The sequence below is a fragment of the Salvelinus alpinus genome, chromosome 9 (genome assembly GCF_045679555.1).
Source record: "Salvelinus alpinus chromosome 9, SLU_Salpinus.1, whole genome shotgun sequence".
Lineage (NCBI taxonomy): Eukaryota > Metazoa > Chordata > Actinopteri > Salmoniformes > Salmonidae > Salvelinus > Salvelinus alpinus.
Window position 1 is genome coordinate 45,692,979 of NC_092094.1, and position 72,089 is coordinate 45,765,067.

The 72,089-nt window shown below is 43.4% G+C and overlaps 1 protein-coding gene and 1 non-coding gene across 4 annotated transcripts; both read left to right on the forward strand.

Moving 5' to 3' along the window:
* The first annotated feature begins 20,302 nt into the window (after nt 1-20,302).
* Nucleotides 20,303-60,084, forward strand: LOC139530194 (nuclear transcription factor Y subunit beta-like). 3 transcript variants are annotated; one of them, XM_071326379.1, is made up of 7 exons: nt 20,303-20,452; nt 25,370-25,463; nt 25,800-25,933; nt 48,149-48,346; nt 53,430-53,508; nt 59,050-59,129; nt 59,471-60,084. In XM_071326379.1, the coding sequence occupies exons 2-7, from the start codon at nt 25,370-25,372 to the stop codon at nt 59,501-59,503; spliced, it is 618 nt and encodes a 205-aa protein (XP_071182480.1). In that variant the 5' UTR covers nt 20,303-20,452; the 3' UTR covers nt 59,504-60,084. The 3 variants fall into 3 exon arrangements, with proteins under 3 accessions (XP_071182480.1, XP_071182482.1, XP_071182481.1); XM_071326380.1 differs by lacking the exon at nt 20,303-20,452 and adding an exon at nt 20,463-20,795; XM_071326381.1 differs by lacking the exon at nt 48,149-48,346 and having other exon boundaries at nt 20,336-20,452.
* LOC139531199 (small nucleolar RNA SNORD67) lies at nt 59,186-59,299 on the forward strand. The gene has a single exon (XR_011666301.1). It is a non-coding gene; the product is annotated as a small nucleolar RNA SNORD67 (small nucleolar RNA).
* Nucleotides 60,085-72,089: the final 12,005 nt, after the last annotated feature.

The window sequence follows — 72,089 nt, forward strand, 5'->3', positions numbered from 1 at the left end:
TCTTTCCTAACCTTAACCTTATTCTCATAACCTGCTATTTAATCAAATCAACTGTGTTGAGAAACCATCAGTCTCATAACACCGGAACTGACCAATGGCAGGCACCAATGGGCGTTTCCTGATTAAAGGAACAACCTCATTAAGAAACGCCCCGAATTACGGTCTGCAGTTACACCATATTGAGCTATAGGGCTGGGGGGAAAGTGTGACACCAATCGGGCTGCCCGAAGACTGGTGTTTCCCATCCCTCGGCTAGGCTGATAATTTATCATCCTTGTAACGGAGATGTGCTTATCACAAAAAATAGGTTTTCATTGTTTTGTGATTAGTGCCTGTATCAGACCTCAGGATAAGACCCAGATACAGACAGTTCGAAGTAACAAAAGTTTATTACAAAAACAGGAGGCAGGCAAATGACAGGTCAAGTGCAGGCAGGGGTCAGTAATCCAGAGCAGAGTCCGAAAGGTACAGAACAGCAGGCAGGCTCAGGGTCAGGACAGGCAGAATGGTCAAAACCAGGAAAACAGGGACTAGAGACAAAAGGCTGTGAGACATAGGTAATCCTAGACACATGAAAAGTGGGATGTATACAGCAGAGGGGCTAATAATCTTGGACATGGGGAAAGGGCCAATAAAACGGGGTGAAAGTTTGCTGGACTCTACCCGGAGGGGCAGATCCCGAGTGGACAGCCATACCCTCTGCCCGAGATGATAGTTGGGAGCCGGGGTCCGGTGGCGGTCCGCCTGTTGATGATACCTGGAGGTGGTACCGAGCTCTCTTCCAGGTACGCTGACAGCGGCGAACGAACATCTGGGCAGAGGGTATGTTGAATTGTTCCGCTTGCTCCGGGAAGAGCGGGGGCTGATAACCCACAGAGCACTCGAAGGGCGAGAGCCCAGTGGCCGAGCAGGGAAGGGTGTTCCGGCCGTACTCCACCCACATGAGTTGCTGGCTCCAGGTGGTGGGGTTGGCCGAGACGAGGCACCGAAGTGTTGTCTCCAGGTCCTGATTAGCACGCTCCAACTGGCCGTGGGATTGGGGATGAAACCCGGGGGACAGGCTGGCCGATGACCCAATAAGTGTGCAGAACACCTTCCAAAACCGGGACGAGAACTGAGGACCACGGTTGGAAATCATGTCCACCAGAAGTCCATGGATCCGGAAGACGTGCTGCACCATCTCCTTGGCAGGAGGTAGCTTGGGGAGGGGAATGAAATGGGCAGCTTTGGAAAACCTGTCCACCACCATGAGGATAGTGATGTTGCTATCATGCTATCAGACGGGGGGAGACCAGTGACGAAGTCCAGAGATATATGTGACCAGGGACGGTGAGGGACAGGAAGAGGTTGAAGGAGGCCAGCTGGAGCTTGCCGAGGAGTCTTGTTCTGAGCACAGACGGTGCAGGCGGCAACAAACACGGAGACGTCCGGAACCATGGTAAGCCACAAAAAGTGTTGTTGCACAAAGGCCAGGGTCCGACAGGAGCCAGAGTGGCAGGCAAGCCTGGAGGAATGAGCCCATTCCAAGACCGGGGAACAGGCAGCGTCTGAGACAAACATCCGGTTAGCCGGATGGATCAATATGGGAGCTGTGGTGAAGCGGTGCTTAAGGTCCTGGAATGCCCAGTCAACCGCTGGGGACCATGTGAATGGGAACTTGGGAGAGGTGAGTGCTGAAAAGGGCGGAAGCCAGGGTGCTGTGACTCCGGATAAAACGGCGATAAAATTGGCAAATCCTAAACGTTGCAGCTGCACTCTGGACGGGGGTTGGGGCCAATCCACCACCGCTCTCACCGTTCCCGGATCCATCTGCACATTCCCCACATCCCCCAGTGGGTAAAGACGAGAATGTCGTCAAGGCATACGAACACGAACCGGTTCAACATATCCCGGAGAACATCATTAACCAGGGCCTGGAACACAGCAGGAGCATTGGTCAAACCGAATGGCATCACTAGGTATTCATAGTGTCCGCTAGCAGTGTTGAAGTGTCGTCACCTTCCCTTATCCGTACCAGGTGGTAGGCATTCCGCAGGTCTAACTTAGAGAAGATAGTGGCCCCCTGGAGTGGCTCGAAAGCCGAGGCGATGATTGGCAGTGGGTAGCGGTTCTTAATCCCGGTAGTCGATACACGGGCGCAGGGATTTGTCCTTCTCCACAAAGAAGAACAATGCGTCGGTGGGGGAGACAGAAGGATGGATACCCCCTGCAGCCAAGGAGTCCTTTGAACCTGACAGTGAATAGAGCCGTCCCTGGGGTGGTGTAGTGCCCGGGAGAAGGTCGATCCCGCAGTCATACTGGTCTATACGTAGGAAGTGAAGTGGCCCGGGCCTTGCTGAAAACCTCCCGGAGATCCTGGTACTCTGGAACGGCAGAGAGGTCCAGTTCTTCCGAGCTCACAGGAGGACGTCCCGGGGAAGGCTGCGACAACTTCAGGCAATAGTTGTGGCAGAACGGGCTCTAGCCCACGATAGTAACAGCAGTCCAGTTGATAAGGGGATTGTGGTGCTGGAGCAAAGAAAACCCCAATACCACGGGACCTGAGACTTTATGAGCATAAACTATATAGACTCACTGTTGTTTCCGGACACACGCAAGTGGATAGGAGTAGTGCTGTGGGTGACCCTGCCTATAGAGCGCCCATCCAGTGCTCTAACGTTCAGGGGGCTGGAGAGGGGCTGAGTGGTGATGCCCAGCTCAGACACCAGCGTGGCGTCCAAGAATCTCTCGTTAGCCCCAGAGTCAATGAGAACCCGGAAAGATTTAGACTGGTCGCCCCACAGCAGGATGGCATGGAGAGGGTGCGAGTAAGGGAAGAATATTCTCTGTATGGCCCACCAGAGTACTTGTACCTACTGATGAGCAGGGATCTCGGGAAGCCGGGGTGGCCTGTAGAGATGCACTGCTGACAGCTGTGTTACTGGGAGGCTGGAAGGCTACTGTTGTGGCCGGCTGTCTCACAGATAATCCACGGAATTGCTCCAGCAATGTATTGAAGGCACAGTCATGGCTTTCTGCCAAGGTCTGGAATCTGTCCAGAAGACCTCGAAGTAACTCCTCGTGTCTCCCAATGGTGGCTCCTTGGGAGGAGATGGCGTTGCGGAGCTTGTCTAAGTCTACTGGGTCAGTCAGGGTAAGACCAAGATGCAGACAGTTCGAAGTAACAAAAGTTTATTACAAAAACAGGGGGCAGACAAACGGCAGGTCAAGGGCAGGCAGAGCAGAGCCCAAAAGGTACAGAACGGCAGTCAGGGTCAGGGCAGGCAGAATGGTCAAAACCGGGAAAACAAGAAAGCAGGGACTAGAGCGATAACAGGAGTACGGGAAATACGCTGGTAGGCTTGACGAGACAAGACGAACTGGCAACAGACAAACAGAGAACACAGGTATAAATACACAGGATAATGGGGCAAATGGGCGACACCTTGAGGGGGGTGGAGACAAGCACAAAGACAGGTGAAACAGATCAGGGTGTGACAGCCTGTGCCTAATGAGGAATTATACAATACATTTCTTTAGAAATACATTTTATTACTATGACATATCTGTAAGTATATGGTTAATATACACAAATGCCTTGGATTTACAAAAGGTTAATAAAACAAACAAGACATCCGAATTAGGATGTGACAAGCTGATTCCCAAAAGAATCTTAAAGGATCTGATCTTTTTTTTCAATTATCACCTAAAATGACATACCCAAATCGAACTGTCTGTAACTCAGGACCTGAAGCAAGGATATGCATATTCTTGGTACCATTTGAAAGGAAACACTTTGAAGTTTGTGGAAATGTGAAATTAATGTCGGAGAATATAACACATTAGATCTGGTAAAATATAATACAAACAAAAAAACATACGTTTTCTTTCTTTCTTTTTTCCATCTTTGAAATGGAGAGAAAGGCCATAAAATTACATGAGTTTAGGCACAATTTAGATTTTGGCCACCAGATGGCAACAGTTTGTGTGCAAAGTTTCAGACTGACCCAGTGAAGCATTTCATTACTGCACAACATCGTATCATATCATCACTCTGAACAGTCGTAACCTCCTTGCATCTGCAAAAACCCGAGCCTTGCTTGTGATTCAAGACTACACAAATTGATTTAATTATTTATTTACTAGCTAATTAAATGGGAACACAGGATAAACATACACACTCTGAACCGGTTATTGACTGGAGACTTAATACGCTGAAAACAGGTCCCTCGCGGAATGACAACAACATGGATGCTTGTTAAAGAAGAGTTGGAGATGGAGAGAGAGGGATAGAGGCACTTAACATTTCCACATTCAGAAACTACTCTCACCTACAGTAACCATATACTTTGCACACGAACCGCTGCCCGCTTTGAGAAAGAAATCATGAATGTATTTATCATGAATGAGTTTATCGCCTCCACCTCGTGTTAAGATTCAAAGTCAAACCATTTTAAACGCGCAGCTGCAGCTTCACGCTTTTCTGGTCTAATGTGTTAACTTCTTCACCCATCCTTTATACCTTTGGCTCGAAAGGGGCGGTTCTGGCAGGCTGGCACGCTCCCTGACCTCACTCCGGGGTGGTGATTACTCACTGTGAAAAGTTCTGGAAAATAATTATCTCTTATAACTTCTCAAATCACATCCGTCTCTTAACAAAAACACTTTCATAATTTTTCATATATGTGATATATATTACATATAGTATGGACAATGCATAGTATAGAAACATCATATATGTAGTGGGTATACTTTCCAAGTTACTGTATTTCCTTTATAACATTTTGAATGACATCACAAAAGAACAAATAAAATGACATTAGTATCCTATAGATCACCTCTGACCATTCCCCACATTCTACGTTGGAAATATTGCTCTAGTATTTGCTTTTGAATGTATTAGAGTTTCAGTGGGAAAAAGTTTGTTGAGACAAAGCACGTTCCTTTGGTGAATCTTGAGAGCACAGGCCTGGATCTTCTCCCTTGATTTACAACAGGACGTGAGTTGTTAAACCCCACTAGTTCTTTCCTTCCCCGTCTACGGGTTTGAGGGGTCTGATTGAAGTTATTCATTGTAAACCTGATCTGACCTATTTGGATTCTCGTGGGCAGTCATGACAGTCCCCCTCTGGTAGGTTAAATTTTGGAAGGATTCTGCAAGTTTCAACCCCCAACAAGAATGACCACGGGATGTCCTGGTTGTGGATTGTCGTGACAGTCCCCCTCTGGTGGTTTAACCTGGTATGATTTCTGCAAGCTGCAGACCACCACAAGAATGGCCATGGGATGTCCTGGTTAAGGATCGTCGTTCCGCACCTGTCGTCCGGTTGATTTGTCGTCCAGATGTTAATAACGCACCACACTCACGCAATACATCCTTACATTTCTTCCCCAAATGAGTGGCGTTGTGGCATCATCTGGTGGTCGAACGGGGAACTTGTTAAGGGCCGTATTACTTTCTAAATGTCCCAATTTAAATTTAAAAAACAATATTTATGATATAGTTACAACACCTTAATAATCTAATTGGTCTCTATTTTACATACCTCCACGGTCTTGGCTAAATGACTCTATCATGACATTTTGTCTAATGTCATATCTAGGGTGATCCTACTTAGTGCCCTAAGCAACACACCACTATCTTAAGTTGATAACTACATGATGAGGCTACAGCTGTAAGGCACTAGCTTCGGACAGTCTATAGGGATGACCTATGGACCTCTGGGGAGAAACTGGTGATTAATGTAGCTGTAGAGTCAAAGGGGCTTCAGGGTCTATTTACAACTTTACCAAGACTGGTATTTTGCTTTAACCCTAAAGTGATCCTATTATAAATTGTCATTAAATGTTCAGTTGTGCATGCCAATTTTTGCTTGCACAAGCGCACATGCCAAGGGCAAAAAAAACAAGTATCATGGTAGGCTGCAACCTGGGCAGTGAGTCTGAGGTCATCAGATAATTTCCATGTCAATGACCGTGTGTCAGTAAGAATCAGTGCCGACCTCAAGCCATATGCCAAGGGGACCGGTAGTGGTTTTTCTACAAGTCAATGTGTCTTACACCATTGTAGTGGCGATAGGTGTGAAGGAGTCTTTTTCATAGCTATGTTATCCACGGAGGAGCTAACTTCATAACGGAAGTACTCTATAAGCACTGAACCAGCGGCATGTGTGTTAACCATCAGAAGAGTGTTTTGGAGATTACCTTCCACGTGTTGCAATCTGAGTGACTACTACCTCCTCTGTCGCTGTTATCAAGGGCAATTCGACTTGTTAGGTCTCTAACCTTCTTACTGACTGTGGCTGGGCTAACTGTTGCTGGCATTGGTACCCCAGGAGACTAGCTACCCTACCGATTTATTCCGTAATATTACAGTGCCTTACAAAAGTATTCATCCCCCTCTGCGTTTTTACTATTTTGTTGCATTACAATCTGTAATTTAAATTGATTTTTATTTGGATTTCATATAATGGACATACACAAAATAGTCCAAATTGGTGAAGTGAAATGAAAAAAATAAAAAATAAAAGTGGTGCGTGCATATGTATTCACCCCCTTTGCTATGAAGCCCCTAAATAAGATCTGGTGCAACCAATTACCTTCAGAAGTCACATAATTAGTTAAATAAAGTCCACCTGTGTGCAATCTAAGTGTCACATGATCTGTCACATGATCTCAGTATATATACACCTGTTCTGAAATGCCCCAGAGTCTGCAACATCACTAAGCAAGGGGCACCATCAAGCAAGCGGCACCATGAAGACCAAGGAGCTCTCCAAACAGGTCAGGGACAAAGTGGGGAAGAAGTACAGATCAGGGTTGGGTTACAAAAAAATATCAGAAACTTTGAACATCCCACAGAGCACCATTAAATCCATTATTAAAAAATTGAAAGAATATGGCACCACAACAAATCTGCCAAGAGAGGGCCACCCACCAAAACTCATGGAGCAGACAAGAAGGGCATTAATCAGAGAGGTAACAAAGAGACCAAAGATAACCCTGAAGGAACTGCGAAGCTCCACAGCGGAGATTGGAGTATCTGTCCATAGGACCACTTTAAGATGTACACTCCACAGAGCTGGGCTTTACCTAAGAATGGCCAGAAAAAATACATTACTTAAAGAAAAAAATAAGCAAACACGTTTGTTGTTCGCCAAAAGGCATGTGGGAGACTCCCCAAACACATGGAAGAAGGTACTTGTAATATTCATATGTGTAAACATATGGACTACTACAGCAGATACTTCGAACTCGACAAGCTTCACAGCACTACATCTGCAGCTGTGATACACAAGCTGAAAGCAGCCTTTGCCAGGCATGGCATTGTAGAGACTTTAATATCTGACAATGGGCCCTGTTACTGTAGTATCTGGGATCTACATCTGTTTATATTAGTTACTATGCTGTTACTAAGCAGTGATGTATTACGACAGTGTACGTTACTACACCTAATAGGAAATGCACATGCGCACGAGTGTGCCCGGGAGAAACTGTAGAGCAGGAGAGGTTTTGACTAAACGAAAACTAACTGTACTCCCGTCTCCTGCCTGGTCATTTCTCCACAACACAAATATTACAGTTACAAATCAAATGAGTTTGAATCCTTCACAAAAGCATGGGAGTTCACACGTCACCATAAGCTCACACTACCCTCAAAGTAATGGCCTTGCTGAAAAATCCGTGCAGATTGCTAAATCACTCATGGACAAAGCAAAAGCAGACAAGAGAGACCCCTACCTCAGTCTCCTTGAATACCGCAACACTCCAGTTGACAACTTCAAATCACCAGCCCAGCTGTTGATGAGCCGCAAACTTCACTCAATCCTTCCCAGCACCAACCAACAGCTGCAACCTGAGGTCGTCAGCTAAAAGGAAATGCATGAAAAACGTGCACAGAGACAACAACAACAAAAGCGATACTACTACAGGTCAGCTAGACCAATGCCACCACTGATCGACGGAGAGTCAGTTAGACTCCAGGAGCATGGCCTCTGAAAGCCAGCAGTCGTCATCCAGCCAGCTGACACTGAACGTTCATGTCACGTCCGCACCGCAGAAGGAGCGGTGTACCGCCGCAATCGCTGTCACCTACTGAACACAAAAGAACAACACACTGATGAGATGAGCTGTTCCCCTGAAAGAGAGGGTGATGGACTTAACACACACACAGCACAACATACACCATGCTTACCCGCAACACCACAAGAACTGTTGACTGACACAGAAGCATGCTCAGCATCATATCACACAAGGTCAGGAAGAGAGGCCAAGCACAGAGCTGTCCTAGACCTGTGAAATGTCAAAGGGTGTAGGCGGATCGCTGCCCTAAAAGAGTTCCAGACTGTAAACTTGTTATTGAAAGTTCACTTGAAATGCTTTGGTATTGTATTTGTTTGAAATGTTAAGATGTAACTTCTACAGTGAAAGCTGAGTTGCTGAGAATCCCTTGTTCGAAAAGTAACAGTATGTTGGATCATTGTTTCAGAGTCTATGTTGATTCAGTTGGTGTAGTATGCAATATAAATGGTTACTTACACTGAGTTCAAACTACAGAGCATGTATTCAAAAGAAACGCTAAGAATATGTAAAACATTTTTCTTTTGTTTTAAAAGAAGGGGGATGTAATATTAATATGTGTAAACATACTGAATTATAATTGGATGCATTTTACCGCCGTATGCTATGATTGGTTAAGACCACCCAGATGGTTAGGTCATGGTCAGTTGATCATGGTTGGAGATACGTGAACATGCAGTTGTAGCTAGCTAATAAAGAGCTACGTTAAGAAATATCCTGTAGTACTGCATTTTATTATTTTGTACAAAGCGTGCAAAACAAGACAGTACTCTGGTCAGATGAGACAAAATTTTTGCTTTTTGGCAATCAAGGAACACACTATGTCTGGTGCAAACCCAAGACCTCTCATCACCCCGAGAACCCGATCCCCACAGTGAAGCATGGTGGTGGCAGCATCATGCTGTGGGGATGTTTTCATCGTCAGGGACTGGGAAACTGGTCAGAATTGAAGGAATGATAGATGACGCTAAATACAGTGAAATTCTTGAGGGAAACCTGTTTCAGTCTTCCAGAGATTTGAGACTGGGACGGAGGTTCACATTCCAGCAGGACGATGACCCTAAGAATAATGCTAAAGCAACACTCAAGTGGTTTAAGAGGGAACATTTAAATGTCTTGGAATGGCCTAGTATAAGCCCAGACCTCAATCCAATTGAGAATCTGTGGTATGACTTAAAGATTGCTGTACACCAGCGGAACTCATCCAACTTGAAGGAGCTGGAGCAGTTTTGCCTTGAAAAATTGACAAAAATCCCAGTGGATAGATATGCCAAGCTTATAGAGACATACCCCAAGAGACTTGCAGCTGTAATTGCTGCAAAAGGTGGCTCTACAAAGTATTGACTTTGGGGGGGTGAATAGTTATGCACGCTCAAGTTTTCATTTTTTTTGGTCTTATTTCAAGAAAAAATATTTCGCATCTTCAAAGTGGTAGGCATGATGTGTAAATCAAATGATACAAACCCCCCCAAAAAAATCCATTTTAATTCCAGGTTGTAAGGCAACAAAATAGGAAAAATGGCAAAGGGGGGGTGAATACTTTCGCAAGCCACTGTATCCTACCGGAACACATGATTAGAGCATTTTACTAGTTGCATTGTAGTTGAGACTACGCATGGCAAGGAATGATTATTGTTACAATTTTTGGTGGGGAGGTGGAAAGTCCACAGGACTTATTTTACGATCAGTGTGGGACACCTCAGTGATATCTCAAGATGTATTCCAAGGTCGTCCACTCCTCTCTGTTCTCGTCGGGAAGTTTACAACTTGATTTGTTTCCTGAGCGGGCGGCCTCGTACAGTGTTGCACGTAGCCTCAAAGCGGTCCCCCTCAAAGCGGAAAATGTATCATCGGAAGCAGAGTCCACTCTGAACGTTGATGCTTTGTTTCCTGAGACAGCCGCAGTGCTTGCGGAAGTGTCTGAAGGACAAGAGAAGTTCATCTTAGCTACGGTATCGCATGACTCCAAGGAGGAGGGAAATTGCTCACTCACAGAGACTGCTGGCTCGAAATCATGAAAATAATGGTCTGTCAGGTTTGCTGATTGTAGGTGCCGAGATATCGTAATGTCTGCTTGAGTCAGATTCTGCACCAAGAGGTATTGAAACGTCTTTTTCCTAAGGGGTCCTGTTGACAGATACTCCTTGTGGATGACTGTGTTGTTGTCAGCGTTAGGAAAAAACAGTGTGGTCAGAAGAGATGGCACGGTTACTTGTGATCACAATTGGTTGTTTTTCCAATTCATCAGTGGGACCAAACGATCCATATAGTCTGCTCTGAGTAGCAGGTGTTCAGTGTTGAGGCTGATAACATACACAGGGGGAACAAGCAATACGTTTGGGAAGTGTAGTTTTAGCATGAGACGCATTGTGAGAGGCGAGGTAGTCAAAGTTTAGAGTCGCATCGCTCCGTTTTTAACCAACAATTAGCTGGGTTCACAGCCCTTTTGCGATCATTGAACAATGTTTGAGAGATGAGAGATATTGTCGAGCCCAAATCAATTAGCGCAGCACGTGTTAAGCAGTCCTCCAGGACTGTTTCCAGGTAGCAACTTTCAGAGTTGCGTTTTGTGGTCATATTCCCCAGAAAGTGGAGTGATAGTTCGCAACGGCGTAATGTATCATTTGTGTTCATGGTGAAAACAGCGACTTATCGACGTTTGAGTGGAATTGGCTATTGTGATGTTGTTTATCTCCTGTGTTATGGCATTTGTATCAGAGTCTATTGTCAAAGCCTGTGGGCTTGTTTCTGGATCGAGCAGGCACTGGATTGGGTTTCAAGTGAGAGCGGGGGTTATTGGATTGTGTCATGACTGTCCACGAGAAACTAAATAGGTCAGACCAGGTTTGCAAGGAATAACATCAATCAGACCCCCTCTCACCCGCAGAGGGAAGAGGAAATAACTACAGGTGATTAACAACTCATGTCCTGTCGTAAATCAAGGGGAGAAGATTCAGGTCTCCCTCTCTAATATTCACCAAAGGAATGTGCTTTGTTTCAAGAGACTTTTCCTGCCGAAACTCTAACACGTTCAAAGCAAATACTGGAACAATATTTCTAACATAGAACATGGGGAATGGTCAGAGACGATCTATAGAACACAAATGTCATTTTGTTTGTTATTTTGTGATGTCATTAAAAATGTTATGAAGGAAATACTGTAACTTGGAAAGTATACACACTACATGTACAAAGTTTCTCCTGTGTTGTATATCTGACAAAAGGTCAGAGTGTGTATGGTGAATTATTAATTTCCAGAGCTAGGACATAAGGGTCAGCCGATTTAAGGAAATTTGAGAAGATATATTAGTTTGGCTGAAGCAAAGTATTGTCTCTCTGTCTCTCAAGCTTCATGAGCATGAGTAGACGCGGTGAGTGTTTCTTTATGTTGCCGCGTATTCCAGTTCCATTGCTAGCAAGAAACGCTGATTGTGTTGAATGTGAGACGTTGTTTGTAAACCCCCGGTCCCAAATTGAAGGGGACCTTTTTGTGCTTGAAGTGAACATGCTTGTACAAGAATGGCTAGCTTTGCATTAGAAGCTAAGCTAACAAACAGAGAGAAGACATTGTTCTTTGTTTATAGCAGAAATCCCGAGCTTTGGGTGATGGAAGTCCCGCCTTTGCCGGAATCCCGTGTGATTTCAGCTTTCAGGGGTAACTGACCCCTTGTGGTGAAGAATTGCCAACAGTGTTTTTGTGAAGACAAAAAAAAATCCAATGTGAGAGCAAAACGTCTTCTCACATCTGTAACAACTGGTTCCACTTTATAATATCCAACCAATATCAACTGATTGGATATCGTTGTCTCAGTTGATTTAACAAGGAAGTTAAATTGCCTTTTTACCAGGTTGATCATTCGGCGAAGGACCAAATTAATTTGTTCCAACCAATTAGACATTTTAAACTTAGCAATCTTAACCTAGATACAGCGACGCTTTCAGGTTAATTCAAGTTTAATTCCCAGATAGCCTATACATTTAAGGTTAATCATTAACATTGCTAAATCAATAAAATTTGCTTTTGCAAGTCCAACTCTCACATTACTTTTCCAGCATTGATGATTCATTAATGTCTATAAATTGATTAAAATCGTTTTTGCAGCTTCCAAACAGTCAAAACCCAAACTTATTTTATTTTTATAGTAATGACCAAGCTATCAGAGAGGGTGGCCCGCATTCCACCGCTAATTAATGAACCCTCACCCACAGAAAGATTGATCGATGACCTCAGCAGCGATATAAACCCAAACTATGCCATAAGCGAAAGAAATAGCAGAAATAACAACAAACGCCCTACAAAATAAACCATCAGGCGCAGGTCTTGTAAAGGTTCTCTCCAGTTTAGCCCTGAAGTTTGGCCGCCAGCAGATTGACATCGGTCCAGTACCGCAGTGCACAGCAGAAGCACGAGCAAGAAACGGTTGACATGAAAGGACAGGTGGAGAGAACCAGGAAACTAATAACAAAAGCAGAAAAGGAAAAGATACTGCTAGCCGAGGAACTGTGTTTGAAAACTGAACAATTAAAAGAAATGGCAAAACTTATGACGACGAACGAGCACAAACTCTTGAACAAAATCGTCTTCTACAGGAACAAAATCATCTTCTACAGGAACAACTCGATGTAGCCCAAAATAAATAAGACAAAGTCCACGCCAAACTAGATAAATCTGACGAGTTAGCTACAAACAGGGGCACGCAACTTGATAACATGCATGCAGTTTTGATGTAATGATGTATTTGGTATTTTATTAGGATCCCCATTAGCTGTTGCAAAAGCAGCAGCTACTCTTCCTGGGGTCCACACAATACATGAAACATAATACAGAATGACATAATACAGAAAATCAATAGACAAGAACAGCTCAAGAAAAGAACTACATACATCTTTTAAAAAGGCACACTTAGCCTACATGTCAATGCATACACACAAACTATCTAGGTCAAATAGGGGAGAGGCGTTGTGCCGTGAGGGTTTGCTTTATCTGTTTTTTGAAACCAAGTTTGCTGTTTATTTGAGCAATATGAGATGAAAGGAAGTTCCATGCAATAAGGGCTCTATATAATACTGTACGTTTTCTTGAAAGAATAAAAAATAAAACGGAAAGGATGCATGTTTTGGAATATTTTTTATTCTTCCTTCTTTTCACTCTGTCATTTAGGTTAGTATTGTTGAGTAACTACAATGCTGTTGATCAGTCCTCAGTTTTCTCCTTTCACAGCAATTAAACTCTGAAACTGTTTTTTTTTTCTGGCTGGATTGGGGACGGTGTCAGCTGGGATGCTACCGGACGTTGTTCAGGTGAGGTACTGATAAATTGCATGGTGTGTTTATTTGTTGATCTGTTATTGCGTTGTGTATGGGTGTGTACTGTATTGTGTTTTAGTATAGTGCATGGTATGTTTATGTATTGTATTGTGTGTCTGAATATTGATCTATTGCATTGTCTACTGGTCTGTCTAGTAGTGTATTGTGTGTTGGTGTGTACACTGCATTGTGTGTCAGTTTATTACAGGGCTCTCCAACCCTGCTCCTTGAGAGCTACCATCCTGTAGGTTTTCATTCCAACCCTAATCCAACCCTAATCCCTAACCCTCATCTAGCGCACCTATTTCTAATAATTAGTTGGTTTAAAAGATGAATCAGGTTAGTTACATCTGGAGTTGGAGTGACAGGAGGGTAGCTCTCCAGAAACAGGGTTGAAGAGCCCTGGTCTAATGCATGTTATGTTGGTGTATTCAACTGTGGGTGTGTTGTTGTGGCAGCATTGGGAGGTGTTCCAGAGAGTCACAGAGATCTTCATCCTGGTGCCAGTTGCTATAACAGCCTCCACTCTTCCGGGAAGGCTTTCCACTAGATATTGGAACATTGCTGAAGGGACTTGCTTCCATTCAGCCACAAAAGCATTAGTGATGTCGGGCACTGATGTTGGGTGATTAGGCCTGGCTCGCAGTCAGCGTTCCAATTCATCCCAAAGGTGTTTGTTTGGGTTGAGGCTGGGGCTCTGTGCAGACAAGTCAAGTTCTTCCATACCGATCTCGAAAAACCATTTCTGTATGGACCTCGCTTTGTGCACAGGGGCATTGTCATGCTGAAACAGGAAAGGGCATTCCCCCAACTGTTGCCACAAAGTTGGAAGCTCAGAATCATCTAGAATGTAATTGTATGCTGTAGCATTAAGATTTCCCTTCACAGGAACTAAGGGGCCTAGCCCGAACCATGAAAAACAGCCCCAGACCATTATTCCTCCTCCACTAAACTTTACAGTTGGCAGTATGCATTGGAGCAGGTAGCGTTCTCCTGTTATCTGCCAAACCCAGATTCATCCGTCGGACTGTCAGATGGTGAAGCGTGGTTCATCACTCCAGAGAACGCGTTGGCATTGCGCATGTTGATCTTAGGCTTGTATGCGGCTGCTTGGCCATGGAAACGCATTTCATGAAGCACCCGACGAACAGTTCTTGTACTGACATTGCTTCCAGAGGTAATTTGGAACTCGGTAGTGAGTGTTGCAACCGAGGACAGACGATTTGTATGCACTACAAGCTTCAGCACTCGGCGATCCCGTTCTATGAGCTTGTGTGGCCTACCACTTCACTGATGAGCCGTTGTTACTCCTAGAAGTTTCCACTTTACAGTAACAGCACTTGCAGTTGACCGGGGCAACTCTAGCAGGGAAGACATTTTACGAACTGACTTGTTGGAATGGTGGCATCCTATGACGGTGCGACATTGAAAGTCACTGAGCTCTTCAGTAAGGCCATTCTAATGCCAATGTTTGTCGATGGAGATTGCATGGCTGTGTGCTCAATTTTATACACCTGTCAGCAATGCGTGTGGCTGAAATAGCCAAATCCACTAATTTGAAGGGGTGTCCATATACTTTTGTGCATATACAGTGTACCACACTGACCTTGGGAGGCCCAGGTTGTAAATTACAGCTCTAACAGCTAGCTAGGTATTTACAGCAACGGACGAACACCAACACTAGTTTAAAAACACCATTTATCCCTATCCTCACATCACCTCATTGTCCTACATAGGTTCATGCATGCCAATTCCTCCCTGCAATAAGGCCCTCCTCACTAGCATCTTAGTGTGAGACTGCAGTTGCTATAGGGAAGGTGCGTCTTTCTACATACCATGCCCTCTCTATCACGGGGGCACGTGTGTATCCATGAATCATTATTACTAATGACTATTTACCATATTGAATACAGCTGCGGGATTCCTGCAAAAGCCTGCATGCTCTTTCTGTCTATGGGACACAGAACATTCAGCAAAGAGACCAGGAAACAACTAAAACTAAAACTGTAGGTTTCTTCCATATTAGAGACCTTTTGGTTGCTAAATAATTTTATGACCCAAATAAAACCAATGCTTAAAATCTGAGAGACAGACCAGACCAATGCTTAAAATCTGAGAGACAGACCAGAGCTTGTGATCAAGGACAGTCAAATCAATTATTCATGTGGTTTTATATTTTGAATGCTGGTTAGGGAAAGTTGTACAACTGAATGCCTTCGACTGAGATGTGTTTTCCGCATTTAACCCAACCTCTCTGAATCAGAGAGGTGGGTTAACTGCCTTGCTCAGCGCAGAACAGATTTTTACCTTGTCAACTCGGGGATTCAATCCAGCAACCTTTCGGTTACTGGCCAAATTCTCTAACCACTAGGCTACCTGCCACTCCTAGGTTACTTCCTGATTGTTCCAGATACCAGACACGTATCAACTCTATTCCAACAATTTCAACTTCACCATCTGTGTTTACGGGTTCTTAATTTTAATTTACCACTGGATATGAGGGGAAGTGAATAATGCCACTGAAGGCTATTTCATCACCTGTGCCTTCCCCCAGTCTGCTGCTTCTCCCAGCTGTAACCACATTGCTTTCATTTGTGCACCTCTTTGCTCCTCAATTCGTGCACCTTGGTTGGAGAGCCATGCAACTCTGAATAGTTGACTGAACCACACTCGACTGTGTCCTCCCAAGGATGAGCGTGGTGGGAGTGATCATCGGCTCCAAGAGGATAGGCATCAACCCAGACAATGTGGCCACTCCCATCGCTGCCAGCTTCGGTGACCTCATCACCCTGGCCTGCCTCAGCCAGGGGCTCTATGAATGCATAGGTGAGGGGAGAGAGCAGCAGGCATAGAGAAGAGGAAGGAAGGGGAGGTGGGTAGTTGAGAGGGGCAGTGAGAAAGAGAGAGGTTTAGGTCACTAGGGGGCAGTCTGGCCCATTTACTGGAGAGTCATAGCTACATTTATGGCTCTGACACTAGTCTGTCTGGCTATCAACTGTGTTTGTTTAGCAAGTATGTCTGCTCCTCTCTGTCTCCACAAAATATTATCCTTATGTGTCGTACCTGGTGTGTCTGATCTTCCTCTGCCTGACCCATCTGTGGGTGGCCGTCTCCTTCAGAAACCCAGCCAGTTGCATTCTACTCTACACAGGCTGGGAACCAATCATTACTGCCATGGTCATCAGCAGGTCTGCTACCCTGTTCCGTGCCCCTGAAGTCGTCACAGCATTCGAATCTTGTGAACTTCATGGAAATACCATGCTTCAATTTTTTTTAAACTCTAGTATCGGAGGACTCATCCTGAACACAACTGTATCAGACCCGAACATGGCGGGAATGATAGTCTACACGGCAGTTATGAATAGTAAGACGGGGAGCTGGGTTTTTAGGAGCACACATTCAGGATCCTTCAAGAAAATGGGAAGTCATAATGCATGTGATCATTGTGTCTCTTCTCCTCATCTCAATCTAGGTGTTGGGGGGAACTTGGTTGCCATCTAGTCCAGTCGTATCACCACTGATCTGCAGGCAGGTGCCTGAGGACCGAAGGAGCTGCTACAACCCCTGCAGGACCTTTTGTGGCCCAGGTAATGACACACACATGACCAATCCCTTTAACATGCATGTGAGCACAAAATTAATTAAATCTTCTGTTGTCAGTGTATTTTACCTGTCAGTTCAACCATCTCTACCTCTCTAACAAGAGCCAATCATCGCTCTGCCCAGGTGCTGCTCCTGTCTATCACCTTCTTAGCTGCAGCCCTTCTACATGTAAACCATGAAGCAAGAGAGATCAGTTAGGCCAATTCATGTGTCTCAGTTGTCATAAGTGGATTATTTCTCCTCTGCTCCTTCATTAACACTCATACTGAGTATACCAAACATTAAGAACACCTGCTCTTTCCATGACATAGACTGACCAGGTGAAAGCTGCTGTATGATCCCTTATGGATGTCACTTGTTAAATCCACTCCAAATCAGTGTAGTTGAAGGGGCAAATTATTTTTAAGCCTTTTGAGACATGGAATGTGTATGTGTGCCGTTCAGAGGGTGAATGGGTAAGACAAAAGATTGAAGTGCCTTTGAACAGGGTATGGTAGTAGATGCCGGGCACATCGGTTTAAGTGTGTCAAGAACTGCAATGCTGCTGGGTTATTCCACGCTCAACGGTTTCCCGTGTGTATCAAGAATGGTCCATCCACCCAATGGACATCTAGCCAACTTGACACGACTGTGGGAGGCATTGGAGTTAACATGGACCAGCATCCCTGTGGAACACTTTTGACACCTTGTAGAGTCCATGCCCCGACGAATTGAGGCTGTTCTGAGGGCAAAAGGGGGGTGTTCTTAATGTTTGGTGTAGTCAGTGTATACTATAATAAAGGGCTGCCTCTCTCTCTCTTTTTCCCCGTTCCGTATATCTTCCTCTGTGTTCTCTTCTCTCAGGTCTTCACTCTGCTGTGTCTTGCTGACTGGATGGTCCATTGCCTGTGGCGGACGGGCAAGGACCCAGACAGTTACTCCATCCCCTATCTCTATTGGGCACGGCCCTCCTCGCTCTGGCCTTCTTCCTGCTCTGGCTCATAGGGGAGCAGGTTCCCACTGGAGACTGACACCCTGGGTGCTTCATCTTATACTAGTCTCCTTTCATTCTGCCTGGGTAAAGTAGGCACAAAGCGTGGCAATGCCTTCAAATGATGTAGTCAACTCCACACAAAGTTGAGAAATTCTAAACATTCCCTTTACATGTAAAATGTTTAATAAATTAATTTGAATTTATTCAGACGATTGTTTTGTGGTGTTGGTCCTTCAGTTGGTTGAAATTTGAGACTCAGGAAAGTGTTATTAATCCAACTTCAAAATGCGGTTCTCTGCATGTGACAATCAAGATTTGTTTGCTCGTGCACATGACAAAAGTAACCGAAGTCTGCAGGTGTTTTCATGGTTTTTCGCATGTGCCAGGTTATATAAATTTAAACGGCAGTACAGGCGCTCTGAAAAGTCAGATAAACAATACTTTTTTGTGGATATTTTGTCTCAAATTTCGACTGGCTGAAGGACCAACCGCACAGACAACCAGTAAAGTTCAAATACTGAACAAAAATTTAAACGCAACATGCAATGCAAATTTAAAAGACTACTGAGTTAGTTCATATAAGGTAATAAGTCAATTTAAATTAATTAATTAGGTCCTAATCTATGGATTTCACGACTGGGAATACAGATATGCTTCTGGTCACAGGTAGGGGCGTGGATCAGAACCAGTCAGTATCTGGTGTGATCACCATTTGCCTCATGCAGCGCGACATCTCCTTCGCATAGAGTTGATCAGGCTGTTGATTGGCTCCTGGATGGCTTCTTGCCTCACGGCAAGCAGTACTGGAGCGCCAAGTCTAGGTCCAAGAGGCTTCTAAACAGCTTCTACCCCCAAGCCATAAGACTCCTGAACATCTAATCAAATGGCTACCCAGACTATTAGCATTGCCCCCCTTCCCCGCTTCTACGCTGCTGCTACTCTGTTATTATCTATGCATAGTCACTTTAATAACTCTACCTACATGTACATATTACCTCAAATACCTCGACTAACCAGTACTCCCTGTATATAGCCTCGCTATTGTTATCTTACAGCTGCTCTGTAATTATTTATTACTTTTATTTATTACTTTTTTAAAGTATTTTCTTAAAACTGGTTAAGGGCTTGTAAGTAAGCATTTCACTGTACAACCTTGTTGTATTCGGCACATGTGACAAATAAAATTTGATTTGATTGTGGAATGTTGTCCCCACTCCATATTTATTCATATGGTCCACTTTCTTCATTTTTTTTCTTGTTCGCGATATTACAGTGTGTCTAAACTCCAGTCCCTCTCAATCTCTTCTTCACAATCCACGTCTCAATTGTCTCAAGGCTTAACAATCCTTCTTTAATCTGTCTCCTCCCTGTCATCTACACTGCCTGAAGTGGATTTAACAGGTGACATCAATAAGGGATCATTGCTTTCACCTGGTCAGTCTATGTCATGGAAAAAACAGGCATTCCTAATGTTTTGTACACATGTATATTTGTATTATTTTATAAAATGGCATCTAGTGGTCTTTTTGGGTACTGCATATTATCACAGGCGTGTAATTATTTCTGGCTCTCTGTGGCCCTCTCACATGTAAAATATATAAAATAATGAAAAAAGATGATTTTTAAATAAAACATTTACTGACCAAGCTGTAAAACATTATCCTAAATATAAACCATCAACTTAGTAAATAACATTGGTGTTTAATATGAGGCCTCAGGTTTCAGCATGAAATATCCTTCTTTTTTTTTTTTACACACTTATTTATTTTACTATGTCCAAATGTCTTTGTTGTAAATGTTTTGCCACCAAACTGGTGGCAGTTGTGAAAAAAGTGAATAGTTGGAAGAGTTGCAGTAAATTGAAAAGAATGCCATTGTTGATTAGATGCTATTTTCTCTTGAACCATATGTTATATCCCCTATAAACTCATTGACACAGATATATATATAGTTAAAAAAATATATACCATATATGTATACATTTTTTAAAAGTGAATAAAGTCTAAATTACCAAAGTTACCATACCCTAAATTTGACAATGTGAGACAATAATGTTGCAGTTACTTCCTTCCCTTATGAAAAAAGATTGCAGTCAGAGTGCAACATACAATGCGGCATAACTGTGGTTATAGTGAAGTATAACTGCTGTTATTCTACATTTACTGTGTCCAAAATATTACAGTCAATCTTTTTTTGCTAAGGGTTATCTGTGTGACTTGTCTTGCATTGTTTTGTGAGTTGAGAATGAGTCCAACAAACTGTCTAGTGAATTAAGAAAAATATAAAAAATCTTGTTCTGCCTCTGCATCTATATGACGAGTAGCCTAATTTCCAGGTACCAGTAGTAGTAGACAGGTCTACTGGACAGTGAAAACATTGCTCCCCTAGCGGCAGAGTGAGATAGTGCTTTTGGGAAGCAGCACTTCGCGCTGGGACTGGTTCTCTCGCAGCCATTTTCTGTCCAACCACACGGCCGTTTAGAGAAGCTAACCAACCAGGGCTGTATCGGAGGTTTGTGGCTGGCTCCGGCCAATGATTGCTATCCGATTTCGCTTTACCTCGAATCGAAATCTCCGCGTTTGACTGTTTCTTTTTATTTGATGGTAGTGTGAATGGGAATTAGCAGCGGGAAAGTAGAAATGAAGACTGCGAGTTGTTAAATTACAGGACTCGCTAGTAAATGGTTTCCTGCTATGGGTTCTCACGCACAGGCCCCCCAAACAAAGACTAGCTCAAAAAAAATCATCTGTCAAATGTAGCTATGGTAATTGGCTATGTTAGGCATGGTGGTCAAACTGGTGAAGTCGACGGGACATCTTGAATATTGTTTAAACATGAAGAATTTTTCCAAATCGTGAGTTACTAATCGATTTAACAATGGCCATTAAATGGTGCGTTTTTGATGTAGTATGAATGTGAGTTGGCTAGTACGAGCTAACATTAACGTTAGTTCTCCTTCCCATCTAGCTAGCGCATCTTGTTACCTAGCTAACGTTAGTTAGCTATGATATCTAAAGTTATCTTAAGTTAAAATGATAACTGTTCTGTCTCCGCTTATTTACCGTCTCTGGGTTTTTGGCAAGTTCGCTTCGTCGACATAAGCCAGTTAACGTTATACTCGCTACTACTAGCCAACCAGTTAGCCATTGTATTTCCCCTCTGGCTAATTGTCAGTAAACACGGGAACAAAGAGAATGTTGCAGAGCCATGGGCTCTGGAAAAAGCTAGTGTTAGCTAGACTCTAGCTGGGTAGCAAGCGGCTTATAGATTCATGACCATCCATGTCTGAACTAGTAACAAGTCGTAGTTTTTATGCAACTGTGTTAGATTCTCCATTCCATGCTAATGTGAATGTACTCTGTTTTAGCTGCGACTAGACAGCGGTGCTCACAGATAGAACAATGAGACAGATATTTCACCGGATGTATAAATGTGAAGCATCCGCTTGGCGTTTCCACTCCAGTTGCGTGGGGATGGCCGGTGTTGTGCCGAAAATCGCCACCCTACCAGAATCGCCCCCATCTAATTTTGTGGCTAGAGTCAAATACTTTCTATAGAACAAACTTCACGTCAGGATAGGCAACCGAAATTAATAATGAATGTATGTGTGTTACATTAAACATAGAGGAGGGAGTAAAATGTTGGCAAGCAATGAATTATTATCCTTACACTTTCAAAAATACTAGTTGGGTAAGACATGGGAGAGATGACACATTTTGGCGAAGAGATTTAATCATAGACTAATACAAATCGGTAGGAGCTACATGGGCAGCCTCCCAGGAAAGCAACTTTCACCCCCGGGTGTGGGTGGGCGCTGAAGGGGGGGGGGGGGGGGGTTCGCCCAAGGCGCCATACCAGCTAGAACCGCCACATACACTTGAAACAAATAGCCAAACCGAAAACTGCAAACATAAAATGCTTTCTGCTACTAAGATCAGTGAAATGTAGGCTAAACTGAAAACGGAGTGAAGTGCAGAAATCTCAACTAGCAATCAAGTCGCAGCATTGAATAACATGAAGGGGGGGAGAATTCTGGCAGGGGGGAGATTTTTGGCACAACACCGGCAATGTGAGATGGATTTTGGCCGACATTCTGCTAATGTTCTAATCGATTAAACATTTGATCTCAATACAGTTTTCTTATCGCAAAACTAAAATATGTTACTTACAGAGTGAACTAAGTTTTGTAGACTTTACCCTTTTCCAAAGATTTAAAAAGTTGCGTTTAAGAATGCAAAGGCAAATTGAGTTATTTTCACATGCGTTCCCTAATGGCAATATGCAAATGTTCGCTAGAATGCGCCAATCACGTTACATTTGTGATATAAAAAGGAAGGGGGATTAACAATCCACTACCCCATTCCAGCCCAATGCAAACAGCCTGGGAGGACGGGACACCACCACTCAATGCACCCTGTAACTCTTCTGAAGTCAAATCTCATAAACAGTACCAGTCAAAAGTTTGGACACACCTACTCATTCTCAGGGTTTTTCTTTATTTTTTACTATTTTCTACATTGTAGAATAATAGTGAAGACATCAAAGCTATGAAATAACACATGGAATCATGTAGTAACCAAAAAAGTGTTAAACAAATCTAAATATATTTTATATTTGAGATTCTTCAAATTAGACACCATTTGCCTTGATGACAGCTTTGCACACTCTTGGCATTCTCTCAACCAACAAGTGCTCAGCATATGTAGGAACTCCCTCAAGACTGTTGGAAAAGCATTCCTCATGAGATTGAGAGAATGCCACGAGTGTGCAAAGATTTCAAGGCAAAGGGTGGCTACTTTGAGGAATATAAAATATATTTTTATTTAACACTTTTTTGGTTACTACATGATTCCATATGTGTTATTTCGTAGTTTTGATGTCTTCACTATTATTCTACAATGTAGAAAATAGTAAAAATAAAGAACAACCCTGAGAATGAGTTGGAGTTTCCTAACTTTTGACTGGTACTGTACCTAATACTTATCTGCAGCTGCCACCACCTCTATTTTCTGTGATTTAAGTTCCATTGTTGCGGTACAGTTCATAAGCCATTGCTATGAACGATAAGAAGCCAAATTTACTGAAGCATAAATCACTCGTTGGCCTATCCCTTTGTGCTGGCACAAATCTACTCGCACCCTTGACCCATCCTCTAATTTCTTCACTGCCTCATCATACGACACCTTCTACACTACTCTGACTCTAGCCACCTCAACCTGCCTCTCTCGCACCGGACACTTCCGATCCCCAGCAACACGGGCACCCCTACAGTTGACACACACAACTTTATCCACCGAAACTACACAATCCTCTATCCCATGCCTTCCTGCACACTTCCCACATATTGGAAACTCCCTCCTACAAACTGCTGCTACATGACTAAACGTTGCACCTGAAACAGCTCAGTGGATTTGGCACAAAAGCTCTAACAGGATAACAGATATATCCTAACATGACTTTGTCAGGTAGAGACTCTGACACCTCATAAGGACTGCCGGTGGCTCCTCTGTTTCACCACCCTCCCCACCGGGTTTGCGTCGCACCAAACAGCGCGGGCGTCGCACCAAACAGTGGGCGTCGCAAATTCCAAGGATCTTGTACTTCAATTGCTCCACCTTCACATCTAACACTACCCCAGAAATCCCTGCTTTTAATGATACCCTGTTCCTAAGATCAAAGTAAGAAACAGATCTTGACCCAAGTTGTGTGACACGGAGCGCCTGCTCCCTCTGATTAGAAGAAACAAACAAATATCACAAGTCCACTACAGGTTACCTTCATTGATTCAACTGCACCCAACTCGTTTCTCACCCACCCTGAAGCCACATGGATCAGCCCACTTTCTCCAAAAATGTTGCTCCTGCTGGACCAGATTCTTCTTTATCATGTCCAACGATGCTAAGCTCGGGTTCCAAGCCCTTCACAACTCCTTCCACCTCACTTAACTTACCCTCATGCACTTCTATTGCCCCTCCAGAACTCGGTCCGGCACACGGCTCATTCTGTTTGCACTACACAACACCAATCTTCTTCGACACCCCCATTCATTGTTATCGCCGTCTTCCTCAGTTTTAAATCCATCCTCTGCTTTTCATTCTCTTCCTCTTTTTCTGCCTCCATTCCTCCTCAGAAATTCTCGTTTCTGTGTCCATGCCCCAATATTGCTGATCTTGTTCCATGATTCCCATGTAGCACCATTCAGCACAAGACCACTTGTTTCATGCCAGCTAACAACCTCAAGATGTCCTCTCCGTCTGAAAAAAATGCTTCCCAGGCGACTAACCTGTACTTTCAGTTTTTGATTGGCTATTTGGATAGTTCATCCAGCCACTGATTGGTTAATGTAGCTAAAACAGAAACAGGTTAGAATACACAGTCAACCCATATTGTTGTATTTCCCATGAATGGATTAGGGTCTATATGCAGACTGCGTTTACTACATGCTGCGCCCACTACGTGTCACTTACTACATGCCACGCCCACTGCTATTGAGGCTGATATCTAGCTAGGACACTTGCACACACTGTCCTTCGCCCCCGCCTGCCGAGCACTGCTTTCCCGCAGTTATTTTAACATGACGACGAGGGTAATCACAACCCGGTAGTGTCACGCGGGAGTTGAGTTGTCGACATTAGCTAGTTACTTCCCCCATCGTAACGTTAACAGAACTGCGGGAAAGCAGTGCTTGGCAGGTGGGGGCGAAAGACACTGTACCGGTGTGCCCTAGCCTCGCTAGCTAGAAGCCTCCTTTGGTGTTTTTGTTGGGTGGTTGGCATTGGTGCATTACTGCAAGCTACTGTGCTGGAGTGTGGCCCAGAGACAGAGCTAGCAGCCTCAATGGCAGTGGACACGGCATGTGTCGTGGAAATATTCAGTCAATAATGTTTCTCAAATACCGGAACCTGTGAGTTCAAATAGACTTTATTACAAAGTAACACAAGCCGGGCTGGTTCATGAAGCAACTGCCTTTCCAGCCTTGGCACACACTTTTTATACAGTTTTCATCCTTACGTCACACATACAGTAACGCCTCTTTATGTTAATGATTCATCCCCTCTGGCATTTAGCCACCATTATCTTTTTTCCTTGTACTTATTTTAGCTTGGTTTCACATTAGGTCATAGATTCCATTGGTGGCGTAACCACAGCGACAGTGAACATTAGGCCATAGCAATGGTATAAAAAGAAACAGACATGCAGACTCCCAAGACAGGTGCATGTCTAATGGTGCCTAATGACCTTGACACACATATAGAGTGCACTTATTCTTACTACACTAAGATGTCACACATGTACTGGAAAGTTCCCAATACTTGTATTTAGTGAAATATATAGTGGGCGTAGCATATAGTAACTGCAGTCTGCAGATAGACATTATTGCATGAATGCCCTAAAAAGAACTGAGTTATAACTTCTGCCTGTTTACAGATGGACGGCGACAGTTCAACCACCGACGCCTCTCAGTTGGGAATGTCAGGGGAGTACATGGCAGGAAGCCACTACGTTCTTCAGTCACAGGACGGTAGGTGGTGGAACTCACCTCACAGACTAAGCACCCCTAATCAGCCACACCCTCTTTTCCGACATCCACAATCCCTTGGTCATAATAACTTGGGTGCCCAATGATGCTGGACACAATCAGAGCACCCCTATATAAACATAAAGATACTGACATGGCACTACCACCTTTCACAAGCCCAAAGATGCTTCACAAATAACCAGGTTTACATACTGTAGTAATCATAAATTATCAGGCTTGACATGAACCAAGTCACATGTAGATTTTATCTAGATAGAAGATTTGTATAGACACAATGTGGTGTTGAATAGGGATCTAACATGTCCCTCTCCCTGCCAGATGATGGGGATGAGAGCCTGCATGACCATGAGGAAGGCAACGGCAGCAAGGAAAACTTCCGTGAGCAGGACATCTACCTCCCCATCGCTAACGTGGCTCGCATCATGAAGAACGCCGTCCCACAGACAGGAAAGGTATGGATTCAAATGTTATTTATCACGTGGCGAATACAGCTGGTGTAGACTTTACAGTGAAATGCTTGCTTACGAACCTTTTCCAACGATGCAGAGGTTACAAAATAAAATAGTAACTAACACAAGGAATAAAATGAAATACACAGGAATGGAGCTACAGTGGGGAGAACAAGTATTGGATACACTGCGGATTTTGCAGGTTTTCCTACTTGCAAAGCATGTAGAGGTCTGTAATTTTTATCATAGGTACACTTCAACTGTGAGAGATGGAATCTAAAACAAAAATCCAGAAAATCACATTGTATGATTTTTAAGTAATTAATTTGCATTTTATTGCATGACATAAGTATTTGATACATCAGAAAAGCAGAACTTAATATTTGGTACAGAAACCTTTGTTTGCAATTACAGAGATCATACGTTTCCTGTAGTTCTTGACCAGGTTTGCACACACTGCAGCAGGGATTTTGGCCCACTCCTCCATACAGACCTTCTCCAGATCCTTCAGGTTTCGGGTCTGTCGCTGGGCAATACGGACTTTCAGCTCCCTCCAAAGATTTTCTATTGGGTTCAGGTCTGGAGACTGGCTAGGCCACTCCAGGACCTTGAGATGCTTCTTACGGAGCCACTCCTTAGTTGCCCTGGCTGTGTGTTTCGGGTCGTTGTCATGCTGGAAGACCCAGCCACGACCCATCTTCAATGCTCTTACTGAGGGAAGGAGGTTGTTGGCCAAGATCTCGCAATACATGGCCCCATCCATCCTCCCCTCAATACGGTGCAGTCGTCCTGTCCCCTTTGCAGAAAAGCATCCCCAAAGAATGATGTTTCCACCTCCATGCTTCACGGTTGGGATGGTGTTCTTGGGGTTGTACTCATCCTTCTTCTTCCTCCAAACACGGCGAGTGGAGTTTAGACCAAAAAGCTCTATTTTTGTCTCATCAGACCACATGACCTTCTCCCATTCCTCCTCTGGATAATCCAGATGGTCATTGGCAAACTTCAGACGGCCTGGACATGCGCTGGCTTGAGCAGGGGGACCTTGCGTGCGCTGCAGGATTTTAATCCATGACGGCGTAGTGTGTTACTAATGGTTTTCTTTGAGACTGTGGTCCCAGCTCTCTTCAGGTCATTGACCAGGTCCTGCCATGTAGTTCTGGGCTGATCCCTCACCTTCCTCATGATCATTGATGCCCCACGAGGTGAGATCTTGCATGGAGCCCCAGACCGAGGGTGATTGACCGTCATCTTGAACTTCTTCCATTTTCTAATAATTGCGCCTACAGTTGTTGCCTTCTCACCAAGCTGCTTGCCTATTGTCCTGTAGCCCATCCCAGCCTTGTGCAGGTCTACAATTTTATCCCTGATGTCCTTACACAGCTCTCTGGTCTTGGCCATTGTGGAGAGGTTGGAGTCTGTTTGATTGAGTGTGTGGACAGGTGTCTTTTATACAGGTAACGAGTTCAAACAGGTGCAGTTAATACAGGTAATGAGTGGAGAACAGGAGTTCTTCTTAAAGAAAAACTTACAGGTCTGTGAGAGCCGGAATTCTTACTGGTTGGTAGGTGATCAAATACTTATGTCATGCAATAAAATGCAAATTAATTACTTCAAAATCATACAATGTGATTTTCTGGATTTTTGTTTTAGATTCCGTCTCTCACAGTTGAAGTGTACCTATGATAAAAATTACAGACCTTTACATGCTTTCTAAGTAGGAAACACTGCCGATTTTGCAGGTTATCAAATACTTGTTCTCCCCACTGTATATAAATCGGATGATTAATCGGTATCGGCTTTTTTTGGTCCTCCAATAATCGGTATCGGCGTTGAAAAATCATAATCGGTCGACCTCTAGTTTTGACCTTATCTTCTATAACGGTATTTGAATGCTTGGTTTGTTAAAGATGATACGCCGTGCGAAACGTCCATTTTTATAGTTTACTTGGCTACTTGAGTCATCTCTCTCTGCTCTCTGTCTCCATGCTGCTTTCCACACAGACCTGGCCCCGCCCCATGGTACTCAAGGAGCGCATTTGTTGTTCCTCGGCCACGAGACACTTGCGTTCAGTCTGCATGGTGAATGCAGCACATGCAACAATGTTGATGACAACTGTTAGGTTCTAAATAGACAGAGTAAAAACTAACAGGCACTCTAGGAAAAGCTCAAACCAAGTTTATTCACCCAATGGATCAGACAGCTGAACAGTGTGGTGGCAATTCTACCTTTAACTAATAATGAGGAGAGGCGAAATCAATAATCAATCAAGGTATTACTTTTATTAAAAACATATTATAATAAGGAGGCTGGTTGCACCACCCACACAGGTGAAATGGAGTGAGAGCCTCACTGTACAAAGAGTACAGGAGCATTTATATAGTCAAGTTACCCCATGCAAGCATCTGCAAAACACGTGACCCTATGTACGTGTATGTGTGTGTGAGGGGAGACAACTGGGCGAAAAGGTTGCCTCAGTCTGTTGCAACTGAGTGAGGATAATAGTGGCCAAAATGACAGGAAGTCTCTCCAGACATACTTCCTCTAACGGTAGCTCAACGGTTCCCCCAAGTTGGGCAAGCAAGCACCTTTGACTGTCGGCCCAGATGATGTATGGTCGTACTGGTCACACACACAAAACATGAATCTTTCGCCCAGAAACAGGCTCCAAACAGAACAATAGCTCTGACCTGACCTCAGCCCAAATTCCTCACTCCTCCCCAACTCACGGCTGTCATGTTGGCTTGTACCAGACTGTACCCTTCTCCTTTCCATAGGATACCTGATGTCTAACAATAACATGTTCTGACAGAATGTAAACGTTCTGCATTCCCCTCTCTCCCTCAGTACCATGAACAAGGATATTTCATATTTCAAGTTTAGAAGTCAGAACCCGTTACAACAATGCTATTTTCATTTTGCTTCTTAATATAAATCCACTAGCGTTCTATAATGGCACTATTAGTTTGTGTTTCTTACATCACCAAACAGCTAGTTTGTCTTTTCTTAGCAAGTTGCCCTAAATCTTTTGAGACGCTAATTGTTAGCCGCTAATGCTAATAGCTAGCTAGCTAGCTAGCTAATAAATGTACTGAGTAAGAGCAAACATAGCTAGCTAATACAGCCTGAAAATACCAGTGATGGTGTAGACCTAAATCAGCATGTTGTTTGTGCCACAGTATCTTCTAAATCAAATCGGAATACATGAAGCATGTATATGTTAGCTACGAGAAAATTTTTATGTAGCAGAATATTATAGGGTCCCCTTGGAAACACTTATCAGCACTTTGGTTCCTACCCTGTCACAATAATTCTTCCCTGGCCATTTCATTCAAAGTGCCCACCATTATATTCTAACTATAGAATTAGAATAATCATTATACTTCCATGATTCCAACAGTTCACCCAGGTGTTTTGCTCCAAATCGCAATTGCAACATTTGGTTAAAAATACCGGGTGTGATAGTACAAAACAATCAGAATGGAGAAAGACCCATTGAAATCACTTAGAATGTACAGTGGGGCAAAAAAGGATTTAGTCAGCCACCAATTGTGCAAGTTCTCCCACTTAAAAAGATGAGAGAGGCCTGTAATTTTCATCATAGGTACACTTCAACTATGACAGACAAAATGAGATTTTTTTTCTCCAGAAAATCACATTGTAGGATTTTTAATGAATTTATTTGCAAATTATGGTGGAAAATAAGTATTTGGTCACCTACAAACAAGCAAGATTTCTGGCTCTCACAGACCTGTAACTTCTTCTTTAAGAGGCTCCTCTGTCCTCCACTCGTTACCTGTATTAATGGCACCTGTCTGAACTTGTTATCAGTATAAAAGACACCTGTCCACAACCTCAAACAGTCACACTCCAAACTCCACTATGGCCAAGACCAAAGAGCTGTCAAAGGACACCAGAAACAAAATTGTCGACCTGCACCAGGCTGGGAAGACTGAATCTGCAATAGGTAAGCAGCTTGGTTTGAAGAAATCAACTGTGGGAGCAATTATTAGGAAATGGAAGACATACAAGACCACTGATAATCTCCCTCGATCTGGGGCTCCACGCAAGATCTCACCCCGTGGGGTCAAAATGATCACAAGAACGGTGAGCAAAAATCCCAGAACCACACGGGGGGACCTAGTGAATGACCTGCAGAGAGCTGGGACCAAAGTAACAAAGCCTACCATCAGTAACACACTACGCCGCCAGGGACTCAAATCCTTCAGTGCCAGACGTGTCCCCCTGCTTAAGCCAGTACATGTCCAGGCCCGTCTGAAGTTTGCTAGAGAGCATTTGGATGATCCAGAAGAAGATTGGGAGAATGTCATATGGTCAGATGAAACCAAAATAAAACTTTTTGGTAAAAACCCAACTCGTCGTGTTTGGAGGACAAAGAATGCTGAGTTGCATCCAAATAACCCCATACCTACTGTGAAGCATGGGGGTGGAAACATCATGCTTTGTGGCTGTTTTTCTGCAAAGGGACCAGGACGCCTGATCCGTGTAATGGAAAGAATGAATGGGGCCATGTATCGTGATATTTTGAGTGAAAACCTCCTTCCATCAGCAAGGGCATTGAAGATGAAACGTGTCTGGGTCTTTCAGTATGACAATGATCCCAAACACACCGCCCGGGCAACGAAGGAGTGGCTTCGTAAGAAGCATTTCAAGGTCCTGGAGTGGCCTAGCCAGTCTCCAGATCTCAACCCCATAGAAAATCTTTGGAGGGAGTTGAAAGTCCGTGTTGCCCAGCAACAGCCCCAAAACATCACTGCTCTAGAGGAGATCTGCATGGAGGAATGGGCCAAAATACCAGCAACAGTGTGTGAAAACCTTGTGAAGACTTACAGAAAACGTTTGACCTCTGTCATTGCCAACAAAGGGTATATAACAAAGTATTGAGAAACTTTTGTTATTGACCAAATACTTATTTTCCACCATAATTTGCAAATAAATTCATTAAAAATCCTACAATGTGATTTTCTGGATTTTTTTTCTTCTCATTTTGACTGTCATAGTTGAAGTGTACCTATGATGAAAATTACAGGCCTCTCATATTTTTAAGTGGGAGAACTTGCACAATTGGTGGCTGACTAAATACTTTTTTGCCCCACTGTATGTGTTGACACTGTTGGAACGCGTACAATCTAAGTGATTTCAATGGGTCTTTCTCCATTCTGATTGTTTTATACTAAAAAACAAAATAATATTTTCATCCATTTCTGCACTCATTTGAGACCATTTCCACACTACACACCATATGGGCAAACAATCTTGGGCTTGTTTTTAATCAAATGTTGCAATTGTGATTTGACTTCTGATTTAGAGCAAAAAACTTGGGTGAACTGTTTGAATCATGGAAATAGAATGATTATTCTGTAAAAACTCAAACGGATGACGAGGAAAATCTAGGTCAAACCGCTGAGAAGATTTATACCCTCCTATTAGGCAGTTTCGTCCTTGCACAACTAGACAGCCAATACATCTCTGTTGCTAGGCAGGAACTCGGGTGGTGTGTGTCAATCAATCAAATTTATTTATAAAGCCCTTTTTACATCAGCCGATGTCACAAATTGCTGTACAGAAACCCAGCCTAAAACCCCAAACAGCAAGCAATGCAGATGTAGAAGCACGGTGGCTCGGAAAAACTTCCTAGAAAGGCCAGAACCTAGGAAGAAATCTCGAGAGGAACCAGGCTCTGAGAGGTGGCCAGTCCTCTTCTGGCTGTGCCGGGTGGAGATTATAACAGAACATGGCCAAGATGTTCAAACGTTCATAGATGACCAGCAGGGTCAGAAGATAATAATCACAGTGGTTGTAGAGGGTGCAACAGGTCAGCACCTCAGGAGTTTATTGGCTTTTGGCTTTTCATATGCGATCATTCAGAGTTAGAGACTGCAGGTGCGGTAGAGAGAGAGTCCAAAACAGCAGGTCCGGGACAAGGTAGCACATCCAGTGAAAAGGTCAGGGTTCCATAGCCGCAGGCAGAACAGTTAAAACTGGAGCAGCAGCATGACCAGGTGGACTGGGGACAGCAAGGAGTGATCAGACCAGGTCGTCCTGAGGCATGGTCCTAGGGCTCAGGTCCTCCTCCGAGAGAAGAGAGAGAATTAGAGGGAGCATACTTAACGGGAGACACTGTGGCCCCGTCCGACGATACCCCCGGACAGGGCCAACCAGGCAGGATATAACCCCACCCACTTTACCAAGCACAGCCCCCACACCACTAGAGGGATATCTTCAACCTACTATCCTGAGACAAGGCCAAGTATAGCCCACAGAGATCTCCCCCATGGCACGAACCCGAGGGGGGCACCAACCCGGACAGGAAGATCACGTCAGTGACTCAACCCACTCAAGTGACGCACCCCTCCTAGGGACGGCATGGAAGAGCACCAGTAAGCCAATGACTCAGCCCCCGTAATAGGGTTAGAGGCAGAGCATCCCAGTGGAGAGAGGGGAACCGGCCAGGCAGAGACAGCAAGGGCGGTTCGTCGCTCCAGTGCCTTTCCGTAAACCTTCACACCCCTGGGCCAGACTGCACTCAATCATAGGATCTACTGAAGAGATGAGTCTTCAATGAAGACCTAAAGGTTGAGACCTAGTCTGCATCTCTCACATGGATAGGCAGACCATTCCATAAAAATGTAGCTCTATAGGAGAAAGCCCTGCGTCCAGCTGTTTGCTTAGAAATTCTAGGGACTGTAAGGAGGCCTGCATCTTGTGACCGTAGCGTACGTGTAGGTATGTACGGCAGGACCAAATCGGAAAGATAGGTAGGAGCAAGCCCATGTAGTGCTTTGTAGGTTAGCAGTAAGACCTTTAAATCAGCCCTAGCCTTAACAGGAAGCCAGTGTAGAGGCTAGCACTGGAGTAATATGATCACATTTTTGGGTTCTAGTCAAGATTCTAGCAGCCGTGTTTAGCACTAACTGAAGTTTATTTAGTGCTTTATCTGGGTAGCAGGAAAGTAGATCATTGCAGTAGTCTAATCTAGAAGTGACAAAAGCATGGCGAAGTTTTTCTGCATCGTTTTTGGACAGAAAGTTTCAGATTTTTGCAATGTTACGAAGATGTATATTGCTGTCCTTGAAACATTCTTGATATGTTCGTCAAAAGAGAGATCAGGGTCCAGAGTAACGCCGAGGTCCTTCACAGTTTTATTTGAGATGACTGTACAACCATCAATTAATTGTCAGATCCAACAGAAGATCTCTTTGTTTATTGGGACCTAGAACTAGCATCTCTGTTTTGTCAGAGTTTAAAAGTAAATCATTTGCCGCCATCCACTTCCTTATGTCTGAAACACAGGCTTCCAGGGAGGGGAATTCTGGGGCTTCACCATGTTTCATTGAAATGTAAAGCTGTGTATTGTCCGCATAACAGTGAATGTTAACATTATGTTTCCAAATGACATCACCTAGAGGTAAAATATATAGTGAAAACAATAGTGGTCCTAAAACAGAGCCTTGAGGAAAACCAACATTTTCAGTTGATTTGTCAGAGGACAAACCATCCACAGAGACAAACTGATATCTTTCCAACAGATAAGATCTAAACAAGGCCAGAACTTGTTCTTGTGGACCAATTGGGGTTTCCAATCTCTCCAAAAGAATGTGGTGATCGATGGTAATCGAAGGCAGCACTAAGGTCTAGGAGCTCTAGGACAGATGCAGAGCCTTGGTCTGACGTCATTACAAGGTAACTTACCACCTTCACGAGTGCAGTCACAGTGCTATGATGGGGTCTTAAACCAGACTGAAGCATTTCGTATACATTGTCTTCAGGAAGGCAGTGAACAGCTTTTTCAATTTTTTTTGAGAGGAATGGGAGACTCGATATAGGCCAATAGTTTTTATATTTTCTGGGTCAAGGTTTGTCTTTTCATGAGAGGCTTTATTACTGCCACTTTTAGTAAGTTTGGTACACATCCGGTGGATAGTGTTGGATTCGGGGTAAACTTTGAACATTGATATACTGGAGACATGCTAGATCAGAAGCATAGTGTAAACCTCTTAGGGATCCCTTCACCCCCATTCCCGCTCGAGTCCCGGTAACGGGATTGATTTGACAACATCCAGTGAAATTGCAGTGCGCCAAATTCAAAAACAGAAATACTCAATAAAAATTCACAAAACATACATGTGTAATACATCAAAATAAAGCTTACTTTGTTGTTAATCCAGCCGCCTTGTCAGATTTCAAAAAGGCTTTACGGTGAAAGCAAACCATGCGATTATCTGAGGACAGCACCCCGCATACAAACACATATAAATTCAAATGCAACCAGCCAGGTGCGACACAAAAGTCAGAAATAACGATATCATTCATGCCTTACCTTTGAAGATCTTCTTCTGTTGGCACTCCAAAATGTCCCAGAAACATCACAAATGGTCCTTTTGTTCGATAAATTCCTTATTTATATCCCCAAAATGTCCATTTATTTGGCGCGTTTGATTCAGAAATACACCAGTTCCAACTCGCCCAACCTGACTACAAAGTATCTAATAAGTTACCTGTAAACTTGGTCCAAACATTTCAAACAACGTTCCTAATCCAAACTTACGTCACCTAAAATGTAAATATTCGATAAAATTTAAGACGGGAAATACTGTGCTCAATTCCGGACGAAAACAAAGTGAATCGCGTTCCAGGTCGAGCGCTCTAATAGACTTGAGTCCCTTTGTGTGACACATGGAAAGGAATACTTCTTCATTTCTCAAAGGAAAAACATCAACCAATTTTTAAAGACTGACATCTAGTGGAAGCCATAGGAACTGAAAGCATATTTCAATTTAAAAGGGATTACCATAGGTCACTAATGGAAAACACATTGAGCTCAATTTTTTCCCCTGGATGGATTGTGCTCGGGGTTTCGCATGCCAAATCAGTTCTGTTATACTCACAGACATTATTCAAACAGTTTTAGAAACTTCAGAGTGTTTTCTATCCAACTCTACTAATAATATGCATATCCTAGCTTCTGGGCCTGAATAGCAGGCAGTTTACTTTGGGAACGCTTTTCATCTGGACGTGAAAATACTGCCCCCTAGCCCAAAGAGGTTTAGAGGTTTAAGGAGTGTAAGAGACTGGTTTTTACATCAGAAGTTAATGGTTCTCTGTAGAAAGACCGATGGCTTTGGAATGTGTTGGGTGGACGGAAGGAAGTCACAGGATTGCTATAGGGGAAGTGGATGGACATTTGTGGATTAGGTTGAGGTCAGGTCAGATCCCCTGAAGGGAGAAATGATGGTTCATTACCCTATTACCCTCTTCCTGTCTAACCATAAGATGTAAGGATTGGAGAGAGGGAGTAGTGCCTAAAGTGGAGTATATATATTTGTGATGGTGGAAACATGCTTTTGTCTGAATACAGCTGTTTTGACCATTTGGGAATAATTAAACTTGGTTAAGCTTCTCTAGTGTCCGTGAGTTATTTACTCTGAAATATTAGAACCTAACAATAGGGAGCCGTTTATTATATTCAACATAGGAGGGCCAAGCACAGGAAGCAGCTCTTTCAGTAGTTTAGTTGGAATAGGGTCCAGTATGCAGCTTGAAGGTTTTGAGGCCAAGACTATTTTCATCAATGTGTCAAGAGATAATAGTATTAAAAACCTTGAGTGTCTCCCTTGATCCTAGGTCCTGGCAGAGTTGTGCAGACTCAGGACAACTGAGCTTTGGAGGAATACGCAGATTTATGGAGGAGTCCGTCATTTGCTTTCTAATGATCATGATCTTTTCGTCAAAGAAGTTTATGAATTTATCACTGCTGAAGTGAAAGCCATCCTCTCTTGGGAAATGCTGCTTTCATAGTTAGCTTTGCGACAGTATGAAAAATAAATTTTGGTTTGTTCTTATTCTCCTCAATTAAGTTGAAAAAATAGGATGATCGAACAGCAGTGAGAGCTCTTCGGTACTGTCTTTCCAAGCTAGTCGGAAGACTTCCGGTTTGGTGTTGCACCATTTCCGTTCCAATTTTCTGGAAGCTTGCTTCAGGGCTCGGGTATTTTCTGTATACCAGGGAGTGTCGTGGAAAATCGGTTCAAAACGTAACACTTGCAAGAACTTGTGGATTCAATAAAGGCTTTAATATTAAATATCACAAGCCGGAGTGGTCCGCGGATCACACACCTTTCCCAGAGCCCTGGCTCTTGTATTTATACCTATACAGCATATGAGTCCATTACATATGCAAACGAAGATGTTTCCCACCATTATCTTTTATGGTTTAGGCTTCCTGCTTGTTTACGCCCAATAACGCCCATGTCTGGTTTCAGTTAGGTTATAATGGTGGCAGGACCCTTTCTTGTCCTACAAATAATATATGTCTGTCTATCCTATAGGCCTACGTCTTTGGCATGTTTGCCTTTATTAGAAGCAGCAAACTATGTGCCCCTCTATCATTAGTGTGTTAATGTCAGCAGACTATGTGTCCCTCTATCATTAGTGTGTCCAGTTGTCCTAGGCGCCTATGCGTCGCCTTCCATTCCTGTAGTCTGTTTTAGTGTTCAGCTGTTTTTACCAGCATGTATCCATTAACTCATGTCTGCCTTCTCTTATGTACACCTGTCCCTAAATGTATCATTCACTCCCACAGGAGCTAGTTTCTTATGACAAATGTTTTTGGTTTTTAGGGGTGCGACTGCATGTAGGGTATTATGCAAGGTTACATTTAGTTCCTCAGTTAGGTGGTTAACCTCACTAGGGTATGTGGGACGCTAGTAGCGTCCCACCTCGTCAACAGCCAGTGAATCTGCAGGGCGCCAAATTCCAAAACAACAGAAATCCCATCATTAAAATTCCTCAAACATACAAGTATTTTACACCATTTTAAAGATACACTTGTTGTAAATCCAGCCACAGTGTCCGATTTCAAAAAGGCTTTACGACGAAAGCACACCAAACGATTATGTTAGGTCTGAGCCAAGTCACAGAAAAACACAGCCATTTTTCCAGCCAAAGAGAGGAGTCACAAAAAGATGAAATAGAGATCAAATTAATCACTAACCTTTGATGATCTTCATCAGATGACACTCATAGGACTTCATGTTACACAATACATGTATGTTTTGTTCATATTTATATCCAAAAATCAGAGTTTACATTGGTGCGTTATGTTCAGTAGTTCCAAAACATCCGGTGATTTTGCAGAGAGCCACCATTTTCCAGAAATACTCATAATAAACATTGCTAAAAGATACAACTGTTATGTATGGAGTTTTAGATCCACTTCTCCTTAATGCAACCACTGTGTCAGATTTCAAAAAAACTTTACGGAAAAAGCACATCATGCAATAATCTGAGTACAACGCTCAGAGACCAAAACAACCCAAACAGATATCCGCCATGTTGTGTAGTCAACAGAAGTCAGAAATAGCATTATAAATATTCACTTACCTTTGATCTTCATCAGAATGCACTCCCAGGAATCCCAGTTCCATAATAAATGTTTGTTTTGTTCGATAATGTCCATCATTTATGTCCAAATACCTCCTTTTTGTTCGCGCGTTTAGCCCAGTAATCAAAATTCATGAGGCGCGATCACTAGGTGCAGACAAAGTCAAAAAATTCCGTTAGTCTGTAGAAACATGTCAAACGATGTATAGAATCAATCTTTAGGATGTTTTTAACATAAATCTTCAGTAATGTTCCAACCGGAGAATTACGTTGTCTGTAGAATTGCAATGGAACCAAAGCTAACTATCACGTGAACGCGCTTGGTCAGCTCATGCCTCTCTGGCAGACCTCTGACTCAATCCCCTCTCATTCGCCCCCACTTCACAGTAGAAGCCTCAAACAAGGTTCTAAAGACTGTTGAAATCTAGTGGAAGCTTTAGGAAGGGCAATATGACCCCATAGACACTGTGTATTCGATAGGCAATGAGTTGAAAAACTACAAACCTCAGATTTCCCACTTCCTGGTTGGTTTTTTTTCTCAGGTTTTTGCCTGCCATATGAGTTCTGTTATTACTCAGACATCATTCAAACAGTTTTAGAAACTTCAGTGTTTTCTATCCAAATCTACTAATTATATGCATATTCTAGCTTTTATGGCTGAGTAGCAGGCAGTTTAATTTGTGCACGCTTTTCATCCAAAATTCCCAATGCTGCCCCCTACCCTAGAAAAGTTAACAGATTTTTGTACTCTGAATCTTTGTTGTCCGAGAATTTATAGATGGCTTTTGATGATCCTTGGTTGGGGTCTGAGCAGATTATTTGTTGCGATTGCAAAAGTAATAAAATGGTGATCTATTAGTCCAGGATTATGAGGAAAAACATTAAGCTCCACAACATTTATTCCACAGGATAAAACTAGGTCCAGAGTATGATTGTGGCAGTGAGTAGGTCCGGAGACATGTTGGACAAAACCCACTAAATTGATGATGGCTCCGAAAGCCTTTTGGAGTGGGCCTGTGGACTTTTCCATGTGAATATTAAAGGTACCAAAATTGTGAATATTATCTGCCATGACTACAAGATCCGATAGGAATTCAAGGAACTCCGTGAGGAACACTGTATATGGCCCAGGAGGCCTGTAAACAGTAGCTATAAAAAGTGATTGAGTAGGCTGTATAGATTTTATGACTTGAAGCTCAAAAGATGAAAACGCAGTCATTTCTTTTGTTGTAAATTGAAATTTTCTATCGTAAATGTTAGCAACACCTCCGCCTATGCGGGATGCTCGGGGGATATGGTCACTAGTGTAACCAGGAGGAGAGGCCTCATTTAACACAGTAAATTCATCAGGTTTAAGATTATGATGAGCGATTAGTTCATTGACTATAACTGCCATGGAAGTGAGGGATCTAACATTAAGTAGCCCTATTTTGAGATGTGAGGTATCACAGTCGCTTTCAATAATGACAGGAATGGAGGAGGTCTTTTTTCCAGTGAGATTGCTAAGGCGAACACTGCCATCTTTTGCCCAGCCTAGATCGAGGCACAGACACGGTCTCGATGGGGATAGCTGAGCTGACTACACTGACTATGCTAGTGGTAGACTCCACTAAGCTGGCAGGGTGGCTAACAGCCTGCTGCCTGGCCTGCACCCTATCTCATTGTGGAGCTAGAGGAGTTAGAGCCCTGTCTATGTTCATAGATAAAATGAGAGCACCCCTCCAGCTAGGATGGAGTCCGTCACTCCTCAGGCCAGGCTTGGTCCTGTTTGTGGGTGAGTCCCAGAAAGAGGGCCAATTATCTACAAATTCTATCTTTTGGGAGGGGCAGAAAACAGTTTTCAACCAGCGACTTGAGTTGTGAGACTGCTGTAGAGCTCATCACTCCCCATAACTGGGAGGGGGCCGGAGACAATTACTATCTTTCTAGCTGATTTTCACACTGAAGCGATGTTGCGCTTGGTGACCTCTGACTGTTTCATCCTAACATCATTGGTGCCGATGTGGATACAATATCCCTATATTCTCTACACTCGCCAGTTTTAGCCTTAGCCTGCACCATCTTCAGATTAGCCTTAACGTCGGTAGCCCTGCCCCCTGGTAAACAGTGTATGATCGCTGGATGATTCTTTTTAAGTCTAATACTACGGGTAATGGAGTCACCAATGACTAGGGTGTTCAATTTGTCAGAGCTAATGGTGGGAGGCTTCGGCGTCTCAGACCCCGTAACGGGTGGAGGAGAGACCAGAGAAGACTCGGACTCTGACTCCGACTCGTTGCTTAATGGGGAGAACCGGTTGAAAGTTTCTGTTGGCTGAATGAGCGACACCGGTTGAGCATTCCTACAGCATTTCCTTCCAGAAGCCATGAGAAAATTGTCCGGCTGCCGGGACTGTGCGAGGGGATTTATACTACCCTCTGTACTTATTGGTGGCACAGGCGCTGTTTCGTCCTTTCCTACACTTAAATGACCCTTGCCTAACGTTTGCGTCTGAAGCTGGGCTTGCAGCACGGCTATCCTCGCCATAAGGCGATCGTTCTCCTGTATATTATGAGTACAGCGACAATTAGAAGGCATAATGTTACTGTTACTACTTAGCTTCGGTTGGTGGAGGTCGTGCAGAACCATGTCCGGGGTGAAAAAGTTGAATGAAAAAAGTAGCGAGAGGGAAAAATAAAAAAACATATAACAGTAATTAAAAAGTAAAAAACGTAAAGTTGGCAGGTAGCAAAGAAACGTTAGCAACAAACCGCACAGCAGCACGTAAACATGTCTACCGTAGATGACGATAACGTATTGGAAGAAACAATAGTGTAATGTGTGTAATAGAACTTTCCTTGTCACTTCATCTGACCTGACCTCCGCCCACATTCCTCCTCCTTCCCTAATCCATGGCTATCCAACCTTATCAGTGACTGAAACCAGACTGTTACCCTTTGGCCCTCTCCATAGGATCCATGAGATTTAACAATTACATTATAGATGTAAAGTAGTTAAAGTAGCATGAATAAGTATATATTTCAAGCTAGAATCCAACACCACCCTAGGGACACGCACTACTCATAAAGCAAATGTAGAACTTTTATTATTCAAAAACATAAAATACCACCATACCATCCCAATGTATTTTTTTGTTGTGTGAAATGATATTTTGGCAATATCGCCCAGCCCTATTTTGTGTGTGTGTGTGTGTGTGTGTGTGTTACAGTGCCTTCGGAATATATTCAGACCCTTTGACTTTTTCCACATTTTGTTACGTTACAGCCTTATTCTAAGATGAATTAAATTAATGTTTATCCTCATCAATCTACACACAATACCCAATAATGACAAAGCAAAAACAGGTTTTGATTATTTATATATTTTTAATTGTATGAATTATCTTATTTACATAAGTAGTCAGACCCTTTGCTATGAGACTCGAAATTGAGATCAGTTGCATCCTGTTTCCATTGATCATCATTGAGATGTTTCTACAACTTGATTGGAGTGCACCTGTGGTAAATTCAATTGATTGGACATGATTTGGAAAAGAAAACACCTGTCTATATAAGGTCTCACAGGTGACAGTGCATGTCAGAGCAAAAACCAAGCCATGATGTCGAAGAAATTGTCTGTAGAGCTCTGAGACAGGATTTTGTTGAAGCACAGATCTGGGGAAGGGTACTAAAATGTTTCTGCAGCATTGAAAGTGTCGTGGAAATTCAGTACTGAGAGAGATTTGGTCGTTTCTTCAAACAGTTATCTTTATTTAGTATTGATTAAATATTGCAATAATGAGGCTGGTCGACCCCCCCCCCCCCCCCACCCTTGAGTGTTGGACCGAGTAACCTAACCTTTACACAAATGCAGAGTACTATATATAGCTGATACTAACAATGCTCAGTCATAGTTGGTTCAACCCCCCTTATTCAGACCAAGGAGCATCATAAACCCCTCTGGCTTCGTCTTGTCGTTATCTGCAAGTAGGTTGTTGTCTTAACCCCACCCTGGCTTAGTTTCCCAGATGCAATGATGGTTTTGAGATGATGAGTGATTGTTCTACTCCTAAGATATCCCTTAGTAAAACACATTATTGTCTATGTAATGCAGTCTTTAACCCATTTGTCAGCTCAAGCCATCTCCAGTGACCATACGCCCAGATTAGCTGCAGGGAACTAGAGTGGAGCCCATGAAAACACAGACACTAACGGGACAGAAATGTCTTATTATTAGTAAAATATTAATTGTTAACCATTAATATCAAATAAACCAGATACGTATGTAATTTTTCTATCACAGAAGTCCCTAAGAACACAGAGCTGACAGAACTTGAGAGGATCTGCAAAGAAGAATGGGAGAAGCTCCCCAAATATAGGTGTGCCAAGCTTGTAGCATCATACCCAAGAAGACTCGAGGCTGTAATCGTTGCCAAATCTTCTTCAACAAAGTACTGAGTAAAGCGTCTGAATACTTATGTAAATGTGATATGTAAAATTTCTAAAAAGCTGTTTTTCTTTTGTCATTATGGGGTATTGTGTGTTGATTGATGAGGGGGAAAAACTATTTAATCAGTTTTAGAATGAGGCTGTAACGTAACAAAATGAAGAAAAAGTCAAGGGGTCTGAATACTTTCCGAATGCACTGTATGTGTGTGTGTGTGTGTGCGGAAGTAGTGTTTGAATGCGTGAGGTATTTGTGTGGGAGTGACAGTAGTGTGTGTGAGTGTGTGTATATAAAGTCTAGTGAGTGTGCATAGATAGTTTTACTACAATTACTTGACTGCAGTCTGACAATTTAGCAGTCGTATGGCTTGGGGGTAGAAGGTGTCTCGGAGCCTGTTGGTCAGAGAGCCAATGCTCCGGTACCGTTTGCCGGACGGTAGCAAAGTGAACAGTCTATGGCTTGGGTGACTGGAGTCTTTGGCAATTTTTCGGGCCTTCCTCTGACACCGCCTGATATAGAGGTTCTGGATGGCAGAGAGCTCAGCCCCAGTGATGTACTGGGCTGTCCGCACCACTCTTTGTGGCGCTTGCGGTCGTGTTGTGATGCTGCCAGTCAAGATTCTCTATTGGGGACGAGGCACTGCCGTGCCCTCTTCATGACTGTGCGGGTGTGTGTGGACCATGTTAAGTCCTTAGTGATGTAGATGCCAAGGAACTTGAAACTCTCGACCCGCTTCACTACAGCCCCGTCGATGTGGATGGGGCGTGCTCTCCCCTCTTTCTCCTATAGTCCACAATCAGCTCCTTGGTCTTACTGACGTTGAGATAGTTGTCCTGGCACCACACTACTAAGTCTCTGACTTCCTTTCCTGCAGGCTGACTCGTCGCCGTCGATGATCAGGCATACCACCGTCGTGTTGTCAGCGACTTGTCAGCGATTTTCTTACTCTTTCAAATGATTGCTCGATCCACACAGCAAACATTGTGTGGGCTATGTTAGGAATGCTGTGTTGCACATGTAGCGAAAAAGTTTACGTGGTGTTGTTACGTCATGGACCTACGTTACATAGGAATGCACGGTAGCTTTGGCATCGGTTTTTAACATCGGCGTTAAACTATATATTGGCCGATACCGATGTTAGCATTTTTAGCTAATATCGGCCGATTTCTATATGTTCATCGATATATCGTGCATCCCTACATTTTTTGCTTTGCTGTTTTTTTTGCTTCTCTTTATTTGTATTCTGTATTCTACATCGACACAAATCAAGATTGAGACCGTGGCAAAGCCAGATACATAGACCTAGGGCTGGGTGATATGGCCCAAATATTATATCACGTTATTTTTTTATTTAAATTATGGAATTTTTTGTTTTTGAATAATAAAAGTTCTACATTAGCTTTATGAGTAGTGAGTGATCCTAGGGTGGCAACACACACATTCTAAGTGATTTAAATGGAGTCTTGAATTGAGTCTTTCTCCATTCTGATTGTTTTATACTGTTCAATTCAACTTCAACCAAAACAAATTTCAGCACTTCTATCATTTCTGCTTTTCCTGCACTCAATTGCAGTGGTGGAAAAAGTACACAAATGTCATACTTGAGTGAAAGTAAAGATATGTTAAAAACTTCTCATGGCTGCAATCCCGTTAACGGGATGATATGACAACAGCCAGTGAAAGTGCAGGGCGCCAAATTCAAACAACAGAAATCTCATAATTAATATTCCTCAAGCATACATGTATTTTATACCATTTTAAAGGTAATCTTGTTGTTAATACCACAAGTGTCCGATTTCAAATAGGCTTTACAGTGAAAGCACCACAAACGATTGTTAGGTCACCGCAAAATCACAGAAAAACTGTCATTTTTCCAGCCAAAGACAGGAGTCACAAAAAGCAGAAATAGAGATCAAATTAATCACTAACCTTTGATGATCTTCATCGGATGACACTCATAGGACTTTATGTTACACAATACATATATGTTTTGTTCGATAAAGTATTTATATCCAAAAACCTCAGTTTACATTGGCGCCATGTTCAGAAATGCCTCCAAAATATCCGGAGAAATTGCAGAGAGCCACGGCATATAACATAAATACTCATCATAAACTTTGATGAAAGATACATGTTTTACATAGAATTAAAGATACAGTGGTTGCATTAAGAACAAGTGTGTCAGATTTCAAAAAGCTTTAAGGCAAAAGCACAATATTCAATCATCTGAGAACAGCGTTCAGCCACAAAAGGAAGCCATACAGTTACCCACCAAATTGTGCAGTCAACAAAACTCATAAAAAGCATTATAAATCTTCACTTACCTTTGCTGATCTTCATCGGACTCCCACTTCCACAAGTGGGACTCCCACTTTCACAAGAAATGTTTGTTTTGTTCGGTAATGTACCTCATTTATGTCCAAATAGCTATTTTTGTTAGCGTGTTTGGTAAACAAATCCAAAGTCAGGAAGCGCATTCACTAAAAGCAGACGAAATGTCAAAAAGTTCCGTAACAGTCAGTAGAAACATGTCAAACGATGTATTGAATCAATCTTTAGAATGTTTTTAACATAAATCTTCAGTAACGTTCCAACCAGAGAATTACATTGACTTCAGATGTGCGATGGAACAGAGCTCCCTCTCATGTGAACGCGCATGGTCAGAGCATGGTCAGGTCATGATTTGACTTGCGTATTAGAGCAAAACTGTTGGAATCATGGAAATAGAATGACTATTCTAATTCTATAGTTAGAATATAATAGTGGGAACTTTGAATACAGTGTTTGAGATGACAACGAATTAAAATGCCAGGCATGAGTTATTTTGAGAGGGTAGGAACTAAGTGTTTCCTAGGGGACCCTATAAGCGTTTGGCTACATTGCATGTTTTCTCTTAGCTACTTCATGTAGCTAACATATTCTTGCTTTGCATGTTCCTCTTTGATATTCCTCTTTCTTGCTTTGAACATATTCCTCCTCAACTTGCTAAGAAAAGACAAACTAGCTGTTTGGTGATGTAAGAAACACAAACTAATAGTGTCATTATAGAACACTAGTGGATTTATATTAAGACGCAAAGTGAAAACAACATCGTTGTCATCAACATTGTAGCATGTGCTGCTTTGACCATGCAGACTGAATGCAGTGTCTCGGGGTTGAGGAACATCAAATGCGCTTCTTGAATGACAGGGGGCGTGGTTAGGTCTGTGTGGAATGTGTCACAGAAAGAGAGAGTGGAGAGAGATGACTCAAGTAGCGAAGTAAACTATAAAAATTGACATTACACATGGCGTATCACATAAAAAAAAAAAACATTCAAAATACCGGTATAAAAGGTAAAGTAAAAACCCAAACCGGTCCCTGCATCAATACTGGTATATCATAATATACAGTATACCGCCCAACCCTACATAGACCACATAATCATCATCATAGGGCTTCCAACAACCCCTAAATTACTGTCATAACCAATTTGAGGCCATGTATTTTAAAGAAAGCTGGACTCATGCAGTGGTAGAGGAAACACTGAGACTGAGTACTCTGTTCAGCACAGAAGCGCCTGTCAGGTCACCCAAGGACACACTGTACTTAAAAATAAAAAATAAATGTAATAATTTGGCAAGACTAAATATTCACCAGTGTTGGTGTGTTTCTCCTCTACCATGGCCCAAACACACAGTAGGCTACATGTCCTGTGGTGGAATTATTGTAATCAAAAGGAGGGACTTTTAAGATTTCTTCAAAACAATCAAACTTTATTATTTAATTACTGCAGTAATGGAGCTGGTCGTGATCACTGAGAACTCTACGAGCTGGTTTGAGCCACAGCATTTTATAGCCAAGTCCGTCCTCCTTCAGTCTACACGACACACAACAGATGTATGGAATGGGTCACAAGGTTAAGATTTGTATGAAAGATACTTATATCTTTCATACAAACAGTATCTGCTGTAAAAACATGAGAACCCATTGTGTGGATACCAGTGTCTGGCCCCCCATCTCCATACTAGAGCCATCTCTCCCTGGTACCATATAGAACAGATACATTAACTCTTGTTCTGGAATGCGGAATCCCCAAAGACATCGTAAATCTTTGAGGCCCATCCTCAGTAGAACACATCACAGATGAGAATTCTAACAACCTTTTATTATGTTGCATAAAACAGCCATTTGATGCAATAACAGCATTATAACATAATCTTGTAATTTCCACCATAGTCCTTGAGCCTCCTGGTACTCCCTCGTTCCAGCTCCAGGTGGTAAAGCTCTCGAAGGCTGCTTGTTTGCTGCCTGACTGACTTTGGTTCAGTGTTTTCCCACCCAGCATGGCTTCCATGACTGATTAACAACAACAGATGTGACATTCCACATAAATTGCTCATGTCAGGTTGACCTGGCCGTGTTTGTTTTTCACCAGATCCGTTAACAACGCGTCGAATTTGAACACTGATGGGTGGTTTCCCACACACACTTTCCAGAGATTCTCCAATAACCATGCATTTTATTAAGGCTGGGAATTGCCAGGGACCTCACGATACGGTATTATCACAATACTTAGGTGCCGATACAATATATATTGTGATTTTCTAGATTCTAAACTCAGTTAAAAAAGAAACGTCCCCTTTTCAAGATAATTTGTAAAAATCAAAATAGCTTCACAGATCTTCACTGTAAAGGGTTTAAACACTGTTTCCCATGCTTGTTCAATGAACCATAAACAATTAATGAACATGCATCTGTGGAACGGTCGTTAAGACACTAACAGCTTACAGACGATAGGCAATTAAGGTCACAGTTATACAAACTTAGGAAACTAAAGAGGCCTTTCTACTGACTCTGAAAAACACCAAAAGAAAGATGCCCAGGGTCCCTGCTCATCTGTGTGAACGTGCCTTAGGCATGCTGCAAGGAGGCATGAGGACTGCAGATGTGGCCAGAGCAATAAATTGCAATGTCCGTACTGTGAGACGCCTAAGACAGCGCTACAGGGAGACAGGATGGACAGCTGATCGTCCTCGCAGTGGCAGACCACATGTAACAACACCTGCACAGGATCGGTACATCCGAACATCACACCTGCGGGACAGGTACAGGATGGCAACAACAACTGCCCGAGTTACACCAGGAACATCCCTCCATCAGTGCTCAGACTGTCCACAAATGGCTGAGAGAGGCTGGACTGAGGGCTTGTAGGCCTGTTGTACGGCAGGTCCTCACCAGACATCACTGTCAACAATGTCGCCTATGGGCACAAACCCACCGTCGCTGGACCAGACAGGACCTGCCGTCCCAGACAGGGATTGATCTGGAGGTGGAGGGTCCGTCATGGTCTGGGGCGGTGTGTCACATCATCATCAGACTGAGCTTGTTGTCATTGCAGGCAATCTCAACGCTGTGTGTTACAGGGAAGACATCCTCCTCCCCAGACGTGCTCAATGGGATTGAGATCCTCCTCCCTCACCCTTCATGCAGGCTCATCCTGACATGACCCTCCAGCATGACAATGCCATCAGCCATACTGCTCGTTCTGTGCGAGATTTCCTGCAAGACAGGAATGTCAGTGTTCTACCATGGCCAGCGAAGAGCCCGGATCTCAATCCCATTGAGCACGTCTGGGACCTGTTGAATCGGAGGTTGAGGGCTAGGGCCATTCCCCCCAGAAATGTCCGGGAACTTGCAGGTGCCTTGGTGGAAGAGTGGGGTAACATCTCACAGCAAGAACTGGCAAATCTGGTGCAGTCCATGAGGAGGAGATGCACTGCAGTACTTAATGCCGCTGGTGGCCACAAGATACTGACTGTTACTTTTGATTTTGACCCCCCCTTTGTTCAGGGTCACATTATTCCATTTCTGTTAGTCACATGTCTGTGGAACTTATTCAGTTTATGTCTCAGTTATTGAATCTTGTTATGTTCATACAAATATTTACACATGTTAAGTTTGCTGAAAATAAACGCAGTTGACAGTGAGAGGACGTTTCTTTTTTTGCTGAGTTCATATTTATTGCAATTTGATACTGCGTTTTTATTCGCGATTTGATGTTCCAAACATATACTATATGTCAGATGCAGAGAGACGAGAGAGCGTGAGGAAACGAGTTTTGATAATTAAAGTGCTGAAAACAGGTTGGCTCACTTAAAAAGAGAAGCTATAGGATGAAAAATATCATAGTTTTGGCGCTGACTAGCGCAAGCTAATGCTAGAAAAAACAAATGTATAGTAAAATATGAAAATATCGTTCCAAAGTAATATCAGAATATGTAACTATCGACCCCCCCCCCCCCCCCTGTGTCCAGGAAACCGGCCCTGAATGTAGTTTCCACATGTGCAAAATCAACCTTTTTAGGCTGCAATTTGACACAGATCCACCTTTTCCTATTCATTCTGTCCAGATAGCAAAAGATGCCAAGGAGTGTGTGCAGGAGTGTGTGAGCGAATTCATCAGCTTCATCACGTCGGAGGCCAGCGAGCGCTGCCACCAGGAGAAGAGGAAGACAATCAACGGCGAGGACATCCTGTTTGCCATGTCCACCCTGGGCTTCGACATGTACGTGGAGCCCCTGAAACTCTACCTTCAGAAGTTCAGAGAGGTGAGAGGGAGAAGGGAGAGAGAGCCTGGGTGTGCGTGTGTGCAATTTCTCGACCTAAGACATTTGCTTGTGGACTGGTCCTTACGAGTTCTCAGGAAATCTCTGTATGGCCTTGACTCAAACACAAAGGGCTTGATGTTGCTGTGTTCTTCCCTTACCTGGCCCTTAAAGGGGAATGGAAACACTTCAGGAAGGAAATCTAAGCAAAGAGATACAGTGGGGAGAACAAGTATTTGATACACTGCCGATTTTGCAGGTTTTCCTACTTACAAAGCATGTAGAGGTCTGTCATTTTTATCATAGGTACACTTCAACTGTGAGAGACGGAATCTAAAACAAAAATCCAGAAAATCACATTGTATGATTTTTAAGTAATTAATTTGCATTTTATTGCATGACATAAGTATTTGATCACCTACCAACCAGTAAGAATTCCGGCTCTCACAGACCTGTTAGTTTTTCTTTAAGAAGCCCTCCTGTTCTCCACTCATTACCTGTATTAACTGCACCTGTTTGAACTCGTTACCTGTATAAAAGACACCTGTCCACACACTCAATCAAACAGACTCCAACCTCTCCACAATGGCCAAGACCAGAGAGCTGTGTAAGGACATCAGGGATAAATTGTAGACCTGTACAAGGCTGGGATGGGCTACAGGACAATAGCCAAGCAGCTTGGTGAGAAGGCAACAACTGTTGGCACAATTATTAGAAAATGGAAGAAGTTCAAGATGACGGTCAATCACCCTCGGTCTGGGGCTCCATGCAAGATCTCACCTCGTGGGGCATCAATGATCATGAGGAATGTGAGGGATCAGCCCAGAACTACACGGCAGGACCTGGTCAATGACCTGAAGAGAGCTGGGACCACAGTCTCAAAGAAAACCATTAGTAACACACTACGCCGTCATGGATTAAAATCCTGCAGCGCACGCAAGGTCCCCCTGCTCAAGCCAGCGCATGTCCAGGCCCGTCTGAAGTTTGCCAATGACCATCTGGATGATCCAGAGGAGGAATGGGAGAAGGTCATGTGGTCTGATGAGACAAAAATAGAGCTTTTTGCTCTAAACTCCACTCGCCGTGTTTGGAGGAATAGAAGGATGAGTACAACCCCAAGAACACCATCCCAACCGTGAAGCATGGAGGTGGAAACATCATTCTTTGGGGATGCTTTTCTGCAAAGGGGACAGGACGACTGCACCGTATTGAGGGGAGGATGGATGGGGCCATGTATCGCGAGATCTTGACCAACAACCTCCTTCCCTCAGTAAGAGCATTGAAGATGGGTCGTGGCTGGGTCTTCCAGCATGACAACGACCCGAAACACACAGCCAGGGCAACTAAGGAGTGGCTCCGTAAGAAGCATCTCAAGGTCCTGGAGTGGCCTAGCCAGTCTCCAGACCTGAACCCAATAGAAAATCTTTGGAGGGAGCTGAAAGTCCGTATTGCCCAGCGACAGCCCCGAAACCTGAAGGATCTGGAGAAGGTCTGTATGGAGGAGTGGGCCAAAATCCCTGCTGCAGTGTGTGCAAACCTTGTCAAGAACTACAGGAAACGTATGATCTCTGTAATTGCAAACTAAGGTTTCTGTACCAAATATTCAGTTCTGCTTTTCTGATGTATCAAATACTTATGTCATGCAATAAAATGCAAATTAATTACTTAAAAATCATACAATGTGATTTTCTGGATTTTTGTTTTAGATTCCGTCTCTCACAGTTGAAGTGTACCTATGATAAAAATTACAGACCTCTACATGCTTTGTAAGTAGGAAAACCTGCAAAATTGTCAGTGTATCAAATACTTGTTCTCCCCACTGTATATATATTAAATCCACTAATTCTAAACATGTGCTTTTAACATAAAAACATATCTATATTTAGTATTTTGACCGTCGACAAGGTTTATTTGAGCTATGATTGGCGCCATTTTAAATTGCCATAGAAACTACTGACGCCAGTGCGTCACTGGCAGGAATCAGCAGATTGTCTGTGGTATTGAATTTTCGCGCAGAGAGTGAATCGAAGAGAGTGAGGTTAGGCGCGGACAATGAAGATGGCGACAACAAGTGGTAATTCAAACCAGGCTGTATGAATTGTCCAAAAAAACAATCCCTCTGTAAATTTCCATCGGCTGCCCAAGGACCTACAACTTTTGAAGAAGTGGCTCCATGTCCTGAAGAGGAAGGACGTGCCAGCTCAAGCTTGCAGGATCTGCAGACAGCACTTCGCGGAGGTAGACTTCGCGATGAAGGGCTAGGCTAGCGTTTGACACTAGATGAAGGTAACAAGCTAATTGCATCTGAAGTGTTTTGTGTAACACCCCCCAGCAAATAACGTTAGCAAGCAACTCAACTGCAACTAAAATTGCAACACAGTTTATACATGTACCCCTGATATTAGGTAACGTTAGTTTAGCTCGCTTCCATCTCAGATAGTCAAGTACTGTAATACATTTTGTTGACAGATTTATTTTTGTAATGTTTTGTTAGCTCTGCCTTGTTTAGCTAGACTGAAGTTGACATAGCTAATGTTTGCTGAAAAATAAATGTCCCTTTTTATTTGGTGTGTGTTGACAAAGCATACAAGACAGGAAGCTTGTTAATGCCAACTGATATATTTGGGTTCAGTTGTCTTAAAAAACGTAGTTTTTTCACCCAGGATGACATCTTTATCCGTGAAAATGTTTTCATCCTGGAGGCAGGAGGCAGAGGTGGTACATGCAAATCTGTGTTATTTCTAAGGCTATAGTTTATTTCAAGTATATGCAGTAATTCTATTTAACTAGCCTAATAGATGCCTTAATTGTTTTCTACCAACAGGAAAGAACAGTTAGTGCAGCATGCCAAACTGACCCCTAGGTGCCAGAGTGTTCCTGTGCTGCAGTGGAGAAGAGGTCCACCGGGACCATCACTAAAGAGCTCAGGGCCCAGCTAGATTGAGCTCACGACCATCCGTATACAATCGAGTCCTGCCCCTGTACGCCACAGATGGAGCTGACGGAGAGTGAGATCAGTGAAGACCAGAACTCGCTGTGTGAAACTGAGTGCTCAGAATCACAATCATCACAGTAAAATATACTATACAATATATACAATATACTATCGATCACTTTGGGGAAGCGGGATGGTGTTCTGAAAATGGAGAAGGAACAGGCCATTCAACAGCGAATTCAAAGATACACCCATCCATAAAGGGAATCCGAGTGGAATAGTTTTTCCGCATATTTTTTTTTTTTACCCTTTTCAATGGATGTGCTACCTTGTCCCAGTTCGACTCTCTCAACATATGAATGCTCAGCTATGAAAAGCCAACTGACATTTGCTTCTGAGTGTTGAACTGTTGCACCCTCTAACCACTGTGGTTATTATTTTGATGTAAAAAGTGCTTTTGTAAAATATATTTGATTGATTGATTGTTTGCTGTGCTGGATGCTGTGTATTCACTAACTGTCTGAGTGATGGGACATTTTTTATTGTATCTGTAGCATATTTTGGTGTGTTTAATCTGCATCTTAACTTCATAAAGTGGCAATCAGCAGTAGAAACAATTAACAAAGTGTCTCCCTGCTCCTCTTTTGGTAAAAAGCTGAGGGATGGGGCTGGAGAAATGTAACCACTCTCAAATTCATAGACAGAGCTATAGATGCAAGGACTGACCATCCATGATATCAAAATTGTTATCCTGTCTCTATGATCTGTTTCCACTACTATGTACCCAGTTCGCTTTGGATAAAGGTGTCTGCTCAATGGCATATATTATTAAAGTCTACTTTGACTCTAGCTGCCCAGCTAGCTGCCTTGTTCTAGCTGCCAACTAGCTGCCCAGTGTAGTTACCATTCCTTTCCAATAGAAGGCAGCCAAAGCTAGTTGAAGTCACTACTCTAGCGACAGGGACGGGGTTAGTGCACATTGAAAGTCGTTTTATCTTCAAAGCAAGTTTATCTGGTTACACTTGAACCTGTTGTTATAGTGGACAAGCTAACTAATACTATTTTTACATAAAACCCAGGTGTTAGGTATATGTCTTAGGCTAGGCTAGATTTACTAAATAAAAATAAATTACTTTTATTCAATGCCTTTGCTTCTGGCTATGCGCGACTTGTGGAAGAAACGGCACACGCAGGGATGAGACGCCGTACACCTCGTCCAATTCTCCCTTGTGCGGATAGGGTGAACTGGCGATAAGCTGCCAGCCTGTATGCTCTGCAAACACAATCATAGGACAAGTTAGTCTGATACCTAAACTAAATCACAATGTATTTATAATGAGCACGCCCCATTATTGGTTAGAATGAGATTTCATGAATCATGATGTTGTCTGCGATTCCAACTCTGGTCGTCTAATCTAAAGTGAATGTGTTACCAACGCGCCAAACAGCGTTATAGAACGGATACTATATATATTGGACACCTACCCACTACTGATATTAACCTTAAACAATTGATAATCAAACAAAATTTCACCAATTATTTAACAGGTATATCGGCTGCTGACTGGTCGAGTAACCTCTTCTGCCAGGAAGTCCTTCGTTAGCATTAGTGACACGTTCAATAACTACATCGCCATCCAGACAGACTGACAGGAACCCAGCCACCATCCGCTGGGATTTTGTGCTGTATTGCCACCATCTCTCTACAACACACACACTCCTACTCTAGCCATTACCTGGCAGCATCCCCACTCACACCAGTTTGTTTGCCTACGCAGACCCTCTAGCTGAGGTGTTTCATGCGGCATATCTGTGTTGTTACTGCTACGAGAATAGACTCTTTGATCTGGGGCAACGATTGGCTCAAACATGAACGGCTTCAGTAGGTTTATTGGCTCCCTAACTAGCATTATTTCATTCTCTGTAAAAAACTCAGACTCGGAGCTACTCGATAAATTCAGCCATTTTGGGGAGTTACAAAATGTTCTCTCCTGCCAGTGACGCAACAATGCCAATATGGCTGTTTACAGTTAGTTAGCTGGCGTTTGTAAATCATAGTGTTTCCATTCCCCTTTAACTTATCACACGGTTGATGCTGTGGAAATACAGCTCAATGTATAATACTAACACATTCTTAATGTGTATCTGTAGGCGATGAAAGGGGAGAAGGGAATCGGAGGCGTATCTGTAACGGAGGGACTCGGAGAAGAACTCACGGACGACAGCTTCGGTAAGTGGGGCCTCAATCCTCATAGAAAGTATCAACAGTCGTTATCTTCCTCCAGCACTCTGTTAAAAGCTCAAGGATTAGGCCTAGATGAAAGGATGAGAAGTGCTGTATGTATAAATGTACTCCTTTGTTATTTATTTGACAGGGTCATCAGCTAGTTTATGGTCCAGTTGACTTTCATGTCCTTATTTACTGCAGTTCTTCCCCCCTGGACCCAGGCATAATCCTCCCCTGAAGATCAACAGATAAGAGATTGGCCTTTCATCCTGGTCTCCCTAGGAAAATAGATTACTAGGCAGTAACCTAGAGATTAGAGTGGCCCGGGGCCTAAACCAGAAACCTTTCGGCTGCTAGTTCAAGCTCCGGGCTGGGCTTGGTCTCCCTGGGTAAAGATATTTTAGTTAGTTGTTGATCATTGCTAGACAGCCATTTTCAAGTCTTGCCATATATTTTCAAGCAGATTTAAGTCAAACTGTAACTAGGCCACTCCAGCAACATTCAAATTTAATCTAGGCAAGCAACTCCAGTGTATATTTAGCCTTGTGTTTTAGGTTATTGTCCTGCTGAAAAGTGAAATTTGTCTCCCAGTGTCTGTTGGAAAGCAGATTAAACCAGGTTTTCCTCTAGGATTTTGCCTGTGCGTAGCTCTATTACGCTTCTTTTTATGAAAAAATTATAAAACATAACATGATGCAGCCACCACCATGCTTGAAAATATGAGTAGTACTCGGTGATGTTTTGTTGGATTTGCCCCTAACATAGTGCTTTGTAATCAGGACATGAAGTTAATTTCTTTGACAGGTTATTTTCAGTTTTACTTTAGTGCTTTATTGCAAGCAGGATGTATGTTTTGGAATATTTGTATTCTGTACACATTTCCTTATTTTTCCTCTGTCATTTAGGTTAGTATTGTTGAGTAACTACAGTGTTGTTGATCCATCCTTAGTTTAATGACTGTGATAAGAGAGAACAAACTGTTTTAAAGTCACCATTGGCTTCATGGTGAAATCCCTGAGAGGTTTCCTTCCTCTTCGGCAACTAAGTTAGGAAGGACGCCTGTGTCTTTGTGGTGACTGGGTGTATTGATACACCTTCCAAAGTTCAATGAATAACTTCACCAAGCTCAAAGTGATATGCAATGTCTGCTTTTTTATTTGTACCCATCTACCAATAGGTTCCCTTTGCGAGGCATAGGAAAACCTCCCTGGTCTATGTGGTGGAATCTGTGTTTTAAATTCACTGCTCGACTGAGGGACAGATAACTGTATGTGCGGGGTACAGGGATAAGGTATTCCATGCAACTTATGAGACTTGTTAAGGAAATGTCTACTCCGTAATTTATTTAGGCTTGCCATAACAAAGGGGTTGAATACTTATTGACTCCACACATTTCAGCTTTTCAATTTTATAATTTTGTAAACATTTCAAAAAACAGAATTCCACTTTGACATTATGCGGTATTGTGTGTAGGCCAATGACACAACTTGATTCTCCTTCATTCTATTATATGTTTAGTAAGTCCTCTAATTTATAGGGAGACTGACAGAAGGCGGGCTCTAATGGCCGGACAGTGTGACATTAGGACCGACCCGTTGATTAAGAGAACTTAATCCGTTTAATGTTCATATGAGATAAAGCTGAGATTTCCTCATAAGAGTTCAGTTTTCTTTCCTGTTCAGAGGACAATTTCTATCTTAGAAGGAAATAGGCTATTCATAATTCTAAACATGACTTAAATAAGTTGCATACATTTTATGTTTATAGTAAAGTACATATTATACTTTTAATAACATAGGAAAAATATCAGAATGTATATTGGGTTCATACCAAAACATGTGAGTTTTTCAGTTTAATATATTGATAAGAAACGTTTAATATGTTCTGGCGTTAGCACCCTTTTTTGCTCTTTGTTCACAAAGATGTATTTTTGACTCTGCAGGGGGCACTCAGGGTCGGAAAGAAGTGGGGGGGGGAACAGATGAGCTTTGGTATTTGGTATTTTATTAGGATCCCTGTTAGCTGTTGCAAAAGCAGCAGCTACTCTTCCTGGGGTCCACACAAAACATTAAGCATAATACAGAATGATGTAATACAGAACATCATTAGACAAGAAAAGAACTACATACATTTTTTAAAAAGGCACATGTTGCCTACATATCAATGCATACACACAAACTATCTAGGTCAAATAGGGGAGAGGTGTTGGGCCACGAGATGTTGCTTTATCTGGTTTTTGAAACCAGGTTTACTGTTTATTTGAACAATATGACATGGAAGGAAGTTCCATGCAATAAGGGCTCAAATATAATATTGTACGTTTTCTTGGAATTTGTTCTGGATTTGGGGACTGTGAAAAGACCCCTGGTGGCATGTCTGGTGGGATAAGTGTGTGTGTCAGAGCTGTGTGAAAGTTGACTATGCAAACATTTTGGGATTTTCAACACATTGTTTCTTATAAAAAGAAGTGATGCAGTCAGTCTCTCCACAACTCTTAGCCAAGAGAGACTGGCACGCAAAGTATTTATATCAGCCTTCTGATTACAATTAAGAGCAAAACGTGCTGCTCCGTTCTGGGCCAGCTGCAGCTTAACTAGGTCGTTCCTTGCAGCACTGGACCACACGACTGGACAATAATCAAGATTAGACAAAACTAGACCCTGCAGACCTTGCTTTTTGGAGTGTGGTGTCAAAAAAGCAGAGCATCTCTTTATTACGGCTAGACCTCTCCCCATCTTTGCAACCGTTGAATCTATGTTTTGACCATGACAGTTTACAATCTAAGGTAACGGCAAGTAATTTAGTCTCCTCAACTTGTTCAACCACCACACCATTCATTACCAGATTCAGCTGAGGTTTAGCACTTAAGGAATCGTCCCTTATGTCCTTTATGGCCCGTCATATAATGAAGCACATTCCGGTGACTCTGGTAACCCATTCAAAGGCAGAAAGGGTGACCCTGGTTCCTGTGTTAATGTTTAATTGTAAATCACCCCCGTTGCGCATGTCCTCCTTGTGGGCCCTCGTCACAACACATGAAAATCTTCTGAAGAACTTATAAAAAAAAGTACACACCATATAAAGCACTTAAATGTTGCTAAAAGTAATTGGTTAATTGAAAATCTTCTGAAACCGCCGCTCTTTCTCTTTCCTGCCCAAATACAGATAGTAAGAACATGAACCAGCAAGCTATTTGATTCTCTATTTTAGGAAACAAATGTGCACAAATTATTTAAAGGTGCAATATGCAGAAATCGCTCCGCCTTTTCCTGGTTGCATGTGGCATTGTGTTGTTGGTTCCACTTTTCTGGGCTCTGTTATTTACTTGACAAATAAGGAACACTCAATGTGCACTTATAAATCATAACAATTTTAATCAAAATACAGCTGTAGACAGAAGTCAAAAATCAAACATCAGACGTACAACTGATGTCTCCTGAGTTCTGCCCCCAACAAAAGAAAGACAGGATCTTATATACACCTTATGGTGTGATCTCCTATGTCAAACCCTGCATGTGCAGCAAAAAGAACAAATTCTTAACACAAGGTTTCTGAGAACCTGTCTCAGCGGTATGCAAATCTGCCCTTGTTTCAGCGAGACACAGAGACAGCTTCTGTTTTTCTCTATCACCCTCAGTCCCTTTTCTCGCAGACGCGGGGCTGCGGGATTTGGCAGAGAGCTAGACAGACAGGCCTCAATATTCAGCTATACAGTGAGCATAAGTACAATGGCATGTAAGAAAATTAATAACAACATAATCAATGGTGGGGGTCTTTAGAAGACCCCCAGAATCAACTTTAACCCTACGGTGTTGTGTGACAAAACTGCACATTTTTAGAAAGGCTTTTTATTGTCCCCAGCACAAGGTGCACCTGCGTAATGATCAAGCTGTTTAATCAGCTTCATGATATGCCACACCTGTCAGGTGGATGGGCTATCTTGGCAAAGAAGAAAATATCACTTAACAGGGAAGTAATCAAATTTGTGCACCAAATTTGAGAGAAGTAAGCTTTTTGTGCATATAGACAATTTCTGGGATCTTTTATTTTTCAGCTCCTGAAACATGGGACCAACACGTTGCATTTATATTTTTGTTCGGTAGACTTTATGGTGTAGTTGCTCTAACTGTCATGATGGCCTTATTTACTGCTGTTCTTCCCCCTGGGCCCCAGGCCTATTCCTCCCCTAAGTTATGGTCCTTTCATCCTGGTCTCCCTGGGGAAATGGATTCTTAGGACCCTAAGGAGCTAGAAACAAAATATGTTTAAAATGTATTCTGTCCTGTATTCATTTTGAACAATGGGTAACAATGAGTGACACAGACCATTGCTTCAGGGAAAATGTGAATCTGAATAATGTTAACCCTTTACACTCGTTCCTGTATGCGGGTTGAAGATGGCAGATTTGGGGACTGATAATGGCCTAAATTGGAACACAGTGGCTGTACAGTAACATGCTATAAATGACGTCAGAGTTCAAGCACTGCGCTGTATGGGTTTTGACTGACAGCCGTTCTGAACTTGAGCACTGCACGTAACAAGAAGTTGCCCCCTCCCGCTAATTGGGCAACTTTTGCAAATTTTTTGTTGTTTTCTGAGTGACGGAAATGCTGTAAATGAAGAGGGCTCGATGTATGTTGAAAGATAAGACGTTGAGGATTCTAATATATACCGCTTTGATGTCAGAACCAAGCCAAACACCCGTGAGTCCAAATTTGCCCATCACATTTCCATATCATAAATCTCATGTCATATACAGTGTCAACGTTTATGATCACTATGTTTGACGTACAGTTACAAGATGACCAGGCGTCATACCCTGAGTTGTTCCGAACAGAATGAGCCTATGTTTGTCTATTGTGAAGAAAATTCGCTGCAGAACACACACCTCCTATGCACTCATGACTCCTTGCTATGCGCACTAAAATTACGATCTGTTTCTCTGAATCCCCCTATGAAAGCCTAATACTGTAAGGTCGTATTTTATAACTTAGCTAGCCATGTTGACAATATAACAAGCTTTCAAATTATGCCCACCTGACCTAGATTGTGATTTATAATCGGACGTTTTTGGATTGTGTAAACAACAGTAATTGTGTGATGGCGGGGATTTAGGGTTATGTTCCAAACAAATAAACTACAAGTGAGTCTTACAAGTGCATTGAAATGACTTAGGAACGAACTGTGCATATGTTGGAGAGGTGTGTGGCCACTTGGAGACACCAGTTAGTCCTCTCACTCAAACCCTTGACATTTTTTTGTCAAATGTTACACCTACCCCACATTTTCCAGGAATATTCTCATGTTACTGAATTTATCCAGAGTATTTTCTGATTTTGTTATCAACAAATGCGGCAAAGTACAGTAAATGTAAAATGCATATCAAATCAACAGTAATGTTTTGGATTCAGTTGTGTCAGGTTAACTGTTGTCCTCATCTTTGGTCTAATAATTTCCCCCTAATCTCCAAACTGTTCCCTTTCAGTTGCGGCCATACTTTTGCATATGCTATTCATATTTCAATTCATCTGTTTCCTCTTGCAGCGAACCAGTTGCCTGCTGGAATAATAACTGCTGATGGACAACAACAGAATGTCATGGTTTACACCACCTCGTACCAACAGGTAAGGTTTCTCCTGAGTCTCCATGCTCGCTGCTAGTACTCATTAAAGACCAAACACGTGAGAGTGATGAGTTGCACCATCAGTCGGGGCGCTGGTTGCAGTGGCACAGGCGTCCCGTCCCGCACCTCTCTGGGGACACACCCATGTGCACAGGGGCCATCTGACTCACCACCACAACGAAAGTACACACCCACACACAATTTGTGCACCCGGAAAATGTTAAATCATGATTAATGAATATGTAATAGAAGAAACATCTGGGTAACCCATGGCTTGCAGCTAACCAGAAAGAAGTGAGAAACAAAGATCTCTACATGTAAGTTCTGCTCTCGTTCCTCCAGATTCCTGGAGTGCAGCAGATCCAGTTCTCTTGATGAGGTTCCGGAATTCCTCATTCTGAATCAGAACACGTCGTTTGGAATGGGGAGGAGATTACTGCAATACTGAACACTCAGGTCAAAAGATGGTGGTGGGAAGATGGGGAACACCCATGGGCGAGTGAGAGGGGAGCGTATGCAGAACTTGCAGATTTAGGTTTGAATCTGAATCAGATTGTTTTGGTCATGAAAAAGAACCAGACTGGAGCTGATCTGGAGCCATTTTTTTGGGCTGTTTTTCTTTAGTTTGTTTATTGGAGATTGTTTTCAGAGTACTTTATTTATTTTTGTTTTCCTCCATGTTGTGTATCATTTTTTGAGTTATCTGAGTTTGAGGGCGGGAATTAATTGGGGGTGGGGGGCGTGAACATGAGAAGCAAAGTTGAAATGTGTGTCTGGGGAATTGGTGACCTCTTTGAAGCAATATAAACAGTTGTTGAACGTTGACTTCTGCACTCTGAACTCCATTGTGAACAATTGTGAGTGGAATTACGTTATTTAAGATTAGATTCTTGTAACTCTTTTATAATTTCTGTAAAGTTATTTTGTCAGTCCTTTTAATAAAAATGTTAGCGTGATGCCAGTCTCCATTTATATTTTTCCCTGTTCACCCACGATTGCGTGGCCAAGCACGTCTCCAACACCATCATTTAGTTGGCTGACAACACAACAGTGGTAGGCCTGATCACCGACAACAAAAGCCTATAGGGAGGAGGTCAGAGACCTGGCAGTGTTGTGCCAGGACAACAACTTCTCCCTTAATGTGAGCAAGACAAAGGAGCTGATTGTGGACTATAGGAAAAGGAGGGCCGAACAGGCCCCCATTAACATCGACGGGGCTGAAGTAGGGCGGGTCGAGAGTTTCAAGTTCCTTGGTGTCCACATCACCAACAAACTATCATGGTCCAAACACACCAAGACAGTTGTGAAGAGGGCACGACAAAACCTTTTCCCCCCCAGGAGACGGAAATTATTTGGCATGGGTCCCCAGATCCTCCAAAGGTTCCACAGCTGCACCATCGAGAACAACCTGACCTGTTGCATCACCGCCTGGTATGGAAACTGCTCGGCATCTGATTGTAAGGCGCTACCGAGGGTAGTGCATAGTGCCCAGTACATCACTGGGGCCAAGTTTCCTGAAATTCAGGACATACAGTGGGGAGAACAAGTATTTGATCCACTGACGATTTTGCAGGTTTTCCTACTTACAAAGCATGTAGAGGTCTGTAATTTTTATCATAGGTACATTTCAACTGTGAGAGATGGAATCTAAAACAAAAATCCAGAAAATCACATTGTATGATTTTTAAGTAATTCATTTGCATTTTATTGCATGACATAAGTATTTGATACATCAGAAAAGCAGAACTTAATATTCGGTACAGAAACCTTTGTTTGCAATTACAGAGATCATACGTTTCCTGTAGTTCTTGACCAGGTTTGCACACACTGCAGCAGGGATTTTGGCCCACTCCTCCATACAGACCTCCAGATCCTTCAGGTTTCGGGGCTGTCGCTGGGCAATACGGATTTTCAGTTCCCTCCAAAGATTTTCTATTGGGTTCAGGTCTGGAGACTGGCTAGGCCACTCCAGGACCTTGAGATGCTTCTTACTCCTTAGTTGCCCTGGCTGTGTGTTTCGGGTCGTTGTCATGCTGGAAGACCCAGCCACGACCCATCTTCAATGCTCTTACTGAGGGAAGGAGGTTGTTGGCCAAGATCTCGCGATACATGGCCCCATCCATCCTCCCCTCAATACAGTGCAGTCTTCCTGTCCCCTTTGCAGAAAAGCATCCCCAAAGAATGAAGTTTCCACCTCCATGCTTCACGGTTGGGATGGTGTTCTTGGGGTTGTACTCATCCTTCTTCTTCCTCCAAACATGGCGAGTGGAGTTTAGACCAAAAAGCTATATTTTTGTCTGATGAGACCACATGACCTTCTCCCATTCCTCCTTTGGATCATCCAGATGGTCATTGGCAAACTTCAGACGGGCCTGGACATGCGCTGGCTTGAGCAGGGGGACCTTGCGTGCGCTGCAGGATTTTAATCCATGACGGCGTAGTGTGTTACTAATGGTTTACTTTGAGACTGTGGTCCCAGCTCTCTTCAGGTCATTGACCAGGTCCTGTCGTGTAGTTCTGGGCTGATCCCTCACCTTCCTCATGATCATTGATGCCCCACGAGGTGAGATCTTGCATGGAGCCCCAGACCGAGGGTGATTGACCGTCATCTTGAACTTCTTCCATTTTCTAATAATTGCGCCAACAGTTGTTGCCTTCTCACCAAGCTGCTTGCCTATTGTCCTGTAGCCCATCCCAGCCTTGTGCAGGTCTACAATTTTATCCCTGATGTCCTTACACAGCTCTCTGGTCTTGGCCATTGTGGAGAGGTTGGAGTCTGTTTGATTGAGTTCAAACAGGTGCAGTTAATACAGGTAATGAGTGGAGAACAGGAGGGCTTCTTAAAGAAAAACTAACAGGTCTGTGAGAGCCGGAATTCTTACTGGTTGGTAGGTGATCAAATACTTATGTAATGCAATAAAATGCAAATTAAATACTTAAAAATCATACAATGTGATTTTCTGGATTTTTGTTTTAGATTCTGTCTCTCACAGTTGAAGTGTAGCTATGATAAAAATTGCAGACCTCTACATGCTTTGTAAGTAGGAAAACCTGCAAAATCGGCAGTGTATCAAATACTTGTTTTCCCCACTGTATATACTAGGCGGTGTCAGAGGAAGGCCCAAAAAATTGTGGAAGACTCCAGTCACCCAAGTCATAGACTGTTCTCTCTGCTACTGCTACCCCCAAGCCATAAGACTGCTGAACAATTAATCAAATGGCCACCCGGACTATTTACATTGACACCCCCCACCCCCTTTGTTTTTACACTGCTGCTACTCGCTGTTTATTATCGATGCATAGTCACTTTACAAATTACCTCGACTAACCTGTACCCCCGCACATTGACTCGGTACCGGTACCCCCTGTATATAGCCTTGTTATTGTTATGTAATTTTCTTGTTACTTTTTGATTTAGATTTTTTTTAACTTTATTTAGTAAATATTTTCTTAACTCTACTTCTTGAACTGCATTGTTGGTTAAGGGCTTGTAAGTAAACATTTCACAGTAAGGTCTGCACCTATTGTATTCGGCACACGTGACAAATAACATTTGATTTGATTGAATATGTTCGTAAACACTCCAGCCAGCTGGTCTGCACATGCTCTGAGGACGTGGCTCGGGATGTCGTCTGGGCCGACAGTCTTGAAAGGGTTAACACGCTTAAATGTCTTACTCACGTCGGCCATGGAGAAGGAGAGCACACAGTCCTTGGTAGCGGGCCGCGTCGGTGGCACTGTGTTACCCTCAAAGGGGGCGAAGAAGGTGTTTAGCTTGTCCGGAAGCAAGACATCGGTGTCCCGACGTGGCTGTTTATTCTTTGTAGTCCGTGATTGTCTGTAGACCCTGCCACATATGTCTTGTGTCTGAGCCGTTGAATTGCGACTCCACGTTGTCTCTGTACAGACTTACGGAGGGAATAACTACCCTGTTTGTATTCAGACATATTCCCAATCACCTTGCCATGGTTAAATGCGGTGGTTCACACTTTCCGTTTTGTGCGAATGCTGCCATCTATCGACGGATTCTGGTTTGGGTAGGTTTTAATAGTAACAGTGGGTACAATCTCCTATACACTTCCTGATGATCTCAATCACCGTATGTGTGTGTTCGTCTATGTTCTCAGAAGCTATCTGGAACATATCCCAGTCCACGTGATCAAAACAATCTTAAAGATATACTTCTCCTTAATTCAACCGCTGTGTCAGATTTCAAAAAAGCTTTACGGAAAAGCACACCATGCAATAATCTGAGTACAGCGCTCAGGCACCAAAATAAGCCATACAGATACCCGCCATGTTGTGGAGTCAACAGAAGTCAGAAATAGCATTATAAATATTCACTTACCTTTGATCTTCATCAGAATGCACTCCCAGGAATCCCAGTTCCATAATAAATGTTTGTTTTGTTCGATAAAGTCCATCATTTATGTCCAAATACCTCTTTTGTTTGCACGTTTAGTTCACAAATCCAAATTCAAGAGGCGCAGGCACTTAGTCCAGATGAAAAGTCAAAAAAGTTATATTACAGTTCGTAGAAACATGTCAAACGATGTATAGAATCAATCTTTAGGATGTTTTTAGCATAAATCTTCAATAATGTTTCAACCAGACAATTCCTTTGTCTTTAGAAATGGAAAGGAACAGAGCTCACTCCCACGGGCATGCGCCTCACTTAGCTCATGGCATTCTGCCAGACCCCTGACTCAAAACAGCTCTTATTCACTCCCCCTTCACAGTAGAAGCCTGAAACAAGGTTCTAAAGACTGTTGACATCTAGTGGAAGCAATCGGCCCAAATTGTACACTGTATATTGGATACGCAAAGACTTGACCTACAAACCTCAGATTTCCCACTTCCTGGTTGGATTTTTCCCCAGGTTTTTGCCTGCCATATGAGTTCTGTTATACTCACAGACATCATTCAAACAGTTTTAGAAACTTCAGAGTGTTTTCTATCCAAATCTACTAATAATATGCTAATCTTAGCTTCTGGGCCTGAGTAGCAGGCAGTTTACTCTGGGCACCTTATTCATCCAAGCTACTCAATACTGCCCCTCATCCATAAGAAGTTTTAAGAAGGAAAGAAATTCCACAAATTAACTTTTAACAAAGCACACCTGTTAATTGAAATGCAGTCCAGGTGAATACTTCATGAAGCTGGTTGAGAGAATGCCAAGTGTGCAAAGCTGTCATCAAGGCAAAGGGTGGCAACTTTGAAGAATATAAAATACATTTTTATATTATTAACACTTTTTTGGTTACTACATAATTCCATATGTGTTATTTCATAGTTTTGAAGTCTTCACTATTATTCTCCAATGTAGAAAATAGTAAAAATAAAGAAAAACCCTGGAATGAGTAGGTGTCCAAACTTTTGACTGGTACTGTATATGCTGGTCAATGGAGGGAGACAAGAGGGGCAGGCAGGAAGTTTACTTTCTGTCAAACATATTTTTGTTAAATCTCATGGATTCTATGGCGGGAGGCAAAGGGCAACAGTCTGGTTTCAGTCACTGATAAGGTAGGACAGCCTTTGAGTTGGGAGGAGTGAGGAATTTGGCACGAGGTCAGGTCAGATGAAATAAGAAGGAACAGTCCTATTACACACACAATGACTAAACCAGCGAGAGGAACCAATTAAGTTCCTGACTAGCAACAGAGATATATTGGCTGTTGCCGTGGAAATTCAGTACTGAGAGAGACTTGGTCATTTCTTCAAACAATCATCTTTATTTAATATCGATTAATTATTGCAATGATGAAACTGTCAGCCCAACAGCCTCGACTGTCGGACCGAGCAGTTGAATCATACAGAGAATACCGGTTCTTTATATACCAAACCTGAAACTGCTTCAACCATGGCTTGACTTTCACATCAATGCCTCCAAAATGTTGTTTAGAGTAAAATTACCCCAACATCGATCCTTTCATATGATGCATTACCCAATAAAGCAGCTAACCCAACCCAACTATGGTGTTTAAAGTAGCTCCCAGACCCAGAGCTGTCTATCTACAGTGAATCTAGTCTTTCTTTCTCTCATTAGCTCCACTTCCTCTGTTATGGTGTCTTCAAGCTCACCCATTATGCAGCTGGACCCCACTTCACGTGAGAACTATGCACCCACCGAGGAGAGGCGTGACGATCTTTACCGCTGCAGGTGTTGTAAGGAGTACTGTGTGTGGACCAGACCAATGCTGTCCCAACACCCCCGCTTGGTATCTTGATGTACACTCAATCTCCAGAATTCTGCCCGTGCCATCGGTTATCCCCTGCTCCTCATGTGCCGCTTCCAAATGGGAATATACACACTGCAACGCATGAGTCATTTCCTGACAACATAGACTCTCCCATTATGGACAGATCTCTAATTTGTGACGTGAATAACAGCCCTCGGGACTCCCATCGGTCTCCCATTTACCAGCTACCAAGCCATGTGGCATGAGGCCTCATAAAATGATATCCCAACAATGCTACTAAAGTAACCCCTGCTACTACTAAAATGGCCCATGCCTATAGCCTCAGAATAACTATTGCATGTAATCTGTCAAGTGTTCGTCGGCTGTTAGAAATTGGGAAAGAGATGAATGATGTTGGAATAATATCCAACCTAATAAAACTTTGAGTCACAGGTTTCTTGAAAGTTGACAATAGAGTCTGAAATGCCAACACTATCTCTGCTACTTTCACCATGATCTGGGTATGTGTAACGTTCAATTTAACTTCATAATAGTTCCTATATTGTGCACAGTTAGCGGTCCTCCCTCTCCTACGAGCTATCTCCTGTAACAATATACACTGCTCAAAAAAATAAAGGGAACACTTAAACAACACAATGTAACTCCAAGTCAATCACACTTCTATGAAATCAAACTGTCCACTTAGGAAGCAACACTGATTGACAATAAATTTCACATGCTGTTGTGCAAATGGAATAGACAAAAGGTGGAAATTATAGGCAATTAGCAAGACACCCCCAAAAAAGGAGTGATTCTGCAGGTGGTGACCACAGACAACTTCTCAGTTCCTATGCTTCCTGGCTGATGTTTTGGTCACTTTTGAATGCTGGCGGTGCTCTCACTCTAGTGGTAGCATGAGACGGAGTCTACAACCCACACAAGTGGCTCAGGTAGTGCAGTTCATCCAGGATGGCACATCAATGCGAGCTGTGGCAAAAAGGTTTGCTGTGTCTGTCAGCGTAGTGTCCAGAGCATGGAGGCGCTACCAGGAGACAGGCCAGTACATCAGGAGACGTGGAGGAGGCCGTAGGAGGGCAACAACCCAGCAGCAGGACCGCTACCTCCGCCTTTGTGCAAGAAGGTGCACTGCCAGAGCCCTGCAAAATGACCTCCAGCAGGCCACAAATGTGCATGTGTCAGCATATGGTCTCACAAGGGGTCTGAGGATCTCATCTCGGTACCTAATGGCAGTCAGGCTACCTCTGGCGAGCACATGGAAGGCTGTGCGGCACCACAAAGAAATGCCACCCCACACCATGACTGACCCACCGCCAAACCGGTCATGCTGGAGGATGTTGCAGGCAGCAGAACGTTCTCCACGGCGTCTCCAGACTCTGTCACGTCTGTCACATGTGCTCATGTGCTCAGTGTTAACCTGCTTTCATTTGTGAAGAGCACAGGGCGCCAGTGGCGAATTTGCCAATATTGGTGTTCTCTGGCAAATGCCAAACGTCCTGCACGGTGCTGGGCTGTAAGCACAACCCCCACCTGTGGACGTCGGGCCCTCATACCACCCTCATGGAGTCTGTTTCTGACCGTTTGAGCAGACACATGCACATTTGTGGCCTGCTGGAGGTCATTTTGCAGGGCTCTGGCAGTGCACCTTCTTGCACAAAGGCGGAGGTAGCGGTCCTGCTGCTGGGTTGTTGCCCTCCTACGGCCTCCTCCACGTCTCCTGATGTACTGGCCTGTCTCCTGGTAGCGCCTCCATGCTCTGGACACTTCCTCATGATCATTGATGCCCCACGAGGTGAGATCTTGCATGGAGCCCCAGACCGAGGGTGATTGACCGTCATCTTGAACTTATTCAATTTTCTAATAATTGTCCTGTAGGCCATCCCAGCCTTGTGCAGGTCTACAATTTTATCCCTGATGTCCTTACACAGCTCTCTGGTCTTGGCCATTGTGGAGAGGTTGGAGTCTGTTTGATTGAGTGTGTGGACAGGTGTCTTTTATACAGGTAACGAGTTCAAACAGGTGTAGTTAATACAGGTAATGAGAGGAGAACAGGAGGGCTACTTAAAGAAAAACTAAAAGGTCTGTGAGAGCCGGAATTCTTACTGGTTGGTAGGTGATCAAATACTTATGTCATGCAATAAAATGCAAATTAATTACTTAAAAATCATACAATGTGATTTTCTGGATTTTTTTAGATTCCGTCTTTCACAGTTGAAGTGTACCTATGATAAAAATTACAGACCTCTACATGCTTTGTAAGTAGGAAAACCTGCAAAATCGGCAGTGTATCAAATACTTGTTCTCCTCACTGTACTGTAACTACTGTCGTCGGATGAAGAAGGAGACCAAGGTGCAGGGTGGTAGGCGTTCATGATTTTTAATAAACTGAACACCGCAACAAAATAACAAAGTAGAAAAAACGAAAGCGCACAGTTCTGTCAGGCAACAAAACAGCTAAACAGAAAATAACTCCCCACAAAACCCAAATGGAAAATGACAACCTATATATGATCCCCAATCAGAGACAACGATAGACAGCTGCCTCTGATTGGGAACCATACTCAGCCAAAAACACAAAGAAATAGAAAACTTAGATTATCCCACCTGAGTCACACCCTGACCTAACCAAATATAGACAATAAATAAGGATCTCTAAGGTCAGGGCGTGACAGTACCCCCCCAAAGGTGCGGACTCCGGCCGCAAACCTGAACCTATAGGGGAGGGTCCGGGTGGGCATCTACTCTTGGTGGGGGCTCCGGTGCGGGACGCAGACCACGCCCCGCTTTAGGCTCCCCCACTTTGGTGGCGCCTCCGGTGCAGGGATCGTCGCCGGGACCTCCGGACCGTAGATCATCGCCGGAGGCTCTGGACTGCAGACCGCCGCTGGAGGCTCAGGACTGCAGATCGCCGCTGGAGGCTCGGGACTGCAGATCGTCGCCGAAGGCTCTGGACTGGGAACCCCCGCCCCCGCTGGAGGCTCTGGACTGCAGCTCGTCGCTGAAGACTCCGGACTGCGGATCGTCGCTGGAGGCTCCGGACTGGGGACCGTCGCTGGAGGCTCCGGACTGGGGACCGTTGCTGGAGGCTCCGGACTGTGGACCTTCGCTGGAGGCTTCGTGCCATGGATTACCACTACAGGCTCCGGGCCATGGATCACCACTGGAGGCTTCGTGCCATGGATCATTACTGGAGGCTCCGGGCCATGGATCATCACTGGAGGCTTCATGCCATGGATTATCACTAGAGGCTTCGTGCCATGGATCATCACTGGAGGCTTAGGACCATGGATCATCACTGGAGGCTTCGTATGTGGAGCCGGAACAGGTCTCCCTGGACTGAGGAGACGTACTGGAAGCCTGGTGCGGGGAGCTGCCACAACACGTCCTGGCTGGATACCCACTCCAGCTCGGTGAGTGTGGAGAGCTGGCACGGGACGCGCTGGGCTATGAAGGCGCACTGGAGGCATAGTGTGTAGAGCCGGCGCAGGATATGCAGGGCCGTGGAGGCGCACTGGAGGTCTGGAGCGCAGAGCTGGCACAACGCGTCCTGGCTGAAGCCCCCCTGTAGCACGGCAAGTGCGGGGCGCTGACACAGGACGCACTGGGCTGTGGAGGCGCACTGGAGATACCATGCGTAGAGCTGGTGCATGATATACTGGGCCGTGGAGGCGCACTGGAGGTCTGGAGCGTAGAGCTGGCACAACCCGTCCTGGCTGGATGCTCACTTTAGCCCGGTAAGTGCGGGGCGCTGGCACAGGACGCACTGGGCTGTGAAGGCGCACTGGCGACACAGTGAGTAGAGCCGGCGCAGGATATCCTGGACCGAGGAGGTGTACTGGAGACCAGGAGCGCTGAGCCGGCACAACCCGTCCTGGCTGGGTGCTCATTTTCGCATGGCAAGTGCGAGGAGCTGGCACAGAACGTACAGGGCTGTGGATGCGCACTGGAGACACATTGCGTATCTCCGCAAAACATGGTGCCTGACTGGTCCCACGCTCCTCACGGCGACTGTCTTGCTCCAGACACCAAACCATCCACTCTACCTCATCACTCCCCTCAACTATCTCACAATACTCCTAGCTCAGTCTATCCCAATACTCCTCTTCGCTCTCAAACTCGCCCCTCGGCTTCGCCGACCAACCCGTGTGCCCCCGCCCAGAAAATTTGGGGGGCTGCCTCTCAGGCTTCCGTCGTGGTCGTGAATTTCGGAGTCGCCGTTGGTCCTACTTCGCTGCCTCCGCCTGCTTCCATGGCAGGGTCTTGTCCCCTGCCATAACCTCCTCCCATGTCCATGATGTCCTCCACTCACTTTTCTCCCAGGCTCAGGATCCCTGCTCCTCCTGGCCACGCTGCATTTCCCCTTTGTGCTTGGTGGGATCTTCTGTTACGCTCGTTGATAGAAGGAGACCAAGGTGCAGCGTGGTAGGCGTAAATTTTTCTTTATTAAAAATGACACCGAAAAACAACAAAATACAAAAACGAACATAAAGCTATTTGTAGTGCAGAAAGCAACTACACACAAACAAAATCAAGATCCCACAAACTAAGGTGAAAAACAGGCTGCCTAAGTATGATCCAGAGCCAGCCAGCGAACGTTAGCTAGTTAAACAACAATGAACAGTGCCAACAATGCCATAGTGATGGGAGTTAACCAACCATGTTCAATGTTAGCTAGCTAACATTAGGCTTTAACTAGAACAGCAAACGGCTCTGGGAAACGTATAATAACATCAGCTAGGGAGCCAGCCAGCTAACGTTAGCTAGCTAACAGTACACTAGCTTGAAATGAAACCACTTTCTGTCAAAATGAGAAAACGTGTACTATCTGAAAATGTAACATCAGCTAGCTAACGCTAGACCATCTTACCTGAATACATCATCGTGCATGGACGCGTTGTGTCGAATAAATATTGGTTCAATAATATCTCAGATACCGGAGCTTGTGAGTTCAGTACAGACTTAATTACAAAGTAACAAACCGAGATGGTCCATGGAGCAACTGCCGGTCCCAGACTCAGAGATATCTGTATATACAGCTTCAGTCTGGCATAACATACATAGTCACTCCTCTTTATGTAAATGATCCACACCGTTTAGTATTCAGACCTTTGCACAATGTAGCAACGCCCACTTCCGCTCAACTTCCTACCCGATACATAGCTTCATGTCCCGATCGCGTCCTGTCAGCCTGTTTGTAGCCATACTAGCCTCGAAGTCGCTCGTTTTATCATCATCTCAGTATATTAATATAATCATATTTCTATAGTGTTTTTTAATCATTCTTGTTGAAAATTCTGCTTATGCGTTTAGTTAGTGATTTTTGTAATTCGATTATTGTGTTCTGTATCTTCTTTTGTCTCTTAGCGCGTTAATAGCTAACTTAGCTAGCTAACTAGTAAGGTGGCTAGCAATTTTATACTGTGACAGAGGTAGTTCCAACTTTAGAGTTGGCCTGTCACAGTAGAGGCTTAGCGTGGTTTAAACTTGCTAGCCTATCGGTGGTGCCCAGACACAGCACTCAGGATTCAAATGTCCGGAATGGTGTTTGTGAAGATTGAGCTGATTTGTTGGTTTCTACACATTCCTCAGTTCCTGTTTTCTTGTTATTCAGCATTTTTCCTACACATAACTCAGTTCCTGTTTTCTTGTTATTCAGCATTTTTCCATCTTGTCTCAACCTTGTGGTTTGCACAGTCGATACCCTAGATTAACAACAGCTTTTCTGCAGTGACGCTATATTTTGTGATTATCATGTCCTTTTTCTATAAGGCATATATTTATGTTAAAAGAGAACAAAACCATCCTTCACAGCGCGTTAATAGCTAACTTAGCTAGCTAACTAGTAAGGTGGCTAGCAATATGCCAACGCCCCCCTACCTTACCAACCATGGCACTGTTTTACTCAAGGCGCTTGCAAGAGCTGCCAAAGATAACAGTGACCGATGTACATCGTCTGGCCAAGACAGGTAGCAAAGCACCGACCTCCAAGTTGGAAAAAGGATTCAAACTTTGTCTCCAGTTACCTTTTCAACTATGAAGGTAACTTAAGTATAGCCAAGTTGCCTATCAGACCAGACAAGGATGTTTACTGAAAGCTGTAACGTAGTTTAAGACATGCCTTTTACAGTAGCTAGCTAACATTATGATTGCTCATTCTTTTTATTCCAAACTGTTTCGAACAGGGACAAAGTGACAGGAGAGGTCAGCGTAAGGGCTTGCTGCTACAAGTCCATGAGGAAAAATGAGAAACCACACAGTTTGAGTGTAGTGTGAAAAGTCAGCTGTTTGTGACACTATATGGCGGTTACACAGTCAGAGATGAAGCCTAGTCTTAGACTAAGAAGTTCCTGTCAATGGAGATCTGCATTAAAAGGCATTGCTTAGTCTAGGACTAGGCTTAACCCATGTCTATGAAACCGTTCTTAGTGTAGTATTTGTTAAGTTGTCTTTGTCGTTGAAATATTCAGTCAATAATATTTCTCAAATACCGGAACCTGTGAGTTAAAATATACTTTTTTACAAAGTAATAAAAGCCAAGCTGGTTCATGAAGCATCTGCCTTCCCAGCCTTGGCACACACTTGTTATACAGTTTTCATCCTTACGTCACACACATAGTAACTCCTCTTCATGTTAATGATTCATCCCCTCTGGCATTTAGCCACCATTATCTTTTTGCCTTGCACTAATTTTTAGCTTGGTTTCATATTAGAGCATAGATTCCATTGGTGGCGTAACCATAGCAACAGTAAACATTAGGCCATAA

Coding starts and splice junctions, on each gene's coding strand:
- LOC139530194 (XM_071326379.1), top strand. CDS start 25,370: ATGGACGGCGACAGTTCAACCACCGACGCCTCTCAGTTGGGAATGTCA. Junction 48,347..53,429: donor ACCTTCAGAAGTTCAGAGAG/GTGAGAGGGAGA, acceptor GTGTATCTGTAG/GCGATGAAAGGGGAGAAGGG. Junction 59,130..59,470: donor ACACCACCTCGTACCAACAG/GTAAGGTTTCTC, acceptor TCGTTCCTCCAG/ATTCCTGGAGTGCAGCAGAT.